Source organism: Sturnira hondurensis, unplaced genomic scaffold (genome assembly GCF_014824575.4).
Source record: "Sturnira hondurensis isolate 20B ecotype Veracruz unplaced genomic scaffold, ASM1482457v3 Scaffold0006413, whole genome shotgun sequence".
Classification (NCBI taxonomy): Eukaryota; Metazoa; Chordata; class Mammalia; order Chiroptera; family Phyllostomidae; genus Sturnira; species Sturnira hondurensis.
The window spans coordinates 34,813,908-34,885,996 of NW_028079044.1; the positions used below are offsets into that span (position 1 = coordinate 34,813,908).

The following is a 72,089-nucleotide window of genomic DNA, read 5'->3' on the forward strand; positions in this document are numbered from 1 at the left end:
AGAAGTACCATAGACTTGTAGTTAGAGTAGATTTGTTTAGTTATGACAACAAACTTCTAGCTATCTGCTAGAAGTGTAAGTATAATTTAGAAAAGCATGACCCTTTTCCTAATGTGCACAAATTCTTAAAAACTTTAAAATCTAAGCAAATATCCCCCTTGTAATGCCTGAATCCTCCAGTTCACATAATTGGTTAGCTTACTCAACTTCAATTTCTAGCTTCTTTCCTTCTTTCTGCCAGAAAAACCCACATCACTTTCTATGAGCTCAAATTCCAAATATTACATACGTAGCCTTTTCTGCTATAGCTAGGCCAAACTCTGCTGAGGGTAACTCAGAAAGATTTTACTGCTCTATAGAAAGAAAGAGAAAGGTAATGAAGACCAATTTCTTCAAATGCTCCCTGTATTCTAGCACTGCCATAACAAACTATCACAGACTGGGTAGTATGAAAAACAGAAACTTAATTTCTAACTGTCCTGGAAGCTAGAAGTCCATGATCAAGGTTCCAGCAAGGAACTTTCCACGGCTATGTCTGAGGCCTCTCTCTTGGCTTCCAGAAGGCCATCCTCTTCCTACCTCTTCACTTAATTGTCCTTTTGTGCCTTTTTGCTCCTGGTGTCTGTGTGTTTACATTTCATCTTCTCATAAGGACACAGGTCAGGTTGGATTAGGGCCCACTCTAATGAACTCATTTTAACTCAATCACCACTCTAAAGGTCTTATCTTCTGTAGTACCAGGGGTTAGGTCTTCACCATATGAAGGGGAAGGGCACAATTCAGCCCACAACCCTCCCCAACCATTTACTATTTTGGACACTGCCATGCAGTGTGGTATTGTTGTATATGGTGACTTGATCCTGAGGTGAAAAACAGAAGGATCCTGGAGAAGGCAACTCAGAACCCTAATATCACTTATCTGCCATATTCCATCCTTGGAACATCTGACCTCCAGACATTTTTGGGTAAGAGCACTTAAATCTTTAAATACATTTAGGTTAATACATTGCAACTTGTACCCTAAAATTTTACTTGATATACTAATAGAACACTTATGTGATATTACAATAATCAATGAAATTATCTCAGAAGTAATATTATATTTATCATTTTTCTGCTACCCATTACAGCACCTAACACTAAATATTTATTGAATTGAATGAACTCCATGTTTCCACAAATCATAGATAAAATTATTTTTCCTGAACTTTGGGTCTCTCCAGAAACACCTTCATAAAATCACTTTTTCTTGTACCCATAGAAAGAATTTCTTTTACATTGTTCTCCAACTATACCAGTATCTCTAAGTCTTTCCACAGTTTGACTATCCTTTGATTCCCACTTATTTGCATCTGCCAGCAGTCATGAATCAATAGTGACTTTATAGTTTAAGAAATAATATATATTAGTTGTAACTTTATTATAGAAAATATATGATCCAGTTCATAGTTTCACAGTTGATGTATTTTTTCATTCATGCAGAAGTTCAAAGTTGGAAATAATCATAATGGACTGAATTTAGTAAGCACCCTAGTGCCTTCATCAGTGTTTGGAAAGAGGCTCAATTCTTCTTCATTTAACTAAATTATGATTTGTCCAACAATTTTTTATCAGATGAAATGCTATCTTCACTTTAATATTAAGTTTTATGGCTTTTAAGTCAGAGGAAGAGTTGCACTGTTTCTTGGAAATATGTAATGCATCGTATCTTATGACAATCTATAATATAAATCTTCAATTTTTAAACATTCTCAAGTTTTTAAAAAGACACACAGAAACATAGGTAGCTTCACAAAATGAATACTAGTGCTGTTTACTCCTTTATTTAGTTTCACAGGGGGAAAACTCTTTGAGTTTGACAGATGTTTCATGCTCCTCTGATCCTTTACTCTGGGACCTCAGACTCCCTGAGTATTCACAGAAGCTCTGAGTCGATATATGTTTCTGTTGAAATTGTGCCTTTTGCTCCTTCTTCTTGACCAGTGTGGTAATCACTCATCTCAGTTATCCACAACCAAAGATCAACTGAACTCTAGCCATTCTGTGATATATTAAATAAAGAAGACTGCTTAATCTTCGTGTTCTAGTATTTGAAAATTCCAAGTCTCCTAACTCCTTGGACAGGCTAGAGGGTTTCTGTTAGAGGAGGTAACAGAGAGGACATCGACTCCAGTTGGCTCAAAATCTGGACCCGGGCAATGAGAGGCTGCTCCCCACTGCTGCACCCTTGGAATGCTTGTTTTGCTTGACATTCCCACAGTGGAAACTATTCTGAGGTTGATGGAGTCAGATATTGAGACCAGCTGGATGGTATACAGGATGGAACCTAGTTAAGACTCTAGATAAACTTTTCAGATTCTGGAGGGTGAGTTTTTAAGATCTACTCATCTTGTAAGTACGTAAGTTCTTTTGCTTATTAAACCTACCACCTTCCAATCTGGAGTAATCTGCCTCTTTCTTTAGTCTCTCCTTGCCTTGCTACCCATGTTCCGGAGGCCAGTATGTGAACCAGCAGTTTGATCAAATGGGAGTAAGAGACTCTGCCAAGTTGTTTTCATGTAAAATACAAGGGTCTAATTTCTATTTATTGCTAGAGTAAAATAAAACTACCATCATGAAAATCCCTCATGGATCGCCCACTTGCATATGGTCCTACAGTTAAAGCACAGGTTCGATATGGTTCTGCAAGTACAGACATTTAAGATAACAATAACAAAAGAGATGACTACCTCAATAATCAAACAAATAAGAAGCTATGAGAGTTGTTGGAAAGGAATGAGCATATTTCTTCTAATTAGTTATCGTGTTAACCAGAAAATATGAAAATCACTGTGTTCAAATCATACTTGCAGAACACTTTTAATGAATTCTCTTTAAAGAGAATTCTTAAAATGTTGTTTTGGTGATAGGTAATTTTTCACTAGGGTAGTCACAGCTATTTCCAAAAAAATTATGTGTTTTGTAAGGTTCTCTCCATAGGAGCATGTCTTTGGATTCTGTATTACGTCTTATGTAATTAGAATGGTTCTTTATTATAGTTATTCATGTTCCTACTGCTTATTGCAAGTGATCAATTTTTCTTATAGGATCAATTTTTCTTATAAATCCAGTAAATTATCAACCTTAAGGTAGAGTTTTTAAAACTTATTTCACAGAATCGAACTAATAGACATAATATGTATTATGTTCTCCGTGAAAATTTTATTCATTTTTAGTTAGATTCTCTGGCGTATGTGGTTGGCAGACATGCTAAGTAGAAGGAAAAATACTCAGCTGAAAGATAACTTTTATACAATTTAGCTTTACACAACAATCATTTCAAAGAGGAAAAAAAGAATTTTGGCTCTAAGTGTCGGGAAGTGAACAGTGCCTTCCCAAGAAGCTGGGTCCATTTACTTTCAGAAGCCAAGAATAAATAATGTTGAAGATTACTGCCAGTGGCATCTGGAGGATGATATATGGTATCATTGAAATAAAAGCCTCTATAAAGGACTTTGTGTGGAGTGACATCATAATTTTATAGCCACTAGCCAATTGTGAAGTATCTCATATAAACTTTAAGATGGATATATGTGTGTGTAAACACATATATACATATGTACATATATACATAATACACATATGTACATATATATGATTTAAAATAAAAATTCAGAAGGGTATCATGTTTTTTTTAAAACTGCCTCTCATTTAGGAGCATTCTGGTCAATGCCTGATCCTAGGGGACACACAGTTCTTGGTCCTGGAGTCTAGAGGATTTTAAAGATATGTACTGACCCTACTTGTTCACTTTGCAAAGCATTCTGTAGTACAGATACTAACAGCATCCACATGGCATTTTATAAAAGTACAAAGAATACCAGATACTGAGACTTCATAACAATAAATAAGTGACGTAGAGAATGTGCCATTTAAGAGAAGGATGATTTAAGACAAGGAAGAAGACCGAACACAATAACTTCATAGTTACCTTTTCCACCCTGAGCCTTTGTGAAGCTGTAACAAAATGATGGGGAAAAGAAAGAAAGTGAATTCTGCACTTCCGTCATTTATTAGAGGTATAATAAATACAGGAAATCAAGCAGCCATATGGCTATGGAATAGAAATGAATAGGCCCTGTGTGGAAGGTTTACTAAATTCAAATACACAATCTCTTTCCCCCGTGTGCATCATTTCCCTTCAATGTCATAACTACCTAGGCTCCACAAAGCCTCAGTGAAAGCCACCCAGAACTCATGAAATTTTAAAACTGCTGAGGCTCTTCTCTTTTCTCTTAAGGGAAGCATATAATTTGCTGAATTTTGTTCTCAGGAGACTTTTGAAACACGGGGGACATAATACACACATGCCCCACATCTAAATTACATCTCTACATAAAAACTTCGGGCACAGTTCTTGATCAGACATGTGTCTGTTATGAAACATGCAGACTGTGTCTCCTTCTGGTGAAAGGAGATTTGTGGATCCTTTTAGTCAGGTAAACCTGGAGCCTTTTCAATAAAGTATGAGGAGTCTATGACGTCAGGAGGAGGCACAAGCATGAGGAAAGATGAAAAATGAGGGTACTCAAATCTACCTGAGATGAGCAGAATCTCCACTTGAAATCAGTGACCCAGTAAATGCAGACCACCAGCAGGTCAAGGTGCCCCCATGCCTCTCAGCATCCTACAGTTTAAATGACCCCGTGAGCGAGTTTCTTCTTCCCATCTTAAATCAAGTTCTCTCTCCCGAGTACTCAGTCCATAAAAATATAGACGTGCAATTTAATTTTGCATTTTTGGAAAGTTGTTGCGTTTCCATATCCTAGCTGCCATGTCATTTTTCTTTTCTTGTCTTTTTTCCAAGATTTTATTTATTTATCTTTAGAGGGGAAGGGAAGGAGAGAAGGAGAGAAACATCAATGTATGGTTGCTTCTTGTGTGTCCCCTGCTAGGAACTGGCCTGAAACTCAGGCCTGTGCCCTGACTGGGAATCGAACTGCAACCCTTTGGTTCGCAAGCCCGTGCTCAATCCACTGAGCTACGCCAGCCAGGGCTTATTTTTCTTTTTACATCAAAGGTCCTAGAAAAATGACCCCCATGCACTGTCTCCATTTCTTCTCCTTCCATTTTCTGTTTTCATATCCAATTGGTCTTCTTCTCTCTATTATTCAACTCAGGTTGCTCCTATTATGGTAAAACATTGTCTCCACTGTCTAAAACTTGATGTCATTTTTCAGTCTTTTTCTTGCTTGAACTATCAGCAACATTTGACACCATTGCTTACTCTTGCCTCACTGAAATAATGTCTTCCCCTGCTTCCAGAATACCATATACTTCTCCTTCTCTTCCTAACTCTCTGTTACTCTGTTTAAGTCTCTTGTGTTGGTCATGTTTCAGATGTCAAAAAAATAAACATTGGAATTCCTCAGAGCCCACTCCTTGGACTTACTCTGTTTGTTGTGTTTTTTTCCTACACTCCTTGACCTAAAATAGCATCTGCTTATTAACTGCTCCCTAGTTTTTATTTCCATCCTAGGCTTTTTATTTCAACTCCAGTCTCATATATCCAAATACCTATCCAATATTTCCAGTTGGATAACAAATGCATTTCAAACTTAACATGTTGCAAACCAAACACTGACTCTTCCATCAAAATTAATTTTTTTCTCAATCTCCCTCAGTTTAGTCAGTGGCAGCTGTGTCTGCCCAAGTCCTCAAGCCTCAGTCATTCATTCCTGACTCCTTTCTTCTTCACACTGTTTCAAGTTCATCAGAAAAACTCTTAAGAATATACTTTTAAAATATACATGCTGTCTCATTACTGTTTGTCATCCCTGCTGCTATCACACTGCACTAAACTACCAGCAAACTGCCTGCAAACTGCCTGTGATCCTTTTTCTGCTTTTACTATTAAATCCCTAAAATCTTTTCTCATCACAGCAGCCAGATCCTTTTATGATGCAATTCAAATCTTGGCACTCTGGTTTGACGTGCTCCAGTAGCTTTGTCTCTCCCTCAGTAAGTGTCAATCACATACTATTGCATGGAAGGCTGTTAAGATCCGGACCTGTTATGTCTCTAACTTCTTCTACTATTCCGCCCATCACTCACCACATTCCAGTCGCACTGGCTGGCCTTTCCTTGAGGCCGTTGCTCTGACAGTGCCTGCTACATAAAAAAGCTCCTNATTTTTTTCTCAATTTCCCTCAGTTTAGTCAGTGACAGCTGTGTCTGCCCAAGTCCTCAAGCCTCAGTCATTCATTCCTGACTCCTTTCTTCTTCACACTGTTTCAAGTTCATCAGAAAAACTCTTAAGAATATACTTTTAAAATATACATGCTGTCTCATTACTGTTTGTCATCCCTGCTGCTATCACACTGCACTAAACTACCAGCAAACTGCCTGCAAACTGCCTGTGATCCTTTTTCTGCTTTTACTATTAAATCCCTAAAATCTTTTCTCATCACAGCAGCCAGAGTGATCCTTCTATGATGCAATTCAAATCTTGGCACTCTGGTTTGACGTGCTCCAGTAGCTTTGTCTCTCCCTCAGTAAGTGTCAATCACATACTATTGCATGGAAGGCTGTTGAGATCCGGACCTGTTACGTCTCTAACTTCTACTATTCCGCCCATCACTCACCACATTCCAGTCGCACTGGCTGGCCTTTCCTTGAGGCCATTGCTCTGACAGTGCCTGCTACATAAAAAAGCTCCTCCATTCATGTTCACCTGTCTTGCGTCCTCACCTACCTGGTCCCCAGTTGGACTTTCTTGACCATGTTATACAAGTTAGCACCTTCCCCTGTCTCTAGCACACCTCTCATAGTCCTCTTTACTGCCTAATTTCTCTCCGTTATACTCACGACCATTTGGTAAAATCTATAGAAACTTTCCACCTCAGTTATTTGCCTCCACCCCTAGAATAAGCACAGGGATTTCATTTTTTTGTTGTTGTTCATCATTTACCCTCAGTGTGGGGACAACTTTTCTCGCAGGTCCCCCCATGTGCCACAGATGAGAGTAAATATGACTGAGACATGATGTGATCTGCTTGGGGAGAGAAGTGGTCATTTTCCCCGAGGAAAAGGTCCGTGGGCAGTGGTCAGTTTCTCCGAGGAGAAAAAGGCCTCAAGCCCCCTCCTCCAGTGCCTTTTACTGGGTTGTAATATACAGGGATACAGGGCAGCAAGGATCGAACAGTAGATAACATTTCAAAGAAATCTGAGGGCTGTCAGGAACGGAGTTTTAGGGTTTCCTGTTCGTACCTTTAACATATGAATGAAAGTACTCTTAGCAGAGCAGATTTCACAGGTTTATCAGGAAGTCTTTGTGATGCCAGATTTTTCCCCAGGACAGACTCTAGCAAGGCAAGGAGCTGCGCCTCTCCCCAACAGGTATTCAGGTTTAAGGGGATTAGAGCCAGGAAGCAATTCTCCCAAAGAATATGGGGACTCAAAGCCGGGGGGAGAGTGAGAGTCCATTGCTCCCTCTTTGTTGCAGCACCCCTCAGTCCTTCCATGAAGGCCTCCCAAGTTATCGAGTCTGGCTTAGGTTGCCCCCCACTGTGAGGGGTCTTACCCATCACTGACTTCCAACCAAGCTTTGGGGGCAGGGAGAGGAAGTTGAGGCAGCATTTGCTACCAGAGACAAGTCTTGTCTCCTGCGGCTCACATTCCAGAGAATGTCCATTGCCCTTAGCCACAAGGGGTCGAGATACAATTCCTAGAACCAGGTAGAGTGGTCTACAACACCTCAGCACATGGAACAGTGCCTGACACATAGTAGGCACTTCATAAACCTGAATGAACACAGTGATGTTGTTAACTTTGAAATATATTTGTTCAGAGAAACACTTTATTAAGTGCAAAGTTAGAGAAAAGAAGAGAGGGGCAAATGTGAATATGTGAGAATTCTAAGAAATCAAATGGAAGGTTTCCAACTAATCTACATTTGTTGTCAGAGCTTTATTGTACCTGCATAGAGCTTTGTTCAAATTTTTAGAACATTTTGTCTCACACATTGCTAAATGTCTAACCTAAACTGGTTTATTGCATTATTACGACATTTGGCAATTAATTGGTAATTATGTAATCATATTTATAGCCCATAGCATATCTTCCATGTGTCAGGAGTTGTTCTGGACATTTCTTATGTACCCCTTCAAGACCCCCACATCCCCGACTCTTACTCCAGCTACGGCTACGACAACCATTTCCAGGAGGAAACTGGTTTTGCAGGGCATAGCTTCCCGAAAGCCTGTGCATTCATGCATGTACGACTTGTGATGTCAGGGTGTGAACACTGGAGAGACAGCCCGTGAGTGGCAGGGAATTAGAACCAGTGGGTATGGATTTCATCCTTTTGTCCTCTGGGTAATCAGTTCTAAAATGCATTTCATAAGGTTTTTCATAATGGACTGGTGTGATCGAACACCAGTGACCCACTGCAGCGGTGAACTCAGAAATGTGCTCTTGTATTGGCAGTCTTCCTTGCTTCACATTCCTGTCCTGAATTTCTACTTTGTATGTGCAAGGGTTTCTGACTTAAGGGGTTTCAAGTCTGGAACTGTATTAAACATTAAAAAATATTGTTAGCCTATTCCTTTGGAATCTTACTATTAGGTATTTTTATAATCTCTATTTTTCAAACGAAGAAAATGAGGCTCACCTAATTAATATAACTTGCAAAGATAAGAGTCAGAAATGAAGTCATTTTTTGTCTGACTCTAAATGCTAAATTTAAATTCACATTCTTTCTATGGCATAGAAAGATGTAAGCTAGTGAACTAAAAAAAACTCCTAAACTGACAATGCTTTTTGATTGAAAAAGAGAAAGTGTGGGATACAGGGTAAAGTATGCACAAAATTTAAGATTACAGGACAAAAATCAAAATAAAATGTACAATGGTCCTGTAATAGCTCATTAGAATGAGCCATAACAAAAATGCATTAATTTGTAGATATGTGATAGACCATTTAGTTTACCCTTCTCTTCCCTATGATGTGTTTCTGGGAAGCTCATCTTTATGAACTTTAGACAGTCATGCTCTTGAACCCTCTGGTTCAGTTAGTTTCGGCCGGTGCGGGGCACTGTCAGTAGAACCCAGAGTAGGCTGACGTTTGGCCAGGTTACCCATTGCCTGCTTTCCTTCACTGTCTCTGGGAAACCTCACAACTCCTGCACACAGTTCTCTGTCTCATGCACGAGCCATGGGGTAGTACACCTCTCCTTGATGGCTCTCTTCCTTCACCTACAACTTTATAAATTAGCTGCTTGATTAAACTCTTCTTAATTACTCTAAATTTGACTGTGCCATCTGTTTCCTCCTGGGATTCTGGATCATACAAGAAGATGATGAAAAAATCATTAAAAATATAATATTTTTAAGAAAGGAGAAGTTGAAAGTAATTACGGACAGATTGTCCACTGGGGAGGGGGGAGGAATACAGTAATTATTAAGGGAAATTGGTAGTTATTTACTGAAGAGGATTAAAGAAAATAAATGTATTATTTATGGGTCAAAGGGACTCTTGTGGTATAATGCAATAAATGGAAAGATTTATAAACTAATTAACTAGCTAACTAACTAACCAAAAGTGTTTTTGCTATGCATATTTTATAAAATGAATACATAATTCAGCTTTCAATTGTTTCAGTCCTCAATTGGTACAGTGTTCACTATTGTACTACAATAAATAGTGGCTACAATACTTAACAAAATGTCAACCATAACCTGTAGACTATTTTGATTATATCTTTGATGTAAACTGGCATATGCATTGACTGTAGAGGTATTTAATGTGAGCTGTAGGTTTGGAACATGAAATTATTCTTATAGAAAAAGCATTCTTCTTACTACTTATCAGTTTGCATTAAATGGATTTATTCCTACATAGACTTCCCATAAAATTGCAATCTAAAGTTAAATTTTATGGATATGAAACCATGAAACCTAACCTTAATAAAGAAAATTTCAGAAACTGCTTCAGGACTAGAGATTTATATATCTGTAGAATAGAAGATTAATGGAGTAGAAAGTCTGAAGTACAGCTTACTGCATTTCCTTCTCTTTTGAGTCTTGGTGTTCAGCCTCCTATTACCTGGCAATTTTCTAATATCTTTCTCCACATTTCTCTTCTTCCTACATGACTTTGACTTTTAAAATGGTACCTGTTTCACCCTGGCTGGGTAGCTCAGTTGGTTAGAGCATTGCCCCAATACAACAAGGTTGCCCGTTCAATCTCTGGTCAGAGCACATACAAGCATCAACCAATGAATGAATAAATAAGTGGAACTGCAACTCAATGCTTCTCTTTCTGTCTCTCTCTTCCTCTCCCTCTAAAATCTGGTTTTAAAACAGTTTAAAAATAGTAACTATTTAAGTCTTATTTTGACACTAAATAATTCTCTCAATAGCTCTAAAATTGGTGCACATTTCAAAATATGAGACTTTCATGATTGTGTCCTCAGTCAGTTCCAACAAAAAGACACCCTCCAAGCCTTGCTCATGGGAAGATAGGGAGGGGGTTAACTTTAGCATTTTCGGCAAACATTTTTTATATTATTTTACTTCAATATGGGTTCAGCATATATTCTTGGAAACATAGTTGATATCAGTCCTGAACTCTGAGCTGATAGGTTCCATATATTGATAAGGATAGTAGGTGTGAAAAAGGAAAGCAAAGAGCACTTCTAAGTGATAGAACAATAGAAATACACAGGAGCTGATGCCTAATTAGACAGCATGAATTAGAAAAGGAACGTTAGGAATGATTCTGGGTCATCGGGCCTAAATAAATAATTTCATGCTGTCCTAATCACACAGAGAAGTCAGGAGGGAGTGTCTGCTATAGAAGGTGGAATGTTTAAATTCAACATCTTGAAGAATGTTAAAAGACAGGAGGAAATCGGGAGAAAATGAACAATAAACATTAAAAAGGAAACCTGGGGGTGAGGGAAGGCAGAAAAGCACAAAGGCAGGATATGTGGTGAATGAAGGAAACTTGATTTGGGGTGATAAACAAAGAATACAATACAAAGATGATGTATTACAGAACTGTACATGTGAAACCATATAATTTTATTAACCCATGTTTTCCTAATAAATTCAATAAAATATATGTGAAGCATGGTTGAGATAAAAAATAAAGAAATAAATTTTGAAATTACTCTGAAGGCAGTAATGCTTCTCACAGTGATCACTACCTTGTGGTGAAATAGAAACAGTGAAGAATAAATCTTTTATACCAGAATTATACACATATGTTTGCATAGCATATCATCAAATGCAGTCGTTATTTTTTGCAATCCTTATAGTCAGGCAATCTCATAAGTGATTTGTTGTACTCAACAACATTGGTATATGTCACATATCTGTGCTTTCTCACTTTTTCTCGTTGTCTATTGTTCCTTGAATATCTGTCACTTTCTTTTTTCCTTATAGAATAGTTTTTTTCTATTCTTCAGTTCAGGGACAAAATACAACCACTATCAGCCTCTAAGCCTTATTTTTATGACAGGAATCCCTACCTGCTGACCCAATACCATTTTTCCAGCTTCATTCATAATAGAACCAAAATTTACAAATGATGACCCTACCTCACAGAAAAAGATATAAGCAAAATTTTCTGGGATGGAATCTAAATGTCAGCATTTGAGGTCTTTCTTCCTTCTTCTTTCCTTCTGGATGAAATGTACATGCCACAGCTAGAGTGCTAGCAGCCATCTTGCATGATGACATCAATAAGAAAATATAAATTAGTGCTAAGGATGGCAGAGTAGAAATATGGAAAAAAAACTAGTTTATTGGTGATTATGAAGTCACCAAACTAACAGAGGAATACCTACCTGCAGACATTTAGTATGACAGATAAATAATCTTCTACTTAAATAATCCTAGTCATTCTTTTATTAACAATCAAACTTAACACAAGCTACAGCCTATGTCCCAATGCCTGTACTTCAAGTTCTAAAATCTTTTTTCAATGATTTATTTATTGATTTTAGAGAGAAGCAGGGAGAAAGAAACATATTTTGTTGCTTCACTTATTTATACACTCACTGGTTCATTTCTGTGTGTGCCCTGAATGGGAAATGGACCCACAACGTTGGTGTATAGGGATGACTCGCTAACCAACAGTGCTACCCCAGGGCTCAAGTTCTAAAATCTGAAGAAACTGATTTATAGAACTCAAATTAGATTAATGCCATTTTTTTCAGTCAACTTTTTTTATATGGGAAGAATCTATTCTATATAATTTTCCCTGTAAATTTGGAGACCAGGTAGACAACACAAAAGATGATCAAGATGACTAATCCAAAATGTCTCTTTTCTGCAAGTAGCCTTTGATATTTTTAATCTTACACTCTATTTTATTGTATTATTTTTAAATTGAGTCATGGTTAATATAAATACATGAAAATTATGTGAGTAATATTGTATGACTGACTCTAAGCAAGAAAATTTATTTTTAGGGGCTCAGAGCAAGATGCTAACAGTGAAATTGTGTTGTCCTATTTCTCTTCCTCTGTGCAGTATAAAATGAAAAACAGTAGATTGTTTTAATTTCACTAATAAATATGCCACATTGGATTTAAAAATTATCTATAATGTGAATAATAAATGTTTGTTATTGAGAAGTCTGAAACTTGATATTACAGTCTAGGTAAAAGCGTGTGACTCATTAACTTTACTTCACAAATTTATACAATTGTCTTGACAAGGCATCTATTTCTGAATGCAGCATATGCTTGTTAGTAAAATGTTTACAACCATCATTTTGTCATAAAGTCAAAGAAAAAGGATATATTTACTTGGCAGATGGTATAATGATAACATTTCATTGGTTTATATAATGCCAAAGTTTTAAAATTTACATTGTTAACTTTTTTATCACTTTGTGAATAATCTGAAAATTATTTTGGTGTAAAATGTAAAGATATTCACCCAAAATTATAGATTAAGCTAAACTAAAATACTCAGAACATGTTTTTAGCTTCTACATATAATAGCTCCCTTAAAAGGTTGAATATTAAGGTAGACAGAGCAAGATTAAAGTGATGTAAACAGCCTGATTTTTGTCCCTAAAAGAGGATGCATTTCTATAAACTAAAAGTTGTTAGAAACATGTGCACAGAAACTTTCCATTTTATGCTAAGAAAATAGAAAATTCGCATTAACATCTTAGAAAACAAAATTGCAGGTTGTTTGACAAAGAGAAATTCTTAGGGTGATGTAGAAAAATAGATTCTAGTCATATTTCTGGATTAAGTAGCTGTAACCTGGGCAAGTCATTCAATCTTAGTATGTGTCAGTCTTCTCATGCATAGAAGGAAGTTAATTTTATCTGACTCCACAGGAATAATATGAAGACAAAAATGTGCTAATGGGCAATGCATTAAAGAAAATTTAAAATTTCCGAGGATGAAGCTAATCCAATGCATAGAAAGTAGCCACAGTCTGTCAGACTCAACCAAGTAATATTTAAAATATTTTCAATGCAATTTAGAGCATCTGACACAAGGAATCAGAATAAATTAATGTCACTGAAGTTTGAGAAATGTACATTTATATAATATTTCTCAAATATACATTTTAGTTTATATAGTTTATATATTTATATATGATTCTATTCTATATCAACATAGAATAGCTAGATTGAGGTTATTATTTTCTTTTATTTTTTTAGTTCAGAAATCCTGGGGAGAATATCCTTTGTATTCCTTTACCTGGAAATGAAAACAAATAGGTTTTTGTTTCGTAATTATAACTTGTTTTCTTTTACATTTTCATGAACATTGAGTGAAATTCTGAAAGCTTTAGGACAAAGATGCACAAGACTATAAGTAATAATACCATAAACTAATATGTCATAGCATTATATCAAATGTGATAAATTATATGCTGCAAGATACAATTGTAGGATCAGATTAAATTACATATTTATTTCAAAATTACCATTTAAACATCTTTTTTAAAGTACCCTCCCTTCTCTTCCTAATAAATAGAGGAATTATACTTGTAAATGCATATAAATGTACATATACAAAACCTATGATTTTAGGTTCAGTTTGCCTTGGACTTTTTCAGGCAAAAAGTCCTGAATTTTAGCACTGAATTCTCATACCTAGGAACTTTGTCAATTCCAGGCTAAGTATATTGTTTGTGGTTTAAAACTAATTATTCTATCCTCTGGGAAAACATTTCATTCCACACAGACCAGGGCATTTAGTCACACTGCTTAGTTCACTGGTGAAACCCATTGCAGCTGAACTAAGGGAAGATAAAAACTCACAAACAGCAGGCATAATAAATAAATGCTAAATCCCATAGGCAAGGGGCATAAATAAGTGCTAAATCCATACTTCCAGCTTGACATGGAATAATAGAAATGGTTTCAACTTTGAGACAAAAGGGCATCATTATAATGCTCTCCATGGACATTGGAGACATTATAGGACATCCATTATAATGATGTCCTTTTGTCTCAAGTTGAGACCATTTAGAATTATGCTAAGTGAAATAAGCCAGGCTGTGAAAGACAAATACCATATGATCTCATCTATACATGGAACCTAATTAACAAAACAAACAAGCAAGCAAAATATAACCAGAGACATTGAAATAAAGAACAAACTGACAGTAAGGGAGAGGAAGGATAATGCGGGAAACTAGGCGAAGGGTCATCAAAGAACATGTATAAAGGACCCTGGGACACAGCCAAAGGGGGATAGGATCAAAAGTGAGGGGTGGGGATGGGTGACACGGGAGGGGAGTGGTCAGGGAAAAATAGTGACAACTGTACTTGAACAACTGAAAAATATATTTTAAAAAGGATATCATATTACATTCTCAAGATTGAAGCTTATTCACAACAACAGAGACCACATCTTCCAACCTGAAGGCAAGAGGAATCTAAAGCCTGTTAAGCACTAAGAATATACACAGACACACATACACACACACACACACTGCAAGTCCAAATCAAATGCTGAATATATCGATCCTATTTCCCCAAATAAAGTCCCGAGTGAAGCAAAACCATGTCTATTTCCAAGCATAGAAATTGTTACTTTTATACACTATGTTTGAGTTTCTTTTTTAAAAAATTTTTTATTTATTTATCTTTAGAGGGGAAGGGAAGGAGAGAAGTAGAGAAATATCAATGTATAGTTGTCTCTAGTGAATCCCCTGCTGGGAACTGGCCTGCAACACAGGCATGTGCCCTGACTGGGAGTCAAACCGCGATCATGTGGTTCACAGGTCCACGCTCAATCCACTGAGCTACACCAGCCAGGGCTGAGTTTCAACCAAATATGATAAGACACACAAACAGCAAGGAACAAAAAAAATTATCAAGAGACATAGTAATCACTGAAAGCAGATGCACATGTAACACCTATGTTAGCAATATATCCTACAGCAAGTTTCTGATAACTAAGATCAAAATGCAGAAAAAGCATTTGACAAAATTCAACAACATTTCATAACAGAAACTCTCAGAAAAATATAGAAGGTCATACCTCACCATAATAAAGGCCTTATGAGAAGCCTACTACTAACATCATACTTAATGATCTTTTTATGCAGGTGACTTTTTCTTCTAGAAAACTCTAAAGACTACCACAATTACCATGTTAAAACTGGTAAATTCAGTAAAATTTCAGGATATAAAATCAATGTACAAAAATTGGTGTGTCTATACACTAACAATAAAGTGTTTGAAAGAGAAATTAAGAAAGCAATCTCATTTATAGTAGGATCAAAAATTAAAATGCTTAGGTTTAAACTTAACCAATGAAATGAAAAGACCTGTTCCAAAGAAATTGAAATTTTAAGTAACAACCTTGACCCAAAGAAAATTCAAGAACCAAATAGTTTCACTGGCAAATTTTACCAAACATGTAAGGAAAAAATAATACAGATCTATGCAATTTTTTCACGATATAGAATAACACGGAACACTTATTTTATGAGTCCCGTATTATATAGATATTAAAATAAGACAAAAACACCAGTAAAATTATGTATACTTGTATTTTTAGAACTGTGATATAATATACCTCATGATCATATATGTAAAATTTTTCAAAAATGCAAATGAGTCAAATGCAGTATTATGTGAAAAGGAGAATACAACAAAACCCACTGGTATATATTCTAGGAATGTAAGGTTGACTCAATACTTGAAATGGACCAACGTTAACTATTATATCAATAGACAAAGGAAAAATATATAATAACACTAATAAATACAGAAAATAAAAACCTTTGAAAACATCAACATCTATTCATGATCAAACACTCAGCAAACAGTGAACAGAAGGAAAATCCCTCAACCTAACAAATACCTTCTACAAACGCTTCATCTACTGCAGACTTAATGATAAAATATTAAATGATGGCTTACCAACCATCAGTAAAAAGGCAAGTACATGCATTCTTTGCACTCCTATTCCTCATTGCAATACAGTTTTAAATGGTGTCATGGAGCAGTACAAATAAAGCCTTCAGAAGTAGAAACAAGAAGATAAAACTATCTATTTTCAGACAACATAATTTTTTGATGTAAAAATTCCAAGGAATCTACCAAAACTACACTAGGAACAATAAATAAGTTTAGCATTGCCACAGAATACCAAGGGCTGATCAACATGCAGAGCTACTTGAATTCTCACAAAATTGCTGATGATGTTTTTAAATGGTCCAAGGGATGTCCAACATTTGGCATCTCTAGGCCACTCATTGAATACATTGTGATACATAATCACAAAAAAATCTAATAATATTTTAAGTAAATTTGCAATTTTGTGTTGGGCTGCATTCATAACCATCCTTGGCCACATGCAGCCTGTGGGCCCCAGGTTGGACACCCTTGGAAAGCATACTTGTCTTTTTTAATTCAAGCTCTGTGATAAATACTTGTATAGTAGTAACTAGAGAGAGACAAGCTGAATTCTATTCTATTTTACTTCAAGCATCCTAAAGTGTTTAATTCATTTACTAAACTCAGTGGAAGTAGGATAGACAACACCATTTTCTTCTTTGACAAGCATATTGGGCTTAGGGAATAAATAATAATTTTAGGAAACCACTATATATATATATATATATACATATATATATATATATTCATATCACTTCTGTCAGAATATCATCCTGCTAATAAAAATATTTTGGAGAACCTTGTTGAACTACAGATGCAAGATGCATCATGTTTGTGTTATGTTTCAGATCTATCCATCTTATTTTCTTATCAAAAAATTGAGTAGGAGGCAAGATTATCTTTATTAGTCTCTAGTTGTCTCCAATTGTCTAATTGTTTCCTCGCTTTTCCCTGTGCTTTAAGAGGCTGCCCTGTAGGAAATACATCATCTTTACAGATCTTGCTCTTAATAGCTAGGTTAAATAGCAGTTAAAAGCAAGTAAGAGGTAAATTCTTAGAACTGAAATACAAATTCAGAAGAAAGCAAAAAGGCTTGATCTGTTGGTGTGCCCAAATTTCTTAGAATTCTCCAGAAGGATAGAAGATGCTTCCCTGTTGGCAATACGGCTGAACCTACATCTAGAAGCAAAGTGATTCATTAATGACAAGATGAAAAGAACAGAGTATGAAGTAATTACAAAACATTTAAAAGTAATGACCTCAGTGATTTCAAATATCCATTATTTCTAAATATTGTTTCAGTATTTTCTGTGTTTCAGCATAAACTAATAAGAGCTGTGCTTTACTTAACTTTGCATTGCATTACGATTTTAATATAAGCGTCACCTGTAAGCAAACCTCTTATCACCTTGGAAGTTCTATGTTACCAAGTGGATTTTTCAGAAAATGAAAGTTGGAATAAACGACACACTGTTGTCCAAGAGCAGCACAGGGTCGTAGGTGAGACAGGCAGTTCTCAATCCCCCTTCTGCCTGGTCCCAAATCCAGTTTTCTTCTGATTTTCACATTTTTCCGTTTCAGCTAGGTTCATTTACAAAAATGCACTCCTCTAAAACCTGGTCACAACATTGGAAACTTCGGACACAAACCTAGGGTTACATGTGTGGACAAAAAAGGGGGGCTTCATACCAACCTGAGAAACTCAGAAAGTTCCAGTATTCACACAAGATTGTCTGAAATTAAAACTTCCTGACTTAGAGCAGGTAATGGACATGGACCACAGTGTGGCGATGGGGAGGGAGGGGGGAGGAGTGAAGGTGAACGGGTGTGAGGGGGGATACGTGATGATGAAAATATTAAATCTAAGAAAAGATGTGTAAAATCTTCATGGAAAAATAACATGACAATTTGTGGTAAGTGAAAAAAAAAATTTAAAGCAGGTCATGAAGGGTTATGGTGTCCTAGGCTGGTATCTTTCCTGACCCCGGTCAGAATTTAACCAAGTGTGTCTATTGTCTTTTTGCATCTGTGATAACTCGTCTTTGGAATGTTAGGGTAATTTCTCCCCTTCCCTCCTCGCCTCCTCAGGGCACAACCACACAGCAGCGCAGAGACCACAAGTCCCCTCCTGGTCATTCCCACCCTGTTCGTTGTGGGCTGGTGACGACCCCACACCCACGGGGTAAAGGAAGTGCGGGTCTATTTCTTTCACTTTGTATCCAGTCTCAGGGATTTCCCAGCCTTGCTTCCTCCCACATCCCTAAACTACCAGCCATAAATTTCCCGTAACCTCTTCCATCTCCTCCTTTGATTATAATGATAAAATAAGGTACAAAACTGTCATTCTCTGGAGCATTTTCTCAATCTGTTGAGATTTTGGCTTCCTGGCAAATGTAGCCAGTTTGGCTCCAGTAAACTCACAAAAAATCTTACAGGTTTGGATACTTCTTATATTGACACATGTGCTTCCATAAAAATTAAATTAGGCTTATAGTGTATTAGTTATTAATTCAATAATTACATTTTTAAAATAAAAATGCTGATCTTTGTAATTCATCAGAAATCTATTTTAACAAGAAACTATACATGCTGAAGAGTAATTTGTTGAGGTCTCCACTGGGACCTAGACGTTTTTTGTTGTTTTTTTTATTTTCCCTCAACTACACTCTGCCTTTTCAAACATTTTATAAACTTCAGAAGAGAGAATGAAATGCCATTTCTTTTCTTTATATTCTCCCAAATGTGTCTACCACCGTATTATGCACACAGTGGGGAAGCAATTTACTTTGCTGACTGAACAATATCATTATACAATAAAAGTTTCTTTTCACAGCAATTAAAGCCAAAGAATGCCTGAAAATTGTCATGAAGCTTCCAAATAAGACCTGCTTGGTAATGGTGATTAATCATAGAAATCATTAGTTACTGCATCATTCAAGGAATACTAATGAATAAAAAGCATATTTTGACTAAGTCATTTTCTGACATGTTCTGAGTAGTTAAGTGTGAGAGGGGGGTCAAGGTCATTTTACTTATTTGAAAAGGAAAGGTGATTTTAATGCATAGAAAAGAACACTTTGCAATCTGCCAGGAATTTTAATTTCGAAGCTGACAATGTTTTAGCACTCATATACGGTAACAGCTGTTATGTTATACACACACACTAGTCTCCTATTAGCTGCCTGCTTTTCCACAAGTCAAAAGTGAAATATGTACGGGTAACAGAACGTGAAAAATGCAATGCAACTTTGAACTTTGATCAACTTTCAGTGTTATCAAATTATCTCTAACTGAGGTGCTAATGGCAGTGTTCCAGATTTCCATATCTAATATCGCTCTGTTCAAAAACCATTTTCCTCCGAAAGGGCAATAGGAAATGAAGTGGTTTAATTTAATTGAATACCTGATGAAAATAATTAATTCTTCAGGTTTGATAAGAAAAGAGAAAGGGGGAAATGCTTCTTTACATCTAGAGACCCTGCAGAAAACCAGGAGTGGAGTTTGTAGCTAGCTCTCCACTACTGAGAACCCAGTCACTAAAACTCATTGCACTAACTAAGCCAGACAAAAGCAATGGAACAAGGTCCCAGGGAGAGGAAATGACTACACAAATGTTAGCTGTTGGATACATTTGGTTTTGTTCAGTATCAGCTGACAAAAACTTTGACTTGTTTTGAGAACTGAAAAAAAAAATAGGGATAGGGAGGGAATCAGCAGTTATGATAGCGAAGGAGAAACAATTTTACGTGGTCCATGGAGCAAGGTAAAGAGGGTGGAGCTCAAACGGAAATCCCAGACAGCAACCACAGTGCCCAGGTCTGAGAAATCCATCATGTTACATGAAATTTTAGCATCATGCACAGCACTGGCTGTTCTGCTTCAAAGCTGAAACTTTTGAATCAGGAGAAGCCCCAGAAGTAAGGAAGAGAGGAACTGATAAATGCAAATTCCCTTTTTTCTGTCTCTAAAGTGAAGAAAGAACCTCCAGGATCACTGCTCCCACTACAGAGGTGGTTCTTAGGACACCTTAGTCTCAAAATGTGGAAGGTTGCTCTTCAAAGTTACAGATCAGAAATGAATTTCAGCTCTAGAAAGTGATACAAGAGATAAGACTTTAAAACTCAGAGGTGAGTCTAGTTTTACACTATTAGTAGATTGGTAGCAAGCTGAAGTAATGAAGTTCAAGTTGTTGGGCAGTCAATATGTAAATGTGTCTTGACTGTATACTGTTTTGCCACAGTGTAAATGTGACTAATGCCACTCACTAAACTAATACCCGACCAACTCCTCTGATTTACCCCTTGTTCCTTTAATATATTTTTACCTCTTTCTGGCATGCACTAACCCCAGTCATTTGATAGGAAGATATATAGTTATATATATAGTGATACTTAGATCCCAAAAGACAGCCCTGAATTATTTTTAAAAAATAATTGAGAATTGATCATTCTCTCAAGTGGACCAACACTCTATCTTCTGAAATTTCTCCTGTTCTGTTTCAGTCATCTGCATCTCCTTTTGGGCCGTGAGATACCTGTAAAAAAGGTCCATGACTTATTCATACTTTAAAATCCCGTGTTTAACACACTTATGCTTGACACATAGTCAATAAATAGTTATTAATAACTATTTAATTTACTGTCTTGAAATCCATTTCTGTGTATATGGTCTTTAAAATGTACCTTTATATATTAGAAAATTTATCATTAGAATTTATTTTATACCATTATAATTTTAGTAGAAGTCAAATTATGTTAATTTAATCACATAGTTTTCTGTTTTTTCCTATTGTATCACTATGTTATAGTTTAATATATTCCTCTATGTATCTGTGTGTATATATATAGTATTAGGCTGTCCCTCATTCATTCTGTTAAAAGCTATTAATGATTTTAAGACTTTTTGTCGGAGGAATGGTTGATTGTAGTTTTACTATGATGTGTCAAAATGTTTTTTTCAAAGTGTCATTTATCATACTAAGGCTAATTGGTCTCATGAATATAAGGTTTGATGTCTATATCAATTCAGCAATACTTTTAGTCATTATCTCCTTTAGTCTGGTCTTTCCTCTTTTTTCCCCTCTCAATAATCTTTTCCTAGTAATCAATTAGTTGCATCTTGTTTTTTTTAGTTTTACCATATCTGTTAGCATCGTATATGGTATCTTATTCTTTATATTTCTGCTTCAGTCTGTGTCTTTGTCAATTTTGTAATTAGCTAGGCCACCTATTAAATTTTTACATGTTTTTTAGTATTTTTTATAAACACTAAATTATGTCTGATTGTTTTTGGTCGTGTTTTCCCTGTTATCCAAAGTTTCAATTCCTCCTTTTATTTGTGCAAATATAGTGAACATATGTATTTTTTATTCTCTATGTAATACATGCAAATTAAGCATTCTTTGCTGTGAATTTTTAAAAAATTCTCACTCATGCTAATTGCTGTCTCTGTATTTTACAAGTGAGTTCGTATCACATCATGTTTTAAAATAATTTATCCAAAAGACTTTCTCTGTCCTTTTGCCAGGTGCTGATGGGGGCGGTGATGGGGGGTGGTTGCTAAAACTCCTGGAACACTTCAGCTTCAATTTTTTAATTGAATCTTTTGAACTACATAGATGGTAATTTAGCCTCTCATTAATGGAAGGCAGCATTATGGTAAGAATTATCAGGGGAGTTTTCACATTTCCTCACATCTTCACACCCTTCAGCCTCAAGGTTATAGGAGGCAAGAATCTAAATAATGTTACTCTTTGTGTGTGTGTGTGTGTGTGTGTGTTTCAGGCTAGATTTTTCCCAGTGAATTCTGGCTTTACAAATGGCCTCTTGCAAAGTGCATTAAAAATGACAGATCTGGGGATTGATAGGTGCCCTCTGCATACCCAGGGGTACCCTACTTATTGGAGTTCATGCTTTTTCATTGTTTCTAGTTTTTAAGGATTTGTCTTAATCTCCTTGTAGCTTAACCATGCATTTTAAAATGTGGAAATTATATTTTTTGCTTTATTTTTTCCTGTTTTATATTTTATGTTCTCCCTATATCAAATCTGTAATTTTGTGGGGGATGTGAACAATTTTTAGGTAATTTACCTAGACGACCTATTCCAAAAAGTCACCTTTTTGCATTATCACCTTTTACATATAATATGATCAAAGACAAAATATATCATGTCGTCCCCTTCCAGGTATTCTCTGTAGGGCTGAAATTGTTCTGTCTCCCAGGCAACAACCCACATTGAAATTAATTAGTTCTATCCATTCATTCATTTACTGACTTGCATCTTTTTGACATCATCACAAACTCCTAATTTTGTAGACTAATTAATTTATAGCATTAATCAATCTGATTATGCACTTCCAATGAGCAAATGAGGATATTTATCATTATTAATTTTAATTAATGAGATTTACTTTTCATCTGTTGTAAATGTAAACATGCCTCCTGATAAGACACACTTTTCTAAAAAGTCACCTCTATATCAAACTCTAATAAAAATGACTACCTCACTGAATAAATTTTTTTCTGAAAATTCTGTGTCTCACTAATAGACAATAACTGTTAAAAATAAATCTTTGGTTTTTCACATTTAATTTATGGCAAGGTCCTGATATTTAAAGTTTGATGACAATTTATTTTTTTATTACTGATGCAAAGATCTAGTATTTAAATTGTGACCCAATGGAAATGGATACTTATTTTCATTTTCACGTGATTTGAAAATAACATGTTTAGCAATACATGGGATAATTGGTTCAGATTGATATCTCTTCTAGTTGAGAGTCCATCAACACTGAACATGGCTCACTAACAAATGTAAAATGCAGAATGAATATAAAATTTTAGGTTAATTAAACCGTGAACTATAATTAAGCTGTTATTAAATCAATAACTTCCATTATATCTGTGAAATAGAGTTCAGCCTTTTTTTAAATCATATTCCTGTTGCCTATCATCATTATAAAGCATCACTATCAATATCATTTGGAAGGATAAATAAATAATACTGACTTACTTGATCACAGGCTTAATAATATAAATTATATTTCCCATAAAACATGAGCTTCAGAAAGCTTATTTGAAATTTGTTATTAAAAAATGGGACACTGTTTTTTGTCTCACAGGATTCTATGAAATAGTTTTAGACTCTCTTATTTCTGGTGGATTATTATTTTTCAAACTCCATAAGAAGAAAAAAATATGTTCCCAATAGAGCTGCGGATATGTTCCTAATAGAGCTGAGGATCAGTGGTATAAAACACTATAGAATGTCAGTCAGTGTACTTGCCAGTAATGTGTCATTTTATGTGTCTATACAAGGCAAGTTTTTCTCCCTTCAAGGCTGGCACATCCAGACACTTTCTGCTATAAAAGGGTAAAAAAAAATTTGTATCAATTTTAAATTACAAAATTTGGAATGAAGTAGATACCTGCGAGAAGACTGGATTGAGACTCATGGCTCCTTTCCTACAGTTCTTAGAGCATTTATTATAATGCAGATTATGATTGAGATCACTGAGTGCCACGGAGTCCATGTGAGGAAGAAAACTGGACCCCTCAGCTCACTTTGGGTTCTAAACAGTTGAGGGTCTACACATGTTTGAGTTCAACATGTGACTAAGTCAAAAATATAGCCTCATCTGGTCTCTGCATCACATGTGCTTGCTTTCCACATAATAGCAGTGCTTATGAGTGACATTTATGAAATAATAGTGAAATACATGATCATCTTCACATGGCCCACAGCAGTACAGCAGGCAAGCACACATGTAGTTTAGATATATACAAGGGCTGTCCAGAAAGTAACCAGCTATTTAAATAGAAACATTTATTAAAGAAGATATAAGATATGAGAAACATTGCACATAGGACAATAACACCTCAGTCCCCTTCAAAGTTAGGACCTCCTTGAGGAGGAAATCTGGTTCATTGGTAGCAGTTCGGATCAAGTCATCAGCAACGACAGCATGATGTTCCTTCTGCTCTGGTAGCAGAAGCCACAGAGCGATGTTTGCCACAACACATTTTACGCCAAGATCCTGCATCAACATCTCAGACACGGTAGTTTTTGGAATCCCCGGATCAGCTTCTAGTTCTCTCACTGTCAGCTGCCAGACTTGGTTGATTGCAGCCCGTACACATTCCACATTCTCAGGTGTTCTGCTTGTTGCAGGCCTTCCAGAGCATGGGTCACTTTCAACAGATTCTCAACCATCTTTGAAGCACTTGTGCCACACTTCTATCTGTGCTACACTTACTGCATCATCTTCGAACACCTTCTGAATCACCCAGATATTTTTCCATGGAGGAATATTCAAAGTTAACATAAAATTTGATGCAGATTCACATTCCACTCGCTCAATCATTTTGAATGGCCACACAATGCACATGCTCACTCAAAGGCATCTACTATCTCCACTGACTAGTACAGTGAAGTCATCATTGTTCACACATGCTCATTCCAGTCACTCTTCTTGGCTGCCAGGTTATGTCCATATCATGCAAACCATTCTCATTATATTAACAATAGCTGGACTTTTTGGGGACAGACCTCCTGTATGCGTGTAAGTGTGTACACAAACATACAGAATTTATTTGAAACCAGGGGTGTCCAACCTTTTGGCACCTCTGCACCACACTGAAAGAAGAAGAGTTGTCTTGGGCCACACATTAAATACACTGAGACACAAAATCACAGAAAAGAATCTCATAATATTTTAAACAAATTTACAATTTTGTATTAGGCCACATTCACATCCATCTTGGGCTGCCTGTGGCCCATGGGCAGAGCTACCTTTCTTTGGACAGCTACCTATGTTGGACACCCTGTTTTAAACATTGCATCACTTTCTATTTTTCCTATTATTTAAAATGTTATGGTAATAAACTGTGAATATGTACCTTTGCACATATAAATTTTTATACACTGACTTTCAGAAATGGAACTATGGTACTGCTGAATATGAAAGACAGCTTAATTCAATATACATTTACATTCTAACATGTGTGCTTCTTGTTTAGTATTTTTTTGACTTATTTAGAAATGGGTGCATTAAATACACCTTCTGATTGGCAATATAAGCTCTCACAAAGTCTCTTAAACTATTTCCACTACCTAGAATATACAAATTCTGCATTGTGGTATTTTAGATTTTAAAAAAACACATTTCAAATGAAAACAGTTTAGATTTTTGTTTCCAAGAAACACATATTGAATATGATTTGTTTAGCACTCAAATGAGTGACTCATGCATTATGACACCACTTTTATATAAAACTACAGATACATGCGGGTGACTTGTCAAAAGTAAAAATCATGAGTTTTTTCATACAGATCTCACACAAGTGTTTCATGAAGGTATGATCATTCTTTGCTGGTTTTCACAAAAACGGAAAAGTTAAACACTTGTTATTGACTGAGGTCTTGCTGAAACTGTTCTAGCTTTGAAGGGGAATCTGCATTTCAAGTATTCACATATGTGCAACCTAACACTCCTTTTGTCCAGCTGTCCTCCAAGGAATGCTGATAAATCTTGTATGAATTGCCCACTCTGGGATCCTGTGCCCATACGCTTGACCCATAGACATATCCCGACCACGACTCATCTTTCTCTTGCATGCTTGTTTCCCTTGTTTTAGATGACCTCTCTAAAGATGACAATGTGCCTCATTTTCAGAATCATATGTCCTTCTATCTGGTTCGTTTTCTAACTGAGAACCTCGTCTGTCCCATCACCCTACAGTGACTGACCCTGACATTACCAATCTTAGTAGAATTTCCTTTAAAAAATGTTTCCTAGAATTGACATTGATAGTTTGGATACTTAACAGACTCATCATATCTTATATTTTCTAGTCATTTCTAAGTTAGTAGACATACCACAGAGCAGTGTGACTTATACTGGATAAGTGATGAATTCTTGATTCCAGTCTATCTACCACATTGTAAGAACTGTATGATGTTATTAAGCAAGACAAATAGCTTTCTAAATTGAGACCTCTCTGGAAGGTGTGTGTCAGTGGATTGAGTGCTGGTCTGCGAACTGAGGGTCGCTGGTTTGATTCCCAGTCAGTGCATATGTCTGGGTTGCAGGCTAGGTCCCCAGTAGGAAGGAGTGCATGAAAGGCAACCACACCTTGATGTTTCTCTCTGTCTCTTTCTCCCTCCCTTCCCAGCTCTCTAAAAATAAGAAGTAAATAAATAAATAACTTAAAAAATAAATAAACTGAGGCCTGTAAATTGGTAAACATATCAATCTGTGTACATCGTAAGCTAATTGGGAGGACTAAATAAAAAGAATCTTTTTTGTATTGCTAACTATTTTACAAGAACTATTCTAAGTGCCTAATGAATATTTGGTAAATAAGAAGAACTTTTTTCCCTATCCTTAGGAAATAAGAAATTAAGACTAAAAGTTGAATGATTTATATAAAATATTGAATCAGAACAAGACCTAGAATTTCGGCTTTCTATTCCATTTTGAATTTCCTTGTTCAAAAAGTAGGAGGTACACCTGGCTCTTTCACAGAGTACCACAGACATTACAATTAGATTATATTTGATAATGACCAAGATGATAGCTAAACTTTAAAGTATGGAGAAATTTAAAAAGGAGCCCTGGCTGGTGTAGCTCAGTGGATTGAGCATGGGCCTGCAAACCACACGAGGTTCGATTCCCAGTCAGGCCACATGCCTGAGTTGCAGGCCAGGTCCCAGCAGGGGACTCACAAGAAGCAACCATACATTGATATTTCTCTCCTTCTCTCCTTCCCTTCCTCTCTAAAGATAAATAAATAAAATCTTTAAAGTATGGAGAAATTTGCTGCACTTAGAATATTAACTTCTCATCTCCATACATACATAAAACCGGTTAAAACAAGTACTGGGGGCTTTAAAAATATTGTTCAATAATAAAAAGACATATTTTAATTCATTCTGAATTTTCATCTATGGTAATGTTCTGACATACTGGCATCATTGTATTCCTATCTCTTCTCAAAGGAATGAGTCTTTTCAAACTCATCTGTTAAAGGTGACTGCACAGTGATGGAAGGGTGCCATTTGCCCTACCCTATTAAACCCTCCGTCGTTTTTCTCTTCGTATGCCAAATGCTGACCCAGGTGCCAAGCTGTGCACCACAGCTCCCCACAGCAGCAGCTGGTTCCTTGGCAGCCTCGTTAGGTGGCTGCCGTGTCCCTTTAGTAATGTCCGTAGGTCTCACACCTCATTATGCTGCTGATGACCACTCTGGACTCGTGTCCTTCAGTTTTACTCATCCCCTTGGCTAATATGTTTTTATGGATTTTGCTCCTTTTACTAATTTATTAATTAGGAAAATATCATTTGGTTCTTGTACACGTGAAGTATCAGCCATGGACAAAATGAAACCTATAATGACTTTGTATCTTAATCCATTGTATGGTAAGCGTGCTTATTAAAATCTCAACATGGAAAAAAGGGGTTTTCCCACCACCAGTTCCCAAACTAAAAAGAAGTATGAATTTATATGATTTACATGTAGGGCTAATAATCAGATAAAATCTTTCCTTGAGAAGCAAATGCAGAATTCCTAACCATAGGAAAAGAAAAAACTATCACATTTATTTCCTGGCTTTTTTTTTCTGTTAAATCAATTACGAAGGTATCTGTGAATTCATAACACTTAGGATAAGAGTGAAAAACAGATAAACCTATCAGCACATTAATCGTGTGATTTCACTGACTAAGCAAATGAACAAACGTACCCTTCCAATGCCTGTCTACTGAGATTATATATGGAATTACGTGTAGTGGTGAATGTTTGTCTAGGACAAAGTGGTCAATGGCCTAGGAAGAAAAGACCAGATATTAAATGGAAAATGTTTGGCATAAAGACATGAGATCATGCACAAAGAAAGACCAGAAATTTGTTCTTACAGAAATATTATGTTTGCCTTTCCTCTCTCTGAAGCCCCATCCACTCTCCACAAGATTAAGATATGTTTGCCCAGTGGCATGGATCTCTCAGAATATCACAAACATTACATCCAACCAGGGGACCCAAAATCGAGGGAACGAGGTGTGACATGAGCCAATGAACATAGAATGATCTACTCATTTCACCCAGAGCCTGGGGGCCTAAGTGTATTGAAACAGCCTGTTGAAGATGAAGTTGAATTACTAGTTCAGATGGAATATCACCCCCCAGGAAGCAATATACACATAGAGCCAAAGAACTTTCTATGGCACCGTATTCTAGTAGGCAAAATACATGGGTCTAGGAACCAGGGGGTAGAAGTAAAAGCATTCCCATGTATCTGTGTTCTGCAGAGTCTGATGCCCTCTTCTCCAGAGGAAGAAAGCTTTCATAAGGAGATACAACAAAAGTCCCATTGAATATAATCTATAGCTGTTGCCTGCAGATCTAGTAAGCTTTTATTTTATACTGAATAGTGGGGACTACACATTATAGAGATTGAATCTGGTATCATTTATTAGTATTAACTTATATATGTAATTGATTATGCTATTACAGTTGTCCCATTTTCCCCACTTTATTCCCCTCCACCCTGCACACCCGGTCCCACCCACATTGCCCCACTTTAGTTCATGTCCATGTATCATAAGTTCTTTAGGTTCTATATTTCCCACTCTACTCTTGCCCTCCTCCTGTCTATTTTCTAACTACCATGTATGCTACTTATTCTCTGTACCTGTCTCCCCTCTCACCTCCTCCCACTCCCCTATTGCTATCCCTCCATGAAATCTCCATTTCTGTGGTTCTGTTCCTGTTCTAGCTGTTTCCTTAGTTTGTTTTTGTTTTTGTTTTTATTTTAGGTGTGATCATTAATAATTGTGAGTTTGCTGTCATTTTACTATACATATTTTTATCTTCTTTTTCTTAGATAAGTCCCTTTAACATTTCATAAAATAAGGGCTTGGTGATGATGAACTCCTTGAACTTGACCTTATCCAAGAAGCACTTTATCTACCCTTCAATTCTAAATGAAAGCTTTGCTGGATAGATCAATCTTGGATGTAGGTTTTTGCCTTTCATGACTTGGAATATTTCTTTCCAGCCCCTTCTTGCCTGTAAGGTCTCTTCTGAGAAATCAGCTGACAGTCTGATGGGAACTCCTTTATAGGTAATTGTCTCCTTATCTCTTGCTGCTTCTAGGATTCTCTCCTCCATTTTTGTCTTGGGTAATGTAATTATGATGTGCTTTGGTGTGTTCCTTCTTGGGTCCAACTTTTTTGGGACTCTCTGAGCTTCCTGAACTTTGTGGAAGTCTATTTCCTTTGCCAGAATGGGGAAGTTCTCATTTATTATTTGTTCAAACAAGTTTTCTACCTGTTGCACTTCCTCTTCCCCTTCTGGCACCTCTATAATTCAATGTTGGAACATTTAAAGATGACCTGGAGGTTCCTAAACCTCTCCTCACTTTTTTGAATTCCCATTTCTTCATTCTGTTCTCTTTGGTTGTTTCTTTCTTCCTTCTGGTCCATTCCACTGATTTGAGTCCCAGTTTCCTTCCCATCACTAGTGGCTCCCTGTGCATTTTCCTTCATTTCACTTAGCATAGCCTTCATTTTGTCATCTAATTTTTGACCAAATTCAGCCAATTCTGTGAGCATCCTGATCACCAGTGCTTTGAACTGTGCATCTGATAGGTTGGCTATCTCTTTATTGCTCAGTTGTATTTGCTCTGGGGCTTTGATCTATTCTTCCATTTGGGCCATTTCTTTTGGTCGTGTCATGCTTGTTATGTATGAGGGGCGGAGTCTTAGGTGTTCACCACAGTGGGGCAACCCAGCAGCTGGGTTGGGATGCTACATGAGGGGGAGGGGTCCAAGAGGGAACAATGGCTCTTGCTTTGCTCTCTGTCAGATTTCAGTCACTTCCCCTGCTTCCCGCAAGCAAACTGGGCCCTTCTGGTGCTGATTCCCAGTAGGTGGTTTTGTGTACATTCTGGGACCCCGTGGGTCTCTGCAAGGAACTCTCCAATGAGGCTGGGAGTCTCTTCCTGCGCTTCAACCCCCACAAGTGTTTTCAATCGGTATTTTGAGGCTTTATTTCCTGGCGCTGGGACCCTGGGTTGTGCAACTGCCTCGCTCCCCAGTTTCACCTGGTTTATCTGTGCACAAATGTGGGACTACCCTGTCACCCAGCTTCCTTGTGTGCAGTGCCCTGCTTCACCATTGCTGCCTCTCTGGGTCTGCCCATTGCCACCCAATGCCCAGGGTCTGCCTGCTGCCATCTTGCATGCCAGGGGGTGACTTTCGCACCTGGTGCGACCGCTTTTTGTGCCTCAACCCCTCTCCACCTGGGTGCCCAATTCCACCCCACCTACTGGTCTGGATGAATGTGTCTATTTTATCTCCTTAGTTGTCTGATTTCCATACAGTTCTATTTTCTGTCAGTTCTGGTTGTTATTTTGTTTCAAAATTGTTGTTGTCCTTATTTTGGTTGTGCGAGGAGGCACAGTGTGTCTACCTACACCTCCATGCTGGCTGGAAGTCTCAGTGTTAATTCTTGATACAGCAGTTAGATGATTAGCTTATGACTTAAATTCTTTGGAGGTTTGATCTTATGCTTTGTTAGAGTATGTTGTGTAATGTTGGGCTGTTTACCAAGTCCATTTAACTTATTTGGATGCACTGGTTTCTCCCTGACAAATGTGCAACTCATAGTTGAACCAGGAATTTGAAAGGAATTTAAACAAACATATGGGGGTATCTCCCGTGAAAGATTCTTTTCAGGATCTCTTCCCTTAATTTGCAACTGATTTAACAGGTCCAGATTCTGACACTTCCAACCTAAGTACTCACACATCCTATTCCACACATGTTGTTCAGACTCAGGGGTGTCCTCGGGAAAAAAAAAGCCATGAAGAAGTCAGTGAAACCCAGTGAGCTACCTTTCTTTCAAGGGCAAAAGGCCCTTTAGTTTCTGCCTTTGTTTGACAGTCCACCATACTTTTTCTATTAAATATGTTATCTAGAATGTATAACTTTATAAGTATTATTGGATAGAACTCAATTATCTTAATGTGCCAATTATTTGTGTTTTATTATTCTACTTGTCTTCTATATATTTTTTAATTCAACTTGAATATAGAAAACATTTTTTATATTGTTAAAGGTAAAATTAATTTAGGAAATTGGTTATCCACATGATGGAATATTTGAGGCTAAAGAGTAGGAAGTATGGCTAACCAGAATTTACCCTGTCTAGGCTAGGGATGATAACATTGGAGGCAGAGTTATAGAAACCTAGTGCTGGTCTTACCCAGCAGAAGCAGAGATTATGTTGGGCAACTCTGGAAGATTTGAACCATAAAAGGAGACTTGACTGTTTCCAAACAGATTGCCTGAAAGAGAGAAAGAGAGAGAGAGAGAGGGAGAGGAAAAGTAAGACATAGGCTTTTCTCTTCCTCCTATTCTTAGGTTCCCATAAGTACCTTCCATTGGCTAAATCAGCAGAAAGTTGGCCAATAAGATAACCTATGAAACAGAAATGGAGTCTACAGAAAATACCAAGCAGAAAGAGGTATGGGGAAGAAAGAGGTTTGAGGTCAAATTATAACAGAAGTCATTGACAGTACCTTTTTTTAAGTTATTTTTGTGATTACCCAAGAAAATAAAATTTGCATGTTGAATTTATATAAATTTAAAATCATGAAATAGCTCTTTCTCCCTTCTAGATAATATACATTTTTGTCAACATTTTGACATTGTACATATTTATGAATTGTCAGGCTTATAAGTTTCATGATTTTAATATTCTCATTTATTTTAGCTCTACCATATATTATTATCACAATTATTTATTAAGCCAGTATTTATTTATACATATAACATGTGTATACCATTTTTTGCTGTTTATTTTCTTCTTGTATCTCACAACCTTAGTGGTTATATCTTTATATCAGAGGTAAGTGCTTTAAAATTTCTTTAGTGAGATTCTTCACATGGCAAATAATTTCATTCTGAAAATATTTTTAACCCTAATTTTTTAAAAGTTCTTTCAAAAGGGATAGAGTTCTTAAACCTTTAGTTACTTTTTCATTTGTTTGTTTCAGAACACTAAAAATGTTCCATTGTTGTCTGGCTTCCATTGTCAATATAGAACAGCATGCTGTCAATCTAACTTATGTTCCTTTGAAGCAAATAAATATGAAAATATGCCAATAAATATTATTTCCAAAATATATCATTGTAAGATCTTACTCTTGGACCTACTTGAGAAATATACACTCACAGATTAGTTTAGTTTACATCATATAGAAAGAAAGCTTTTGCCTGAGGTGAAAGCTTTTAATGTTGTACATCTTTTATTTGTAATGTAATATGATATATATATTTCTACTCACTGTTTTTTTTTCACTGCTATACTGGTAAACTAAAACAAGAGCCAATATGAGAGTTGTTATTATACACTAAAACTGTCTAATTTCACCCCCTTGAGTAATTTTAACTTGAGATATTTTAACTATTTATATAAATGCAGAATAAGCATGCCATAATTTGTGAAGGAAACAGCAATACTGAAGAGTTAGCTTTTATTTTCCCATACTTCTGTTTAAAACGTACCCCCTTTCCATCTCCATTATTTTAAGAAATCATTTTTTATCAAAATAAATGTCTTTGTCATATAAAATAATACCAGATAGCTATAACATTTTTAGAACTTACTTTTAATCACCAACTCATTTTCATTTACATCAGGATTTTTTTAACAAAGCACAGCAGAAAAAAATGCTAGACTAATATAAATATCCCAAAATACATTTTGTTAAATAAATGTGAAATTGACATTGGCTATGAGGGATATTGCCAAACTATAGGATATCCAGAGACATTAATTCAAAATCACTTAGGAAGTAAGTCACAAGAAATGTCTTTAGTCTTTAGTCCTACAGCTAAGTGGGACTGACACTTTCGTACCCATATTATAATCTTCTAACTAATGAAATTATAGAAATGGATATTTTTTCATGAAAAGTAAATTATATACGTGTTTATAAACATGCAAAGCATCAAGGTTTTATGAATAATATAAATTAAAAATACTTTATTCTTACTGTTTGATAAGTATTTCTTGATTATTTTATCCTGGTAACCACAAGCTGGGCATAGCTTAGTATAATTCAATAAAATGTTATGTGTAATTTGTGACAAAAATGTTCTGAACCAAAATTTCTATAAAATTATGCAGCCAGTTATGTTGGTTTTCTAGTTGCTAGGTCACAAAAACACTATGAATAAAATACATCAAAAAAGTTTCTGTTTGTCTTCCTACTCTGAAAGACTGTTGCTGACAAGGGTTGCACTTTGGGCAGACATGTGAGGTAAAATAGTAATAAGCTAATTCTTCAACAGACAGCATGTTCAGTTTACATTTGCTATAAAAATTGGTAATGAACCATTCAAATTTTCCCTCAGTTGTTATGTACAACTAAAATTTTAACAATAGCTAATATTTGTTATGCACTTGGTTTTCTTAGATATTTTACAATAATTATTTATCAATGCAATGGCAACTCCTTTGGAAAAACTTGGTTAATTGTTCATATCTAAAGTACCTTAGTTGAATCATTTATACCACATGTGGCAATTTTATTCACTTTACTAAAGATCAATTTAGCAAAAAAAAAACAAAAAACAAAAAAACAACAACTATGCTACCAAATTTCAGGTAATGGGGTTTAAATCAGGGTCAGCTAGGATGCTTTTTGAAATAGGAGGAGAGAGAATTCACAGATAACAGGTAGGCAGAGAGACGAGATTGAAAGTCATAGTCTCTTTTATCTTTGCTTATTTTGTACTCATACAATCTAAAATAGCTGTAGTCAACTTGAAGCAAGAATCGTTTTATAAACAAAATCAAAACTTTAGAGATAGCCAATTATCACATTCTTTGTATCCTGCTTTGCTCTGTGAACCACTGAGTATTAAACCTGAAGCCATCATGACCAGACTGGGGGGTTTGTTTGTGTCTTCATTTTGTTTTGTTTTGTCAGATATGAGGTTATATGTTTGTTATTACTTCAATTACTTTGTTATATTTTCCATTGACTGAAAGACTGTGACAATTCACTCACCTTAATGAAGAAATGAGAAAGCAATGAATCAAAGGGCATAAGGAACTAAATGAAACTCCCCAGTTAGTCAGGATGTTTTCCAGATATAAACCTAAATTGCCTGCATCTACATTCTATTACACCATGGAAACTAGTTAACATTTACCCAGAGTGGAGATTTTTTAGTTATTTTGGAAATTCTACAACCCTTCACAATAAAATCTTGGAAAGTTTAGTTGCAAGATTAAAAAATGTACATTACAGTATGTCCTCAGACTATTTAAAAGTAGGTGATAAAATTGGCATCTTAATTCATGTGGGAAGATTCTTCTTTTTTTAAAGATTTTATTTATTTGTCTTTAGAGAGGAAGGGAAAGAGAGGAGAGAAATATTAATGTATGGTTGCTTCTTGTGAGTCCCCTGCTGGGAACTGGCCTGCAACCTAGGCATGTGGCCTGACTGGGAATCAAACCGCAATCGTGTGGTGCGCAGGCCCGTGCTCAATCCACTGAGCTACACCAGCCAGGCCCATGTGGGATGATTCTTAATGCAAATAAAAGTATTTTGAGTCCGGATTATAATCCCAACTGCCACAAATGAGTAAAAGTTTTCTTATGTAAACATTTTGCTTTGCTGTAAATGCTTCAAACACTATTTTCTCATTTGCATTAAACAAATAAATTAATTGCTTTTTGTATATTTTTTCTTGGAAAGTAGAAATTGTAAAAAAAAAAGAAAATTCAGTTAGCTTTTAGATATTCACAAATATTTCAGTGAAGCATTGCTATAAATTTTTGAACCTACTCCAATGTAAAAAGTCCTACTTATTAATGATCTCTTATTAATTCATCACTCTTCAATAAAGCTTTTGCATATTTAAAATTTGATAATTTTTCAAATGATAACCATAAAAATAAGGGTTTTTGCTTCTTTTTAAACAGTTGAAAGTAATATGTAAGAGACAGTGATGAAATCATTTGACAAATTCATTTAAGAATTTTCACCAAATGAACTACTTTTATCATATTTTTATGCTGTAATTAAACAACTCCCTTCAGTCTATTACAAAAACTTTTTTTATATGAAATGTTACTAATTTGGAGATCAAGATTAAAACATTTAAAAAATATATTTACTAGGTCAGTCTACTAATTTCCCTTTGGTTTTGCTATCTTATTCTTTGTTTCCCATCAAAAGTTTGTTACATGAAATAAAAATATTTATTATATTTTTTTCATAAGGATAATGGAAGTTTTTGAAAAATATGTTAGCACAGAATCTAAGGAATTTGAGTTGTAAATAAGAAAAGATATCTTGGGACTGCAGGTTGGGGTCTTTGAGTATTGCATCTCTCTCTCTGGCTTTTACTGGAACCAATATAAACATCACAGACTTCGATTTCTTCTCCTGTGCTAGCTGGTATGACCACTTGGAAGTCACTTTCTCCTGAAAGAGGTTGGTAACTCAGTGAATTGGCTGGGAATCATAAATATTTGGACAAACTTCTCTTTCTAGATCTCTTTGCTCTTTGATCATAACAAGGAGGTCAAGATATCCTCAAGAAATTGAAATATCAGCAATTAGCACATTTTAAAATTCATGAAAACTGAGCTCAATGAATATTTTTGAAGTATCACAAGAGTCTTTTCATTGTTCATGACTGCAGTTAGCTAAATAATGGCCACCCTAAGGTGTCAGCTTCTAAACAGGAGAACCTGTAAATGTTACCTTAAAAAGGGGGGGAGGGGCATCATCACAGATATGATTAAAGATCTTGAGACAGGAATATTATTCTGGATTATCAGAGTAGGGCCTGATAATAAAACTGTCTTTATATGAGGCAGGCAGAAGGAGATTTAACACAGCCGGAAGATAATGCAATTGCAGAAGCAGGGATTGGAGGATGTGGCCGCAAGCCAGAGAAAGCCAGCAGAGCTGGACAAGACAAGGAAGGGATTCTCCCCTAGAGCCTCCAGAGAAGGACAGCCCTACTGACACCTTGATTACAGCAGAGAGAGATTGATTTTTGGATTTATGGCCTCCAGAATGGTGGGAGAATGAATTTCCATTGTTTTAAGCCACCAAGTCTATTTAGCTACGGAAGCCCCAGGATGTTAATAAAATTCACAATAAAGGAACAGACTCTGAGTTCTTTTACAAGGTCATGTACTCCACTATATTTACTTCTATTGTTAAGGGAAGACAGCTGCCTGTGTCAGTCATTCTATGGGTATCCTCAGTTTGGGAACTCTAGGAGTTGCCCATACAGAGGTTGTGAATACTCCATTTCCATCCCATGTATTAAAGTACCTAAAGTAACTCAACTACCTGGCAAATTCAATTATGAATTTGATCTAGTTTCCAGAATTACCTTCCTTATAATAATTTTATTGTTTATGTGCCATTTAGGTAAATATATTCCAGTTAGGTTTATAAGATTACTTTTTATTGTGATTATTTTGTATTCGCACAAACTCTCTTCTACCTTCAAAGAGTTAAATTTATAGCAGAAAGGTAAATAAGCACATACCATTCGTATGGAAATTGATTTACACAATAACCAGTGACTGAACTGTTTACAGCCTTCATTTCAATTCTGATTGACATCAGCAGTATGAATGATATGTGCATATTTACAACCCCTCTGATATAAAGTTTATAGCCTTTAAAATGAAAGAGAGTTTGTGTGGACACAAAATAAAAATCACACAAAAAAGTAACTTTATGAATCCGAAGTGGAATATATTTACCTAAATTACACATGAAAGATAAGGACATGAGCCTATAAATCCTCATAGTGATAAACTTCTGTTCATGGAGAAAAGAAGTTTTATCTGCCAAAAGAATAAGGATTAGGGTGAGATTCGTGGCTTGAATGTGACCTTCTTAGTTCTACTCCTAAAGTGTTTCCAAAAGTTTTCATTTTGGTGAGCTCAGATGTTTTTATATTGTATCAAAATGTTCCATGAATTTTGTATTTTTTCTTTTCATGGTCATGAGTGATTTTTGACAAAATAACCACTTCAGAAAGGTTGACTCTCAGAGGACAATCTCCTTTAAACGATTTGGGCAGGAAATTTCTTGTTGCACTGTGATTGAGATTCACTGAATGAGGATTAACAGGAAATTTTTTAAAAATTCCATAAAAACCAAATTGAAATGAAGTATCTTTTAGACATNCACTTCAGAAAGGTTGACTCTCAGAGGACAATCTCCTTTAAATGATTTGGGCAGGAAATTTCTTGTTGCACTGTGATTGAGATTCACTGAATGAGGATTAACAGGAAATTTTAAAAAAATTCCATAAAAACCAAATTGAAATGAAGTATCTTTTAGACATGAGGTAACACAGCTGGTAAATTTCTCCATAGACATAACTCAGAAAATAAATTATAGGGCTTCATCCTAAATTATAGAAAAGCAAAACTGAAGAAAAATTATAGGATGCTGCCAGGCAGCACGTGAAAACGACACACCTGAAAATTCCACATAAGTACAAATTACTGTTGTCAGACGTAAGAAACATCCAAACTTGTAGAGAATTTTTGTGAGTTTATTTGAGTCAAACTGACAACAAATACCGGGAGGCAAGATTTTAACCAATTGTGAAAATGCTCCAGAGAATGGCAGTTTTGTCGCTTATTTTATACACTAGAATCAAAGGAGGAGACATTAAGGGAGGTTGCATGAAATTTATTGGTGACAGATTAAGCCAGCAGGAGAAAACACAGTGAGGAAATCTCTGAAATGGCACACAGGTGAGAACAGACACATGTACTTACTATACATTGGTGGGTACAGGGTAGGTAACATTTACAGCACACAGAGATGCTATGCAGGGAACTGGATAACAATGAGGGGTTGTGCTCTCCTGCTCTAGTCTGGTGGGTGTGCCCACAGAGGTCCAGAGAGAGGGGATTACTCTGACATTCCCAAGGTATGTCACCTTAGTTCACTTAAGGTAAAGATTGAACATGCTCAAGGAAGCTATAGGCGTATAGTCACCATAACTCTTATTTAGTTGGGATTTTTTATGTGCACACCATCACAGGTGGCTACTTTTGGCCTCTAAGTTTATACAGTCTACCACACAGGCCTCCCCTGAGCTTGTCCCGTTTAGTGTGTGGCCCTTTTTTCCCCACATGTGTATAAAATTTCTCCTTNCCTTAGTTCACTTAAGGTAAAGATTGAACATGCTCAAGGAAGCTATAGGCGTATAGTCACCATAACTCTTATTTAGTTGGGATTTTTTATGTGCACACCATCACAGGTGGCTACTTTTGGCCTCTAAGTTTATACAGTCTACCACACAGGCCTCCCCTGAGCTTGTCACGTTTAGTATGTGGCCCTTTTTTCCCCACATGTGTATAAAATTTCTCCTTCTGGTCCTTTCATCACATCCATACTACAGGAAAGCAGTGGAAAATGCTATCGCTCTTGTTTTTGTTTCTTCTTCTATGTTTGGTGTGTGTGCACCCCTTGACAAATAACGAGAGTCCATGGGTACCTATCCTATTACATAAAATAAAATGACATTTTCAGCTGTTATAATTGGTGCGGCCAGGGACTAGTGTATTCACTAGAGCTTAAACGTTTAATTATAAAAGATTTTCAAACTAGAAATCCTATGTGTTCTATGGGGAGATCACTCAGGAACAAAAACTTGTGCATGTGACAAACACAAATCATTCGTGGAAGGCCATCGAAAATGAGAGCTACGCAAATCTGCCAGGACTATGTGTTAGATTAGAATCCTGCTGAAAATTTCAGAGCATCTGATCAATTTTACTCAACACTAAGGGGGAAAATGTAAATTTCTTTATATATTCTATTTTTTTAATATATTCTATTTTTTTAATATATTTTAAGCATTATCATCTTTATACCTATAAAATTATGATAAAAATATCAGGCAAGAGTAACCTTCAGAACGAGCTCATTTCTAGGAAGGAATCTCACAATAGGCCTCATGGCCAGAAGGGAACATAGCTGTGGAAAACAGATTTATCTTCACGATGGCCTTGCCTTAGTTTAAATTTTCCTATCCTTTTACTATCTCTCCCAAATATGTAAACAGCAAGACATAGCAATATTTTTATATGTTATTCTTCCATAGAATGCTAAACTTGTGTTTGCCTTATGTAATAAAATATATGAAAATATTTTTTTTTGCAAAAAGAACTGATTATTTGGCTTGATGTTTATATTTGTGGATTTTTAGAAGGTTAATTATGTACTTGTTTCTAGTATGCTCTTCAGGTACCTACTTACACCTTCCATGCAAAGTGTTCCAAGTAAAATAAAGAGCTGTAACTGGGAAGAAATGGAACAAAGCCAGGGCATTCCTGAAATATGCAATGCTGACTTTTGCAGCCGTATTCCTGGAGGAGGTATCACAAAAACACTCTACGATGAATGGGAGTGTGTTTGCCTGTTCATTCATTTGGTCCACGCCTTATTTAGAAATGAAGTAAATAACTGGGAGAGTGTATTGGTCTTTACGTATTCTTTATTGGCTAACTCACATATCTCATGAGAAGAATTTATTTGGAATAAGAGAGAACATTCAAATTCTATCACATTAGTACTAGACATCCTTATAGTGTGAATTCATTTCTGGAAAAATATGATTTATTAAATAAGGAGTTTCCAAATGAGCAATGACATTTTACTTCAAGTATGCTTTATAAGATCTAATACTATTTTTGTAAGGCCTATGTGTTTGTTCAACAGCCTATAAATTCAGATAACAAACATGTGTTTCCTACATTTTTACTGGCTACTTCTTGAAACTTGTGGGTCTTACTAAAAGAAGGTTATATATTTCTAACTGATAAATTATAAACAAGTATTAATTTACTTCAAACACAGTTTTTAAGCTATAGCTGCTGAAGATCTTTGCATGAAAAATTCCGTTGAAATTTAAGGAGTGTTCAAGGAATATTTTTCACAAAAACCTATACTGGAAAAAAAAACATAAATACTGCAATTTTTAGTAGAAACTGGAATATACTAAGAATGTAGCAAGATAATATTTTATTTTTTAAAAACTTAGCTTAGCCCTTGCTGGTGTGGCTTAATGGATTGAGTGCCAGCTTCTGAACCAGAGTGTTGCTGGTGTTATTCCTAGTCAGGGAACATGCCTTGGTCATGGGCCAGATCCCCAGTAGGGGGCGCATGGGAGGCAACCACACACATGTTCCTCTTCCTCCTTTTCCCTCTTCCTAAAAATAAATAAAATCTTTAAAAATTTTTGTCTTAAACTTGCAATATGCTTCAGAAAAAAAAACATTGGGAAAATAACATTATTATGTCAAATTCTCAATACTCATTCAAATATTTTTTGTTTGTTTTTTAGTTACTTTAGCAAATTCTTCAAGAAATACAGGCACTGTTCATCTTTTTCTTGGGTAACTATACTGACTAATCTCTACCTAAGTGTCACTTTTTTTTTTCAGATATCAGCTTGCCCATCACTTTCTCTTCAAGGTCATGACAGACTGCTACCACATCATCCAAGATGTAATTATGTGGCCAATCTGTGTTCTCGGTGCACCCTTCATTTATATTATCAAAATACAGCCATTGCCACCTAGCACAAATGCTATTTATACAAACTTCCCACAAGACCATTAACTCCCTAAGTTCAGAAACTGTCTGATCATCTAGCCTTAAATAAGTGATCGGTAACTAAGAGGTACTCAAAAACTCTTATCTTACCAAGGAACTGAATTAATGAGGAAGTGAGTAAATAGAAAGGACACTGAAACTGAATGCACGAATTCTTGGATTTTGGATAAGAGGTATTAGATTCTGTCATTTTTCACTCATTGCAAGCAGATGCTGTGGCCCCCAATTAGAGGCAATTCAGAATTAGTTTCCCTGTTTACTCATTAAAGACAATAAGTACCCTAAGTAAGAGAGAATTTAAATGCTGAGTTTTAGAGATTGTCTCGCTCTCTGACAAAGACCCCACTTTATAAATTGAAGTTTAATGCAACCCTTAATTAGCCACACCATTTTCAGAAGACATAAACTGCTCCATCCATTTGGAATAGAACTAGTCCATAACTCACCAAAATGCAAAACTCATGTACACACTGACCTACCAGTTCTAAAACCATGCAAAGGTACTTGTACCAGCATATTCAATTGTATATACTAGGCAATAGTTATTGGCAATCCCAAACTCCATCTTTTGGAGACTGGCTCAGTAATTATGGTACCAGGTAGCTACTTAAATCAATAATATGGATATGAAACAAGATTTCAAATATATAGACTGGTTGTGTTTTTTCTATGTACATGCACACATACATCTATATAAATTCACTTATAATGGGACGAACATGTATCATGGAGTTATATGTGCTAAGAAGTGTTCTGTGAAGAAGTATAAAATAATAAATAAGAATTAAAAAGGTCCTTGTTTTTTTACTATACATCCTAATAAAAACCAGTGTAATGTTGACAAGTGAATATGAGAATATGGTCTTGGAAAAGGCACACCAACATTTTAATAATACATACTTAATCCAAGCCTAAGATGGATACTTGATAAGGTAAGAACTGTCCTTATAGTTTACTCTTTATATTTTTATATAAAGTCTATAAATTTGCTGACAGTCAACGTATAATCATTTTGTGTTAAAAATGAAAATTTTTACTGAAAATATTAGCTAGCTTATACAATTCCTCCAAAAGTTTTCTACATCATTTCCCATTATAACATGAATTTTAATTAAAAACTGAATCAGGTTTTTGTTTTGTTTTGAAGTAGAGTGTTGGGAACCGCTCTGCCTGGTTTCAGGAGTTGTAACCTCCCCCCATGGATAAGGCTGAGTGAGCGACCTCGGGAATGTGAGCCACTCAGGAGACAAAGCTGATCTCCCTGGCAGGAGCGCTGCTGCTGCTTCATCCATCTCTGGCCCCCAATGCTTGGTCGGTTAGTCAGTGACGGGTAAGACCCCTCAGAGGGGGGACAACCTAAGCCAGACGCAATCACTTGGGAGGCCATCAAGGGAGGACTCAGGGTGCTGCAGCAGAGAGGGAGTGATGGACCCTCACCCCCCAGCGATTATGACATAGCCTGAGTCCCCATTTCCATCTTGGAGAAGCGCTTCCTGGCTCTAATCCACTTAAGCCTAAAAATCTATGACAGGGAGGGTGGTACAGATCTCTGCTGGCTAGAACTAGTTCCAGGTGATTGGGCATAAGAAAGAATTCGTAAAGTCCTGTGAAACCTGCTTTGATGATAAGAGTGCTTTCATTCATGTGATAAGGGTCCGAGCAGGAAATGAGTATGTCTCCCAAAGTTTTTGCAATCCCCTTACCTGACAGACACTGGCTCAGATTAAGCCCTCAGATTTCTTTGAAATGTTATCTGCTGTTTGATCCTTACCACCTGACATTGATTGATGAGCTTTACTTGTATTCCTGTGTATTACAAACCTAATACAATCCATTGAGGAAGGGGTTCTTGGCCTTTCTCCTCTGAGAGACTGACCACCTCTCCTCCCCAAGCAGATCATATCTTAGTAGTTTTATTTTCATCTGTGGTGGACAGGGGGACTTGTGGGCAAATTTCCCCCCCCCCCCCAGTAGACTTTATTTTTTAGAATAATTTTAGGTTTAGAGGAAAATTAAATGCAAGCTACAGAGACTCCCCATAGACCCCCATCCCCACACATGCACAGCCTCCCCCATTAGCAGCATCCCCCACCAGAGGGGGACATTGTTACAATGAATGAACCTATACTGACACACCGTTATCACCCAAAGTTCCTAGTTTACATTAGGGTTCACTCTTGGTATTGTACAGCGTATGGGTTTGGACAAGTAGATAATGACATGTATCCACCATATGGCATGATACAGAGAAGTTTCACATCCTAAAAAAATCTCTGTGCTCCGCCTTTTACTCCTCCCTCCCCCTACTCCCAGGCAACCACTGATTATTTTTAACCATCTCCATAGTTTTGCCTTTTCCAGAATGTTGTATAATTGAATTAGTGTGTAGCCTTTTCAGATTGGCTTCTTTCACTTAGTAATATGCATTTAAGTTTCTTCATGTGTTTTTATGGCTTGATAATGTATTTTTTTTTAAATGTTGAATAATACCCCCCTGTTTGGGCATACCACAGTTTACTTACCCATTCGTCTACTGAAGGAATGAATGCTTAGTTACTTCTGGGTTTTAGCAATTATGGAGAAGGCTGCTATAAATATCCTTGTGCAAGGTTTTGTGTGGACATAAGTTTCAACTGCTTTGGGTAAATACCAAGGTGAACAATTACTATAATAGTGTGTTAATTTTTATAAGAAAATACGGAACTGTCTTCCAATGTGGCTGTACCATTTTGCATTCTCACCAGCAATGAACACAAGTTTCTGTTGTCTTGCATCTTCATGAGAATTCGGTATTGGAAGTGTTCTGAATTTTAGCTGTTCTAATAGTTGTGTCATGATATCACATTGTTTTAATTTCTACCCTCCAATGACATATGCAGTGGAGCATGTTTTCATATGGTTTTTGGCATCTGTATATCTTCTTTGGCGAAATATTCAGCATTTTCCCCCATTGACTATTCAGATTATTGGTTCATTTTTTAAATGATTGTTTTCACATTGCTAAAGGTTTAATAGTTACTGTATAATAACTATGATACAGTAACGATTTTGTGTAATATATATAATAACTAATAATTAATATATATTTAATATAGAACTATTATATAAAATAACTTGTATATTTGTACCACCCACTATTATACAAAATAACTTGTACATTAGTACCACCCTGTCTTCATCATGGTGATTTTATAGTAAGATTTGAAATTGAGTAGTGTCAGTCCTCAAACTTTGTTCTTATCTTGCAATACTGTGTTGGCTATTCTTTGTCTCTATATAAACTTTAGAATACTTTTGTAGATACCCACAAAATAAGTTGCTGGGACTATTATTGGTATGGCATGAAATCTATAAATTAGGTAATGAAGAACTGGCATCTTGAAGATAGTCTGTATTCCTATTAAGGAACATGAAATATTCTCCACTTAGTTTCTGTTTGAGTCTTTCATTAGAGGTAAGTAGGTTTTCTCATATAGATGTAGATATATTTTTAGATTTTCATTATGGGGAGTGTTATTGTAATGATAGTAGTTTTTTCATTTTGAATTCCACTGACTCATAGCTGGGATATTAAAAGGTGATTGACTTTTACATATTAACTTTGTGTCCTACAACCTTGGTATAATTGCTTATTAGTTCCAGGAGTTTTGTTTGTTTGATTGATTGATTTTTGTACTTGGCTTACACTCAATGTTTTCCAGATTCTCATGATCTAATTTGTAATGTTTTTGTTTTTGTTTATCTTCTCCCACTAGATATTCACTTTTCTTGAATACAAAATTTTATCTTATTCATTTTTTATGCCAAAACACGAAAGATAGTGCTTTAAGCAGAGGATGTGCTTTCTAAAACTCACAATATAAATATAACAATATAATAATATAAATGTGTTACTAGCTTTGGAAATCATGATTTTATTCTAAAATTCTCATTTTAGATAATGTAGATCACTATTTAAAATTTTCAAGCAGCACACTTTTACTATTCTCTCTTAATCGACGTTTCTTAAACCTTAAATGCCTCAATGTTTCTTGAAACATGAAGGATAAAAGTCACTACTAGTTTCTAGTAAAACACTGCTTACCTATAAAGTGATTCTCAAAATATCTATATTCTGCAGTCACATCCAAGATAAAACTGGATCACGATTGGATTAAACAATGACAGGCGTTAAATATTGGTTTTTGCCAAGCAGTTGCATGCATTCTGTCGTATGTGAAAAGTCATTTGGATATCAACAGACTTGAATTTTATTTAATGAACTTTAAAGTTCCTAACCGAATAAGTTTAATGCCAAGGGTAAAATCCACTTACTGCATAAATTAATGTCTGTTAGGTTTAATAGGAATCAGAGAAGGGATTTATTTCTTAATACTCATGTGTGGCCGAGAAATACTAGGATCAAGTAGCTATTTAGCATCGAAAAGTCAAGTAAAAGGTAGGATTTGCCTCCATTTGATTTATTAAAATATGAGAGAAAACTGGACTGTTAAGGAAGCTTAGTAAAAACATATTTGATTAACTGGGAGACAGGTAAAAATGCTATAGGAACTCAGGAGGTAAGTGTTCCTACTCACTGGAAATGAGTTCATGAGAGTAACCTAGTAGTGAATGATGAGAAGAAACCAAGTTAGAATATAGGGCATGGAATTAATTGTTTCCTTAATGAATAAACTTAGCACATTATGTGTTATCAAGTTTGCTAAATGCTAGATGCCAATCAGGAAATAGAAACTACATAATCTAATGTAAAGAATTATTCAATTTTAATAAGAGTAGAACTATACAATTTAAAGAAACTGTATGTGCTATCCTAGACATCATGGATAGAGTATCTAAGAAAGGACAAATTGATAAGGGAGGCTCCATCCCAAGGCTGGAGCTCATCACTCCTTGAAGGTTTAGTTTAACCCACAAGGTAGTGGAGAAGTTTGCTAACTTGCCCAAGTCAGCGTTGGGCTCTAGTTACTGGGCCCTAGTTACTGGGCCAGGAGGCAACAACCTGCTAGAATACAGATGGAGAAAAAGAGATCAGCAACAGTAGATAGTAGCATGCAGAGGGTCTGGGGACTGCCCTGCAGAACTGAGGCTGCAGTGTCACTAAGGGGCATTCTGTGGGCATTCTATGTTGTAAGATGTCCTCATGCCCATTCTGCTGACCAATGCAGAGTAGTCAGAGAAGGCCCTCCCTCCTATCATGTCTCTCCAGTGATCTCTACTGAGAAAACGTAGCATCATGCTCACATTAAAGCAGACATGCTTAAAGGGCTTCTGTTTCTTATCAGGCAGTATATAGTGCAGGGTGAATTTGGAGCTAAGAAGAAAGAACGGGCACAGTAACGTGCAGCTTTTTCCTTGAGGGAGTATGATTTGAAATAAGCAGAATCTCTGATCAAATGAAATAAAAATCAGCGTTAGAGAGAACCATCCACAAAGGAAGCCATTGTTAGGTGGACAGAGCACCATTGTGGAAAATATGGATCCAATTTTATATTTGAATACAGAAGTACAGAGTCGACAAGGGCTGAGTTACCTCTTTAGATAAAAGACTTCAGTTAGGGGGGGGATACAAAGAAATAATTCATTCATTGTTTCTACTCCTTTTACAATAGTCTCATTAAGACCTCTATAGCCTTGCCTTGATCACCTGGCATACTGTTTCAATTCACTTCTCACTGTGGCTGTTGAGAGTTTTCAGTTTTCTGTTCTTGGGTAACATGGGTAGATGCCCAGTTTGGAGTTCTCTTCTTTCAAAGGGGACTTAAAACAAGTAAGTGCGATCACAATTTCTTGCAAAATAATTCAAATTCTCAATGGATAACTAAACTTAATATACTCACTTATTTTTGTAATTGCTTTTAGAAATATTTAGGGTTAATCATAAAACCTTGGACATGGGAATTCAAGTGTTTGGGAGCATATAAAATATAAAAAATTAGTTTAAATAGGCAAGATGACTCATGGTATAAAGTAGTCATAAAATATGTTCCAGATATATTATTTTTGTTCTTTTTTGATATCTTTTTTATTAGCCATAATTAATACCTTTCCTGAAAAATAAGAGTGAACTGAATAGTATTAGTAAAATATTATTCAGTGTATTTTCACTCATGGAATGACTTTTGTCAATGCAATGTGTTTAAAGGTTTGACAGATATAATATAAGCCCAGGGATCTTTATCAGATGAGTAGTATAAGAAGAATAAAGACATTATAAAGATTGTGCACTTAACAAAATTATAGGTTGACAAAGTCTTATGCAAGAAAGCTATCTTGAGAATAAACATGAAGAATAATAAGAAAATTTACTAAAACTCACATGAAGAACCAAGTATTTCTCAAAGTATTAAGGAGTTTTAATGATCCTTGATAACGGAATTCATCAATGGTAATATCCATTGTATTTTCTGCAGTCTGAGCAAGGGGATGATCAATAATTTGCTCAATATGAAGTGTTAAGTACCTGTTGCATGACAGACAGTGTTATAGGAATTGGGTATTTAGCAGTGAACAAATCAGGATAAGTCTTTTCTCCCAAGAGGCTTACACATTGGTTGGTGATGAGAAGAAAGGAAAAAGGAATGAATGAAGGAAAGAGTCGTCAGGTAAATATAAATGTTAAGTGCTATAGATTTGAGTGTTGAACTTGGAAAAAATAAAAAATCAGATTTAGGAGATATTTCAGATAAGATCCAACTCACTAGTAAAATCAGTCAATGAAGGAGTGTAGAAGAGTAGATGATTGTATTTGTGCATGCATGTGTATGAGTGTGTGTACTAGTGTATGAAACTCGTGAGTGAGAAGCTGCAGGGCCCTGACAGAGATGAAGATTGGTTTATTCTCATAGGCGAAACACAATATAAAACATATGTATAGAATGGAGCAAGTAGTTCCTCCCACTTTTTATTCATTGTAACAATGGATGGTACCAGGTACCAAAGGATGGATGGGGCTAGAAACTACTCCTGACCATGAGACAGCTATTTGGTTCTGTTAATATAATTTTCACTTTGTATCCTTGAAACACAAATAAAGGGCGATATGACTATAGTGTTCCTCTTTGTCATTCCAAATTTGGAACCAGCTGCAATAGTCCATAAAAATTTAGAAAGACTGTTAGTCATGGACTCAGAGATATTATCTTAGAAATTTGTAGAAGTCTGGAGTTCTGGGATAAAGTCATGGGTTGAAACCTCAGTTTTGCAGTCTTCAGCCTGTAAATGGGTCTGAGAAACACTAAACACAATAAAGAAGCAATTGGTTGTTGTTTTTGTGCTTTTGTCATAGTTAAAATCTTTGCTAACATTTACAAGAATGGTTTTAGTTGGGAGACAGAAATAAAACTTGACAGATTTGAGAGCAACCATAGATAGCATGGTTAAGAAAATGGAAACAGCTAGAAGAAATACATGTTTCAAGGATTCTCATCACAAATGAAAGAGAAGTGGCGTGGGATCTGCCGAAAAATGAGGCCCACAGCAAGGGTTTTATTTATGGTCGGAGATACCATAGCATGTTTCTTTGCTGAGTGGGGTGGAGCGACTGAGTGAGTGCAGAGCACGAGAGGCGGTTAAACAGTGTTCTCAATGAGTAAGGGAGGGTGACGTGCATCTCACAATGACAGGGTTAGTCTTGGGTCTGAGTAGAGAGTCCATCCACGGTGGAAAGAGGGCAGGAGGGCGAGTGCAGAAACAATTTAGATGGAAGATTTTGTGAAAGCGAGGTGTTGTCATTTTCTTACTGTTGCTTCTAGTTTCTTGGAGAAATAAGAAGCAAGGTCATAAAATATGAGACAAGGGAAAAAGTGTTGGGTGTTAGTGGAGAGGAGTAAAATAGTTGTCTGAGAAAACGGGGAGGGGGTTTTGTACAGAAATGTGCTAAGTTTGTTGTAACAGTGACTTCGTTGCTGCAGCAAATAGGAAAGTCAGGGGTAAGCTTCTCTGAGAAGGGGGCATTTTAATCAAAGCACTGAAGAAAAAAAGGAGCCAGCCATGTAAATCTCGGGAGAAAAATTATTCAAGGAAGGAGAAATAGCAAACAAAATATATCTTATGGTGAAACAAGCTTCTGTGTAAGGCTCTGAAATAAAGCTGGTGCTGTTTGGGCAAAGGTGAGAGGGAGGGAGGGAAGATTAAATTGTGGTAGGAGAATTATTTAAGAGCCAAATCCTTTCAGGTTCTGTAAACAAGGTAAAAAGACAAGATTTATTATGTGTGTGGTTACCAGTTAAAGAGATAATTCTGTGGGTTTTTATTTTTATTTTTTGGGGGGTCTATTTCTTACCTAAAAACAGGAAAGGGAGGCAAGTATCATGAGATTTCCAAATGATGTGATTTACCAGTAATAAAATTGCTAAAGATGTGGATAAAAAACCTTTTTTTGTAACTCTCACCTCATCACCAACCTCTAGACTATCTCAAAGCCATATAAGAATTCAAGAGGCTAGCAGTTTCCCAGGATCTGCTTCCTCACACTCATTCATTTACCCCCTCCTACCAAGTCTTTTGGCTTCAGCTCAGGAGAGGAGATGGGTGACAGAATCTTACCAAAGAGGGCTGCCTGTCAGGGTGTCAGGGTGACGTGATGCAATCAGAAAGAATCCACATGGGATGCAGTATCAGAGGGAGGCACTGAAGACAAATGACAAGTGGCCAAATGTTGGGTGACGATCTATACCAGAAAAAGACACAGCAGCAGGTCTGAGTAAAGTGATGGATCGCAAAACAAAACAAACAAAAAGCAAACACACGAAGAGAGGCCTTTAGGCTTTTGTTCCATGGAAGGATTGCCGTTTCTTGTAAATCCTTTTTTTTTTTTTTCCCAATACCAGGTTCTGGAGGACCCAGGAATAAAAACTGAGACAGGGAGTTGACAGTGAAAGAAAAAGAGAAAAAAAAAACAGCAAAGCATGTTTCTCTTTTCTGCTATTTTATATTCTTAAAAATCTGATCAGGCCTGAGCTGAGGAAGGAGATGATTTACACTGTATGACAGATCGAAGTATCTTGATGTTTCACTGGCCTATTATTTCTAATACCAGAAAACAAGATTGCTAATCAATACATGAATATATTAAGAAAAAAATCTATGAAATAAGCTCAATGAAACATACAGAAATGGAGCGGAAAAGTCCCATAGAGTGATTTTTGAATGGCAATAGTGAAACGGCACAGAGACATTTCATTTTTGTATTCATTCTCAGCGCAGCTCATTTAAAAAGTAGTGAATCGTGTATGTGATGACAGGAGGCTTCTGAAGGGTCTTAGTCTGGGAATGACATTCTCTAATTAACAGACTGAACGTATCACTTTACTGGCTATGTGGAAATATTTTAGGGAAGAAAGAGAGAAAGAAAGGGGACGATTATGAAGCTATGACAACAGTTCAAACAAAAAAAAGTGGTGATTTGGACTAAAGTGGTTATTATTGGAGATTAATTGGAAGGGACAGTTCTGAAAGCTGTTTTAAAGGTAAATATAGCCCTGGCTGGTGTAGCTCAGTGGATTGAGTGCAGGCCTGCGAACCAGATGATCGCGGTTTGATTCCCAGTCAGGGCACATGCCTGGATTGCAGGCCAGTTTCCAGCAGGGGACTCACGAGAGGCAACCACATATTGATATTTCTCTCCTTCCCTTCCCCTCTAAAGATAAATAAATAAAATCTTTAAAAAAAGGTAAATATAGTAGGACCAGATATGGGAGTGTGGTGTAGAAAGANGGAGGCTTCTGAAGGGTCTTAGTCTGGGAATGACATTCTCTAATTAACAGACTGAACGTATCACTTTACTGGCTATGTGGAAATATTTTAGGGAAGAAAGAGAGAAAGAAAGGGGACAATTATGAAGCTATGACAACAGTTCAAACAAAAAAAAGTGGTGATTTGGACTAAAGTGGTTATTATTGGAGATTAATTGGAAGGGACAGTTCTGAAAGCTGTTTTAAAGGTAAATATAGCCCTGGCTGGTGTAGCTCAGTGGATTGAGCTGGGGCCTGCGAACCAGATGATCGCGGTTTGATTCCCAGTCAGGGCACATGCCTGGATTGCAGGCCAGTTTCCAGCAGGGGACTCACAAGAGGCAACCACATATTGATATTTCTCTCCTTCTCTCCTTCCCTTCCCCTCTAAAGATAAATAAATAAAATCTTTAAAAAAAGGTAAATATAGTAGGACCACATATGGGAGTGTGGTGTAGAAAGAAATGAAGAGTGCCTGCTATATTTTATGCCCAAACAACTTAGCATTAACATGTACTGAGATGTAGAAGATTAGAAAGGAGCAGGGTGCATGCATACAGTTAAGGAGAACAATTCATGGTTGTGTTTTGGCAATATTGAATCTGGGGCACCAAGTAGTCATTCATAGAGAGAGGTAACATTTGGTATTGTCAGTGGGAGTCGGAATTTGTGGAGGGAAGGCAGGAGTAGATAGGTAGATTTTGGAGTTTTCAGCACACAGATAGTGTTTAAAATCCTGAATTTAAAACAACTCCTCTAGGAAGCATGACTCTAAGGGAAAGAGAAAGAGTGCCAAGTTAGAGAAAAATGGGGCGCCATGACATTTGGACTTGAAGGAGAGGAAAGGTACAAACAGGAACCTGGGGGAGCACACTGATCAAAGAAGTAGAAGGAAGAACACAGTGTGTTCTGTCTCAAAGCTAGGAGGGAAAAAAGTGTCAAAAAATGGACCACAGTGTCGGATGCTGCTGAGAACTCAAAAAAAAAAAAAAAGTACCAGAGCAGTTATCATTTTATTTGCTAAGAAGTAAGTATTTGCTGACCTTGGCCATTTATTCTCTGTTACTCTGTGGAAAAATAACCCAAGGCTTGGAGAGTTGAGGAGAGACTGGGAAATGAGCAAATCCACACACCAGCATCATTCTATCAGGGAGAAAATGGGAAACAAAAAGCCTAGAAGCAAAAGAGGATCCATGATCAAGAGCCACTAACAAACATGTTTTTAATAAAGCAAAAACCCGATTGAACATCAAAAGCATGTTTGAGCACTGCTGAGAACGGAGATGGATGATTCAGCAATGAGGGTAGGGGTGAGATTAAAGAGCGACATTCATGAGACCTGACAGCTCATAAAATACAGCATAAACTGTGAGGGTGTGGCCTTGACATTTCCGTAGTTAGAGGAACAAAAGCAAAGGGGAGGATTAGGGCAGAGACTCAAGAAGGGAGATTACTTTTATGAGCTAAGAACATTTCTATAGGATAGCTTCTGTTTATCTTCTCAATGAACTCCTTGGGACAGTGGATTTCTTTCATCTCTGATTGTGAGAAACTGACTCACAGGTACTAATATTCCCTTTACCACTTCAGCTGGCAGCCACCGGGATGGGGGCGGCTCCCCTTTCTAGAAAGAGTAGCCGTGCCAACTTGGCATTGTTCCTTTCACTTGTCCTGAGTGACCAGGAAACTGCTTCTAACCCACTTTACAGGACTGATTTGGAAAACTGTCTCTACAGTCACATATACTATTTCTATTTTCAGTCCACACAACAGCTTTTTGCAGAAAATATATATTTACCCTTGGAGTGATAAAAAGGATAACAGAAATTTACATCACCCAGCTAACTACAAAGAGTCACCCTCCCCCAAAGTAGCTTGTGTTTTGAAAGCCTAGATAGTTCTACTATTTAATTTTGCTCATTTTTGGAATGGATTGCAATGAGCTTTCCTGTTTATGAAGCATTGAGTGCATGAGTTATGGCTAATGCCAGTAAGAGTCTAGAGTAATGGACAATTAAATTCAGTGGAATAAAAGCCAGGGGCAAATGGTCAGAGTTGCCGAGTGCATCTTCAGGGGTACCATTTAAATGTATGAACTACTATGTGGATGGTGTGACCTGGCATAGTTACATGGTATAGACTCAGTGCTTCACAATCAGAGCAAGAGTTTTTCACAAGGACTATTTCTTTGCTGAAGAACCCCAAGGAAATATAACTGAGTGTATTATTGGCTTGATTATAGTCACTCAAATGATGACTTATTCCACAATAACCCACAATTATACCTCCTCCTCTCTATGATGAAAACTCCTTCTGTTTCCCTAACCTTTTTTAGGTACTAATAAAATGTTTTAACTTGACACATGAGAGAAGTCTATTTTCTTGTCCTACTAGAAGGAACTTTAAATACCCAAGCTACTCAGTTGGCATATGTATGTATGTACAGATTCAGGGGCAGATTTAAGCATTTCTATTTTATAGCTCCATTGTAAAGAAGCCAAAATGAACATTATGAAAATAGGCATCCTCATGGGATATTCTACTTTAAAAGGTCATAGTTTGGCAGAGGAAATGAGGTTTTTTTCCCTAGTATCTAAAAGGTTTGGAACCAAAACAGAATTTCATAACTAAGAAATGGAAATGGATGTTCCCTGACACGATATGCACATATTTGTCTGATTTAGATCGAAACGATTAAACCAATCAGCTTCTATCTATCCTCTGCACCAGAACATTTATATTCCTTCTATTTTTCCTTCTGGATGCTATTTATTGCTGGAAAAAATTGAGAACAAGCCGGTATGGTGACAAATTGGCCTCGTGATACAGCATATTCTCAATATACTGTATAACATGCCTGCCATAATCACCAATTGTATTGCTGATCATAAGGTCTAAGTTGAGTTTCTTGCTTCTGTTCCTTATTCCATATTCCACTTCCCATTAAGCACTGCTGGACTCAGTTGAGAGTTCATAACCACTAGGGTTACCCCAAATATACAAGTGCCGAGTTATCCTGTATTTATGGGTTGCTGCGGCTCCTCATGGGCCTCTGATACTGCTCGTGGTTAGCAGTATCTGCACCAGCAGCTGTGCTGATGAACCCTCAGATTTCTAGACATGGCCTATGCATGAGTTTCCTACTGGTGCCACAACCACCCGTCACAAAATTAGTGGCTTAAAGCAACACACATTCACTGTAGTTCTGGAAGTGAGAAGTTTAAAGTGACTTCACAGGGCTGTATGCCTTCCATAAGCTCTGGGGAGAGTCTCTTTTCTTGTCCTTTCCAGCTTCCAAAGCTGCCTACATCCTCTGGCTCATCATCCCGTACCTCCCTATCAAAGGTAGCACTTAGTACCTCAAATGTTTTTGCCTTCTGTTCCTCTGTCCCTCTGTTTCTGCCTCCTGTCTTTGTAATGATCCTTGGGATTATACCATCAGGCCTAACTACATCATTCAAGACCATCTCTCCATCTCAGTATGCTTCATGTAATCACATCTGCCAAGTTCCTATGGTCACGTAACAAAACATTGTTCACACATTCCAGGGATTAGAAAAATCTTTGCTAGACCATTATTCAACCTATCATAGTTCCTCATTTTGTTCATGGTATTATAGCAATCTGTACCCACCTACCCCCCCACCCCCGGTAATTTGAATGAAACATCCCAGATAGTAAAACGAAACTCTTTTCTACCCATTGACTTATTAGTATGAAGAAACAAAAACTGTGGGTCAAAATACAGTCTTAGCTTCCAGTTTAATATTGTCTTGGGCATAGGACCTCCAAATCCACTGAGTCCAAAGCTATAGGCAAGGGAAGAAAAACCCAGGTTTGGATTTTTAAGTGTAATGTGTAACAGATCTTTTCCACTTGGAGCCCTTAGCTTCTGAACTCAGATTTTGTCAGTGGAGGAAGCAACACTATATATCAACCTCTGTTTTAAAGAACTAATTGTGTCCTATTCAAAGAGTAACATAACACCAGCTGGAGCTTTGACTGAATCTGCTGGAAGCTACTTCACTATGAACGCAGCTGTGATGATGTGAGGACACACCATTGGCAAGAGCTTAGCTGCACATCTCTTTCCTTATAGCAAGCTCTTTGTCTGGTGGGACTGTTACATGTAAAACATGTGAACACACAATGAAGTGTTGTCCTTGACTGTCCATACCGGCTCCTGAGGGATAATTGCTCCATTTCCAGAAATTTTGTGAATTGATTTTTATGCACAGTCATTATTAAAAATTAAATTGTTTAAACTTTCAATGGAAAGGTTAAACTTTGAGTTTCTAATGCTTCTGTATCCTTTCTCAGGCCTTACATATCCTTTCTGTATAAAGCCTTAGCTTTCTATGACCATTCTCAGATTTTGAGAGTTATATATGTAGTCATCTCTCTAGTTAATTTCTCCGATCCAGTAGGGTAATAAAACTCTTATTTGCCTAAGAGAGTCAAATAGTGACAGTGAGACAAGGTTCTTAGGTTAAGCTTCCAAAGTGCCAGAAATACTGGGGTGTGATTGCTCTAGATTTAGAGCTAAGACTTTGGAGAAGCCACTAGGTCACATAAGACAGTCACCTGGGGTTTCTGCTGCCCTTGAAAAGACTTATTGACAATCCAAAAGGTAAGAATAAAAGCCAGGATAGGAGAATCCAGGATCTCCCATCTGTCTCAAAGGCACAGAAGTGTTCTGTTGTTAGTGTTGTTATTTTCATTTTTCTTCTGTTCTCTCTCTCCTTCAGGAGGGATGAAGCAAGTCTGTCTCATGGTGCCTATTCATGGTGCCTTTCCTACAGACAGGAAGGCAAGTCAATATAGCTCAACATTGTAGTAACTTTGATGAGAACAAGTCCACATTGTTGAATTCATACTTAACTTCTCCACCCCTGTCCCCTAAGGAGCTCATCTGCCAGCAAGCTAGATCATCCATTGAAAGGTTGCCTATCCTTTCAGAGAGTGGGGGAAAAGTTCCTACTTTTTAAACTGTTCCAAACTAAAGAATCACCTACCGAGCAACATTAACTGACAGTGTCATTAAGACATTAATGCAGAAATTTTCTTGTATGTTTTCACAGAGTAGAATTAGACATTATAAAAAAATGAGTACAATTAAAAATTTTTAAGTAGGAAATTGACTGTCATTACTTTAGCCAGTGGCATTAGCATCTTATACAAAGAACCAAAATGATAATTTGCTGAGTGACTGTTGAAAATGTGTGGAGACGTCTTAAGCAGAGAATTATTTTTATCTGGAATAATGATTTTCTCAGCTGAAGTGAAAATGTACAATGCACTGATGAACTTCCTCAATGTCTATTTATGGACCTGCAAGTGTTCAGGTTTGTCAGAAGTAGATCTGAATTACAAGTTCTGTGTTATTACCATGCCTCTTAAGGAGAAAAGGGAAGCATACTCTTAAAGTTTATTTTTATTTTATAAAACCTGCCTTAAAACCCACAATATTGAAAAGCTATTCAAAGAGAAGGATCGCAAGGTAATTATCTAAATTAGAGAAACTAGTTACAGGTCATAATTTACCTCTTAATTCTAACAGAATATATGCCCTTCTGCCTTATGATTTTATCTATGCAATCCTTTTCTGCAATCTTCATTTTCTCAAAAGGAACCCTGAATTATCTATCATTTCTCAGTTTCTCTCCTATATATGTCAATGTTGCATAGGAAATGAACAACTAATGTAAAGCTCATTATAATAGAAAATTAGCACTTATATTTTTTAAATGTTATTTGAAAAATGGCATCTTTCAAACATCTATGAGTTTTTTCTGGTTTGAACTATATGAAGTTGCCATTTTTGTGGATCAAGTATATATTAATAATAGAATTTTCTTATGGTTCAACCTAATAGTTCATGCTCATATTAACATAAGAATTAGACTATATAATTAAGAACCTTTGTGGTTCAATCTAGGTGAAATTCAGCAGTGAGCNTCACCTAGATTGAACCACAAAGGTTCTTAATTATATAGTCTAATTCTTATGTTAATATGAGCATGAACTATTAGGTTGAGGGGGGAGGATGGGGGGTGGGACGGGATGGGAGTAATAGAAAACTGTACTTGAAAAATAATTAAATAAAAAAAGTGGAAGAAAAAAAATAAAATAAAATAAAAACATAAAAAAATAAAAAAATAAAAAATAAATAAAAAACTATGGTACATTTACACGATCAAATATTACAGAGCAGAGAGAAAGAAGGAGCTCCTACCATTTGTGACAGCATGGATGGATCTGGAGAGCATTATGCTAAGTGAAATAAACCAGGCAGTGAAAGACAAATACAATATGATCTGACCTATAACTGGAACATAATCAACAAAACAAACAAGCAAGCAAAATATAACTAGAGACAGTGAAATAAAGAACAAACTGACAGTAACCTGAGGGGAGATTTGAGAGGATAAAGCAGAGAAAAGGGGAGGGTTTTTCTCAGGGTCATGTATAGAGGACACTTGGACAAAACCGACGCAGGGTAGGATTGAGGGTGGGAGGTAGGGATAGCTGGGGTTGGGGGGAGTGTTGGGGGTAAGAGGAGAATACTCTGCTTGAACAACAATAAAAAATAAGTGTAAAATAAAAGCACATTGATTTCTTTCAAAAAAAAAAGAAATTGTATTATTACTAAAATTCAATCAGATGTAACCACACACACAAACAAAAATGGACTTGAGACGTGACTCATGAATGAGGACCTGGTGAATAATCAAAAGTAGTGATGCATTTTAGGACGAGGTACTCAGCATATGTGCTGAAATGTTAGGATGTTTTCTTTCTTCAAGGAGGAGGTAGAGATCACTGGCACTATACCAGACACTTTGAAGCATTTCATCTAATTGTTAATTAACTCCAGGATATCTTGTCTTAATTTTTCAGAAAAATGAAGTACAATAAATTGCTTAAAGAGAAATAGCTGATAAATAGCAGACTTAGATTTGAACCCATATCTCATTCAGTTCAGGGCCTGAATTTTATCATTCGTTGGTGGATCCAAATCAATTCAAAAAGAATAAAATACAATCCCATTATGAAATCTAGTTATAAGTGATATTGAGGAAAAAAACAGATGATTTTTTAAAAATACGCAAGGCATAGCAAATAGATTGCATCCCTGCAAGTTTGTTGTGGGATCAGAGACCATCTTCGCACAGATGCTGTAAGCATGTTTTTTCCCATAATCAGGACAGTAAATTCACAAAACCATAATATTATTCTAAGGGAGAGCTCAATGACCTGTAAAGCATCATTTGAAAATGGAAGTAGCGAGTTAGCACAAGCACCAAGAAGTGCCCTCTAATCCTCCTCCTTTCCCCAGTCGCAATGCAATCAGCTCAGACACTCAAGTGGCATCTTCACAAACTTCTCACCCTTGTGACTGTGGCCTTTGAAAGGCAAGTTTCATCTCCAGAATTACCATTAGTGCTTGATTTGCAAACTCAAGATTATGAAAAAAGAAAAAGACTGTAAACAGCAACATACTTTTAACCTTACAAAATAATGTCAAAGTCACCTATAATTTACTGGTATAATTATTTGCATTTTGGTATTAACATTGACCTAATTAAAATAAAACACTAGTAGGGATGAAAATTAACCTATTCTGTTTTGTAAATATGCACTAAGTCAAATATATTTACATATAAATTTATACTTCCGCATAAAATAAGAAAATAATTTTATCTTCTGAATAAAATTTAGGCTGTATGGTTAAAGTTGTGTTCTGCAGCTTATTATTTCATAATCCTACCCAAGTACAATTAACATAAAATTTGCTTATGATTACATTCAATTATGTTAGTTTACCTACTCTGAATATGACAAATATATGGAGAGATGAATCTTATAAATTGTTATTTATTCAGAAGATGGTCAGCAAAGATAGCCATTATCAGAAACCATAAGAATAAGCCAACAGTGTAAGTTGGCCCCTGCCTCTTATTTTTCAGCTGTTTCAAGCTGTCAAAACATTCTTTGGTTTTGAAACATTGTGAATTTTTTAAGCACTTAACTATACTTCAGATATTCATACTTTGAACTGGGCATGTTAGTATCTGAATATCAAAGTCCAAAGCATGAAACCTTTCTGACATGTGCACCGCCTTGCAGTGCCTGCAGCATGGTGAATGAGATATGAGACAAATTCACACGGACGACTGAGTCCTATGGAGGAAAAGGGACTGCACAGCCACTCCCTCAAGGGGGGAGTGCCTCAGAATGGCCTGGACACTCTCTCAAGGGGAAAGTGAGCCAACTCTTACCTAGACAGGCTTTTATTGGGTTTAATTTGCTCAGGAGTACAGGCACAGCTCATTAATCATTGTCAGGCTGTCAGGATCAAACAGTAGATAGCATACAAAGAACTATTAAGGGCTTCTTCTGAATCAGGGTCTATCAACTAAAAGGCTACAGAATTATGGGAAATGAACTCATATCCTGCTTGGACCTTTATCATTGAACTAAGAGCATTCTTAGCAAAGCAGCCTTCACAGGATTTTACATATCCTTTCTCAGGCCTGATCACCTGGGGAGCCCTCCCTTTCCAGCACAGGGCTGTACTGCCCTCTGCCATTGTTTCAGGCTTAAGTCAGGCAGAGGAGGCAGACAGCCAAGGAATTCTGGCAGACTCAAGGAAGTCAGGCTTCGTCAAAGGCAAGGGGCGAGGGTCCATAACTCCTTTCTCTATAGCCCCCCAAGTCCTTCCCTGGGGCCTCCACATGATCATGCCTGTCTTAGGTCATTCCCTCCTTGGCGAATCTTACCTGTCATTGGCTAACTGGTCAAGCATTGGGGGCTGGTTATGAAAAAGGGAGCAGAAGTGGAGCTCCTGCCAGAGAGATAAACTTTGTCTCCTTAGTGGCTTATGGTCCGAAGGTCACTCACCCAGCCTTAGCCATGGGGCAGGGGTGGGGGGTGGGGGTTAGGGTTTACAGCTCCTGAAACCAGGCAGGGTGGTTCCCAACAACTCTTAGCTAAATGCAACTTGCCACTAATCAACTACCAATCCATATTTTTATTATGGTTCTCATCACATTTTACCTTCTATTGTAACTATTTGTAAGTAAGTCTTTTCTTCCTTACACTGTTTAAAAATTCTTGAAGGAGTATTTTCTTTTGCATATTCATGCAGACACATAAAACATATTACTTTTGTGTAGTTGAATGTTTTTTAGTACATTAAATATTTCAAACATGCTGTTTAAATGACATACCACCCTGGTCCATATTTGTAATAATGGATCCAGTCCAAGTTGAGGTATTTGTATCGTTCCCTAATGAGAATTCTTCTTGATAAAAATAGTTGTATTGCCTTTTACTAACATGAAGAGTCTAAGCTTCTTATCCTTGAGTCTAAGTACCTCCTAAAGAGGAGAATATCACTTTTCAACTCACACATGGAAAATCACAGCTTTATCGGTAGCACCACACTCTGTACTTGACAGTGCTCCAAAGAAAGTATTTAAAAAGTTCAATCAGTTGTAAATAACACCAACACACATCATATATGAGTACCAACAAACCTAGGCATATCATGATGCACATTTCTGAATACACCCTGAAATGCCCCTGTTTCCAGGCCACACTATTTCTCACATTTGTCCCTGTGACATGGTTCTCTGAATTGCTATAAAACAAAAAGCATTTTTTGAAGCAAAGTAGTCATTCTACTGTTGTCCTTGAATAATTGACTAGAATAAAGTCATTTGTAGACCTGCAAGCATTATAAATTTGAATCCAATGCATTGGTGTTCTTAGTATTCTACTGGAGGACTAACCAAAAATGCTTAGTCCTCTAACCATTCTTCTGGAGGACTTAGTATTCTGGTGCAGGACTAACCAAAAATGAATAAGTAAGTAAATAGTAATAGTAATAATAAATACTAATAATTTATAAATAGGTATATAATAAGAAACAGGGGTGGGTCCTGGCTGGTGTGGCTCAGTGGATTGAGTGCTGGACTATGAAGCAAAAGGTCACCAGTTCGATTCCCAGTAAGAGCACATGCCTGGGTTGCGGGCCAGGTCCCCAGTAAGAGGCAACCACACATTGGTGAGAAGCAACTACACATTGATGTTTCTGTCCCTCTCCTTCTCCCTCCCTTCCCCTCTCTCTAAAAATAAATAAAATCTTTAAAAAAATGAAAAAAATAAGGCGATCTAAGAATCAAGGTCATCTTACTCAAGAGGGTGGAGAAGGAAGTGCTTAGCATGTTGCTAACAGAAGGAACAGGCCTGCAACTGGAGGGCAGAACTGGAAAGCAAAGGATCTGCACCGGGTTGGAGGGGGGCAACTGAAAGTGCTAAGAGGTGAGTCTCCTTAGAAACAGGTGGGTGGAAGCCCTGCCATATTTCAGCCTTCAGGAGAGTTGTGCACCTTTAGGAGTAATTTAATAATAAACTCATTAGGAAATTAAAAAGCTAATGGAAAAATGACAAAATTTATTTCAAAATTGAAAATGACAAATAAAAATGCAAGATATTCTATGTTAATGAATTGGTAGTATTTTCTTAAATTGTCCACACTACCCAGACCAATATATAAATTCAATGCAATGCCTATCAAAACAATAATATAGAAAAAATTAAAATTCGTATGGAACCACAAAAGACCTAAATAGTGAAGAAATCTTAAGAAAAAAAATCACAAAGCTTGAAGCCTCACACTCCCTGATTTTAAAATATAACTCTATTACAAAGCTGTAGTAATCCATTTGCAAAAAAAGCAGCCACCAGTTCAATGGAATATAATAGAAAGCCAACATATAAACCCACACATACATGGTAAGTTAACAGACAACAAAGCAGCCAGAAATATACAATGGGAAAAGAACAGTCTCCTCAATAATTGGTAGTGTGATGACTGTACCTCACAGGCAAAAGAATGAAATCAGACCACTATCTTACACCATAAACAAAAAGTAACTCCAAATGAACTCAAGACTTTAATGAAAGAACTACAACCATAAAATTCAAGGGAAAAACACAGGGAGCAAGTTCCTTGACATAGGTCTTGGAGATGACTTTTTGGATTTGAAACCAAAGACAACAAAAATAAAAATAAAAATAAAAAAGTGGGACTACATTACACTTAACAGCTTCTGTGCAGTAAAGGAAATAATCAACAAAATAAAAAAGCAACTAACTTAATTGGAAAAATATTGGTGAATCATATCTGATAAAAGGTTATATCCAACATATACAGGGTCCAGCAGAAGGAAGGCCTGCTTCAGTGTGGTTGGTAGGGTCCATGAATGTCTCTCTTGAGATGGACAGCGATTTTAATATTTCACCTAAAATATCATATGGTGTGCTTGAGTGTGATTTTGTTATGTTACAGAATTACATGCTTATGATTTGTAATAAAGGATTTTGTAATAAAAAGGGTGCTATTTGTGCTAGACCTTGTATTTAAAAATTCACATCACTTAATAGCAAAAAAAATAAAAATTAAAACAATCAATTTAAATGAGGGCAGAATTCTGCATAAACATTTTTCTGAATAAGACATAAGATGACCAATAGGCACATGAAAGGATTTTCTACATCACTAATCATCGAGGAATTGAAATTAAAACCACAATGTGATAGTGCCTCACACCTGTTAGAATAACTGCTATCAAAAAGACAAGAAATAAGTGCTGGCAAAGACATGGAGCAAAGGCAAACCTTCTGCACTGTTGGTGGGAATGAAAATTAGTTCAGACATTATGAGTTTCCTCAAAAAATCAAAAATAGGACTACTGTATGATCTGGTCTTTATACCTTTGAATTTTCACCTGGAGAAAATGAAAACACTAACTTGAAAAGCAATATGCACCCCACCCATGTTCATTGCAGCATTATTTACAATAGCCAAATTATGGAAACGACGTACATGTTCTTAGATAGATGAATATATTAAAACATATGATAGGCACCCCCCACACACACACGCACACACTATGGAACATTGTTCAGCCATGAGCGAGAATAAGATCTTGTTTGCAACAACATGGATAGTCCTGGAGAGCATTATGTTAAATGCAATGATTAAATGAAGACGAGTATTTGATATTGCTTATATGTGGAATCTTAAAAAATAAAAAAAAAGCTCACACAGAGAACACGTTGATTATCACTAGAGGTAGGGAGTGAGTGGGCAAAGGTGTGAATAGAGTCAAAAAGTATACTTTAAGCTATAAAATAATAAAGTCATATAGGTATAATGTATAACAGGCCAACTAATGAGACTGTATCGTATATTTGAAAGGTGCTAGGGAAGTAAATCTTCAACATCCTTATCTCAAGAAAAAAATATGCAACTGTATACAGTGACAGATGTTAACTGGACTTATTATGTGATACTTTCACAAAGCATACGAGGATACATGTGTGCACACACACATGCATATGCATACATGCATGCACAAATATGTGTGCACACACAGACACACATACGTGTTGATAGGTTCAAACATGCACACACATGCACATGTGCATATATGCACATATGCATATGCATGCATGTGTGCAAATTATATGTGCATGGATGTGTGCATATATCTGTGCATATATGAACTATATACACATACTTCAGGTGGGGGGATGTTATACTGATTACAAATAAAATTCACGTAGCTCAAATATAAGCACCATGTACTCACAATAGTCTGAACTCTAGTTAAAATCAACTTTAAAATATTTGTACCACACCATGAGGCTATAACTAGAAAACAGACTTGTTTGTGTGTGTATAAACAAATGCTCATAGAGAAGGTGGGTAATAAACTGAAGGACTTTTTGCCCAGTAATGAGACCAAGTTGGGGCTACAAAAACATAAACTTCAGAATATATTACTTATGCTCTTTATAGAGATGGAAGTAAATGAAAACAACAGCAATGGGAAAAACCTAAAGGTTTGAAGGTGATCATCTCTGAGGATAAAAAAGGTAGAGCATGATTTTACTTGGCTATTTTTGTGATGTGTGTGCGTTTGTGTGCATGTGGTTTACTTAAGAGAATTCTCCGAGCCTGGGTAGAAAGGTAAATACCCCAGAGAGGATTTGTGATGACTACAGGTGCTTCTAGCTTGAGGTCTCTTCAACTTAATTTCCCGGGTTGGATGTTGTTGATACCACCTGTGTAGTGGGAATTTAAACTCTCATCTTGCACAGGGCAGCTTATAGTTACAAATTCTCAGGAGTGACTTTCCTTCTACCAACAAATGCCAACACTGGCAAACTTGCTGAACATCTCTCCCTTTTACACAATGGATTATTTTTAGTTCCTCTGATGTTGAAATTGTAGGCCTTCTGAGGTCTTTGTGTGGTGGTGTTATTCTGATTCTCTACCTTGGTAGGTCTTAGTTCTTTTTCTCATTACAACTAGTAACACTCAATTGTTTGAGTCAGGTGCCCTTACGGCAGGTACGGATTCACCACACTTACTGGATTTGTGTTCCTGGCTCCTTCTTGTTCTCTGAGGGGCTTGTTTACTTTATTATTTCAGCTGTGTATTTTCAAAATATATTTTCAAACATTTCAATTAGCATTAAACATTATCACAGCATTACTGAGGTACAATTCACATATCACCTAGCAGAAACACAAAGGAAATTTAATCCTGCTTCTATTTGGAAATGGGAGACTTTAGTACATCATTTTGTATTTTTTTATTTTAATTGTTGTTCAAGTACAGTTTTCTGTCTTTTACTCCCATCTAAGCCTACCCACCCAGCCCTCCCCCCATTTTTCCCATCTCCACCCCCCTAGCTTTTGTCCTTGTGTATTTTATACTTGTTACTGTAAACCCTTCCCCTTTTTCCCCTGAAATTCCCTCCCCTCGCCCCTGTGGACACTGTCAGCCTGTTCTCTATTTCAGTGTCTTTGGTTATATTTTGCTTGTTTGTTTTGTTGTTTAGGTTCCTGTTAAAGGTGAGATCATATGGTATTTGTCTTTTACCACATGGCTTATCTTTGTTTATTTTTTTTCTGTCCATTTTATCTCTCTAAACATGAGAGAGAGAAAATGGTTTAGAGAGAGAATATGGTTGGAGAGGGTTGTTTGACAGATTTACAATGCTTCAATTCATCTCCTAAATTCTTGTCTTTCCAGTGTTTTTTTGAAGCTTACTGTTTGTACTTATCTTTTTACTATCTTCTTTCTTTTTTCCTGTTACCATATGTTTCATTCCAAGCACTCTGTAGTTTTTTAATGTTCCTTTCTATGTCATTCTATTGTACTTTACAAATACAATACATTGTCTTACATCTCTGAAGATATTATAATTTTTGAAGTTTGTCAATTATTCTTAGCTTGGTTTATTTTTAATTGATATAAGAAATATTCTGAAATATCTACAGATCCATGACTATTCATTGATATTTAAGAGTAAAAGTCTTCAATGACTGTTGTGGTTTGTGACAATTGGAGGTGTTAGTGTTAATGGGGAGCTTCAATATAGGAAACAAGTAATTCACAACCTGAATCTTTGGACTGTTTAGTTTCTCTACAGAGGAATTTTCCACTCTTTGCCTAAAGTCTTAAGTATGGTGGACAGCTTCTTGTTGATGAGTAGTAGGAGGGTCACATCTTCTTATTTACCATGAATGTAGACATTGATTTAACTTCTGTTTTTTTTAACCTCATCATTGCCCTTGACTATGCCTGAAGTTTTTGAGGAAGAATCTCCTTTTCAATTTCCTCAGAGTCTAAAGCTTAATTGCCATTTCAGAGCGGGAGAATAGCAGTCACCTGGCTATTCATGATAAAGGAAGCAATCTAAAATTTTCCATAAATTGCTCTTTTTTTTTTTTAGCCACACCTTTTACCTGTACTCACTCCCTGGAGTATCCAGGTCCTAGGTCTTGATCAGCACAGATGGTAGAAGCAAATCTTTCTTTGGGCAGGCTTTTCACCCTTTTTCAACCTTGGGTTTAAGTTTTTTCAGCTTTCCCTCCATGACCACTTTCTCATGAATGTTAATCCTTCAAAATTATGCTGATACCATTCATCCACTGTTGTTTTCCTTCCATTCTCCTTGTCGCTGTGTATTTATACCTTTGTTATTTATTAAGGATTATTTCAGCACACTTTTAGAAGGAATTGGAAGACAACCACTTAATCAATCCACCATGTTTAACTGGAATTTTAACTAGTTTTTGTTTCTCTAGTGATTAGATGTAACTATTTATGAGCCCCAATTATTATTTCCCTTGTCAAAATTTTATACATTTTTAATGTGATTTGTCTACCAGACCACAAGAATCACAACAGAATACCAATTCCTTGTGCTTTTGTACTCCCTTTCACCCCTCCCCCAACACACGTACATGCGCACACACATTGCTGTCAGTACAGAGTCTTCATTTTGGATTTTTATCATTTACTTGGTTTGGATAGTGAGTCACGGAAGGAGAGTAAAAGAGTAAAATTTGCCAGGTTAACGTGCTTTCCCTTATGATCACTAGTTACATCTTCATGTATTTCTTTCTTTTTTTTTGTTTTGAGTATCCTTTTCATGATTGTTTCCAAGTGTATTGTGTGTGTGAGATAAAACATCCATTTTTATGAATCAGGGGGTTTCGTTCAGTCTTTTCTTTTTGCCACAGGCACAGTATTTTTCTCGGAGGTCTGCTACTACTGCTGTATATCCTGTCCAAAGGTTTCCCTTGTTTAAGATTCAGTATCACAGGAGCAAATATCTAATTGTCTATTTAAACTGTGGCCGTATCAGGGAGCAGGTAGAAGGTAACCAGGCCTTCCATCACAGGAGCTTCAGCAAGACGCCGAGATGGTTATTGCCCCCAACCCTTACGAGGACTACTCACAATGGGGATGTTTTCATTAGGGCAACACTAACTGCTGTAACAAACAATGCCCAGGGTTTAATAGAAGTGTGTTCCTTAGGCACACAACTGTCTAACACAGATATCCTGGCTGGCAGTCAACCTCCCACAGGTTCCTTCTGTATTGTGACTCTACCTTCCCCTTGGGTCTTAGTTCCTTTGCATTCAGCTAGAGGATGGATAAAGAGAAAGAAAGTACACCCTTTTCTTAAGACTCTTGCCCTAGATATGCCATACATCACTACTACTCCCATTATCGGCAAGGTCCAGCCCCATGGCTTCAATTATGTTTAAGGAGGGATAAGAAATGCTCCTCGTAGGCAGATTCTACACTCTGTAAGAGGGGGGTCCAAGTTTCAGTGGACGTGTAATCATCTCTGTCATGGGAAAACTCCTACAAAAAGAAATGGGGTCCAAAAAGAAGGAAATGGACAGGATGTGTGCCAGGAAAAAGCCAATGTAAGTCTGCTACAAAATGTATTTCCATTGTAAATTGTGTTTCTATGGACATTGGGGTGCATTGGTTCTTATGGATTGGTGTTTTAGGGTTCTTAGGATATAATCCTAGCAGTGGAATTCCTGGGTCAAAAGGCAGTTCCATCTTTAGTTTTCTGAGGAAATTCCATACTGTTTTCCACAGTGACTGCACCAGTCTGCATTCCCACCAACAGTAAACTAGGGTTCCCTTTTCTTCACATCCTCTCCAACACTTGTTCTGTGTTGATTTGTTTATAATGGCCATTCTCACCAGTGTGAGGTGGTATCTCATTGTAGTTTTAATTTGCATCTTTCTAATGTCTAGTGATGTTGAGCATGCCTTCATGTGTCTCTGGGCTCATGTGTCTATGTCTTCCTTGGAGAAGTGTCTATTCAAGTCTTTTGCCCATTTTATAATTTTTTGTCTTCCTGGAGTGGAGTCATGTGAATTCTTTATATATTTTGGAGATCAAACCCTTGTCTGAGGTGTCATTGGCAAATATGTTTTCCCATACAGTTGGTTCTCTTTTCATTTTTGTGCTGTTTTCTTTAGTCATGCAGAAGCTTATTTTGATGAGGTTCCACTTGTTTATTCCTTCCTTTAGGCACCTTGCTCTAGGTGACATATCCATGAAAATATTGCTGCATGGAATATCTGAGATTTTTCTGCCTATGTTTTCCTCTACGACTTTTATGGTGTCACAACTTCTATTTAAGTCTTTTATCCAACTTAAATTTATTTTTATGTATGGTGTAAGTTCATGACCAAGTTTCATTTCTTGGCATATAGCTGTCTAAATTTCCCAACACTGTTTGTTGAAGAGGCTGTTTTTACTCCAATTTATGCTTTTGTCCTCTTTGCCAAGTGCTGAAAGCAACCTAAGTGCCCATCAGTAAATGAATAGATAAAAAATCTATGGTACATTTATACAATGGAATACTCTGAAGCAGAAAGAAAGGAGCTCCTTCCCTTTGCAACAGCATGGATGGAACTGAAGAGCATTATGCTAAGTGAAATAAGCCAGGTGGTGAAAGACAAACACCATATGATCTCACCTTTAAGTGGAACCTAATCAACAAAACAAACAAGCAAGTGAAATATAACCAGGGGCATTGAAATTAAGAACAAACTGACAGTAACCAGAGGGCAGGTGGGAGGGGATAAAGAGGGGGAAGGGGGGACACATTTTCAGGAACAAGTATAAAGGACACATGGGCAAAACTAAGACAGGGAGGAATTGGGGGAGGGAGGTGGGTATGGTTGGCATGGGGGTAAATGAACAACAATAAAATAATGAAAAAAAAAACCTAAAATGTATTTCCAGATGCTTGTAAGGAAGACTGAATTTTAACTTAAAGTAGCCTGTACCTAGTTAACCAGATTTACAGCTCTTGAGGGAGGATAGTTCCCTGAGAGGTCCAGCTGCTCCTAGGCTGGAATTCCCTCTTACACTGGGATGACCAGGCTGCATTCCTAACCCTCCCCTGGGGCAATGTGTCAAGGAGGATGATTTAAGAAGGCATAGCAGAGAACTGCACTAAAAGTGAAATGAAGAGGTACAGGAGCCTTCAGGCGCAGGATGATCTGCAGTTTAATGGAAAAGTTCTTTCCATCTCTTTCCTCTGCCATTTTCTGGACTAGGTTCAGTCTTGCATGTAAATGACATTCTGAGAATATATATATAATATTGCAAGTTTGAAATATTTTCTTTCAAGTCTTTAAAAACCTTACCCTGTTTTTGGTTTGTTTTTTTTTTTTTCAATTGGTGATGTTTTGGGGAAGTCTAAGTAATTTGAGGTGAATACAGATTTCTTCGTTCTTGGGACCTTTATTATAATCATTTAGCCTTGAAGTTTATAAGTGACTGCATTTAGATGTGAATATTTTTATTTTTTGTTTATTTATGAGTTTTGTTTAAAATTCTATCACATGTTATATATTTTATTAATTTGAGGGCATTGTAAGTAGTCAATTTAGTATTTCCTTTTTGTGTATTTTTATACCCATTTCATTTGTTGAAATATGTGCTTTAAACTTCCAACATTTAAATTGATTTTATATTTTATATTTATGTCTTCTTAATGCCCTCTGCAAACCTTCCTCAATTTTGTTTTTTAATTGCTAATTCACTTGTCTATTATCTATACTGTTTGTTACTCAGTCCACCTGTTGGTTTACTTAAAAATTTTATATTCGGTGTCCGAAGTTGGTTTATTGGATGGCCTCTTACATGTGCTTTGCTTCCCTTATCCTTTTTTGTATTTAAGGATATTATGCTTTTTTAAAATTGTTATTTCCTTAGATTCATTAATTTTGCTGACTCTTGTATACAATTGAATTTGAAATGTTCAATAGAAAATTGAATTCTATCTCAAGACGTAGAATAGACTGTGAACATGACAGAGAAAAAGAATCTGAGGGATCCCCACACAACCAGCCAGAGCCTGTCACAAATGTTCTGCATGTGAAGTTAAATTTCATTCTTTATTGTCATTTTAATTTAAATTTTGGAATGTAACTTAAAATGTTTTACAGCCCATAGAGAGGACTTTTTAAGAAGATTTATTTATTTATCTTTAGAGGGGAAGGGAAGGAGAGAAGGAGAGAAATATCAATGTATGGTTGCCTCTCGTGAGTCCCCTGCTGGGAACTGGCCTGCAACCCAAGCATGTGCCCTGACTGGGAGTCAAACCGCAATCATGTGGTTCGCAGGCCCCAGCTCAATCCACTGAGCTACACCAGCCAGGGCGAGAGGGCTTTAGAAATGGTATATTTAATTTTAATTAAAAATAATAAGCCACTGAGGAGGACAAAAAGAGGTCAATACACTGGCTGTAGAATAAGAAGCATCCAAAATATTTTCTAAAGAGTTTATTAGTAATGTGCTTTGAAGATACTATCAAATTTTCTCAAATTAGGTTTATAGATGGCAAATGTGTATGTGGCCTCCTAATGGTATATAACCAGGTATAGTATTTTAAAAGAGAGAAGACACTTTAATATCTCCCCGTAGGTATATCAGAGAAAATAAAAATGTAAAAGACCTAATATAAAAACCAGAACCTCATACAGTTAATAGAAAATGGCGATGAAAGGAATAACGTCTGTGTAATTTTGCTTAGAACTCTTAATTAACTCTTTAATTTTGTGTGACAAGTGTTGAACACCAAAAATTTAGAAGGTATTTAAGTCAATGCAGTTATCACTGATTTATTAGCTAGCAAGGCATTTAGCTCTGGTTTTGGCATTTCCATTTCCATCTATTTTGAACAGACTGGATTTTGGAGTGGTAAAATTCCCCAGGATTTAACTAGTTTAAATTGTTGCTCATAATAAAAAATGATTTAATGGTTCTTGTTCAGGTAGTACCGGTTCTAAACCAGAGAAAGGAGAGGCTTGGCCTGTATCTCCCTTGCAGCCCCACCCTTGGGTCTGCCGCCAGTTTCAGGAAAGGGCGAAGGTTTACTCTGGGGGAGGAGCGAAGATGCCTTGTCTCCACCACCAGCTGCTGACCTCTGGTGCTCTTCATTTTGAGCAGTTTCTCATCAGAGTCTGTCTTTTCTCATATTTTCCCTACTCAACAAAAAGCAGAGACGCTCACCTTCGACTTTCCCAGAACTGACTGACTTTAAACCTATCACGTAACTGGATCTATTTGCTTGAATAAGTTCAGGCTTGGCACAAAGACTGAACGTCCATGACAGGACGTTCATTACAGGACCTGGTGAAGGCCTGGCAGATTGTTGGTTCTGCCCACAAACTCTAGTGGGCAGAACCAACATGCATCTACTACACACCTGTTTTTTTCCCAGGCTTCGGATTCAGGAGATTTTGCTATACTGCTAACTGATTTGGCTAATTTTCCACTGGTTAAGATAGTCTATTAGTCTCTTCCTGACTCCTCCCATCTCTTATCCACAGATAAATACACCTTAAAAACAAACAAGCAAACAAAAAAACCCAAAGGGCATACAGAGGAGTTCAATTAACACACCTGCTTTCCCAATGCCCCTCCTTTTTTTTTTTTCCTGTTTCATGACATCAAGAGCACACTCGATTTTTCCTCATATGGCAGCCTAGAAAGATCTGTGCAGAAACCCAGTCAGGCATGAGAGAGAAAAATTCATTATTAAATATTTATATTGCATATTCCCATATATTTTAACTTCGAGTCAATGAATTATCATAGACATTTAACCAAAATATTCACCTGGGCTTATTTTTTTGCTAGGATAAAAATCTCACAAAATATATTTATCTTTAAAACAAGAAAAATGTTTTTTGACACTTTATCAGCAGAAGTTTCCAATCTTAATTAAATGCTTCTGATTTTCATCTTGGAGGGCATCCAGTCCAAGTAAACAAACATTCTTAGTTTCTGTCTCTAAACATTTTTCCCTTTGAACCCAATTATTTTTTCTTGAACACAGATATTCATAGTCAGAACTCAATAAAGGAGAAAGACTTAGAACACATTCTAAACAGAATTCCACAGTAAATGTGAGTAAAAGTAATTAACGTGGCCATTACATTTTAATTTTTCTCAAACTACCTTTCTTTTAGCATCGTCATAGTAAAATTATGTATTAATTCAACATTTTAATGTAGAGAGACTGAATTATTTTATTGACTTTTTACATCAACATTGTTGGTGCATCTAACAAATTTAGTAGTAGTATTTAATTGCCTTTTCTTAAATTAATAAGCTATAAGTCTTAGGCCATTTATCTCAACTTTTATTCTCATGTAATTTGGTCTAATGAAAAATCCTGGCTGGTGTAGCTCAGTGGACTGAGCCCTGGCCAGCAAACCGAACTGTCACTGGTTTGATTCCCAGTCAGGTCATACGCCTGGGTGTGGACCACATCTTTAATTGGAGGCGTGAGAGAGGCAATGAATCAATGTATCTATACATTGATGTTTCTTTCCCTCTCTCCCTCCCTTCCCTTCTAAAAAGTAAATAAATAAA

At 36.6% G+C, this 72,089-nt stretch overlaps 1 long non-coding RNA gene across 1 annotated transcript; it reads right to left on the reverse strand.

Moving 5' to 3' along the window:
* Positions 1 to 7,653: 7,653 nt before the first annotated feature.
* Positions 7,654 to 28,820, reverse strand: LOC118988929 (uncharacterized). The gene is made up of 3 exons (XR_005066876.1): positions 28,810 to 28,820; positions 23,389 to 23,391; positions 7,654 to 7,734 (listed from the first exon to the last, which is right to left on the reverse strand). It is a non-coding gene; the product is annotated as an uncharacterized LOC118988929 (long non-coding RNA).
* Between the last annotated feature and the right edge of the window lie 43,269 nt (positions 28,821 to 72,089).